The sequence below is a fragment of the Musa acuminata genome, chromosome BXJ3-6, assembly GCF_036884655.1.
Source record: "Musa acuminata AAA Group cultivar baxijiao chromosome BXJ3-6, Cavendish_Baxijiao_AAA, whole genome shotgun sequence".
NCBI classification, from domain to species: Eukaryota; Viridiplantae; Streptophyta; class Magnoliopsida; order Zingiberales; family Musaceae; genus Musa; species Musa acuminata.
Window position 1 is genome coordinate 24,849,892 of NC_088354.1, and position 72,089 is coordinate 24,921,980.

Below are 72,089 nucleotides of genomic sequence, written 5' to 3' on the forward strand. Positions count from 1 at the left end.
TCCGCGCGCGAGATCCAACCAATCGGGTCTCCTTCTTCCCATCTAGGGAAGTCCACTCTCATGCATGGATAGTTGGGTTCAGTCATAGAGCCTCCCCTCCCTTGGAACTCATCTCTTCGAGCCTGGTGCGATTGGGCAAAACTCTCTCCGTGATATGATTTTTTCGGGCTTAGTGGTCGGCCCAGTCTGAGTTCGGTAAAGAGCGTCCGAATCTTATCCTCCATTCGCGCCTCCAAGGCTTCGAATTTAGCATTGATTGCCTCCTTAGATGCCATAGTATATGCCTCTAAATCTATGATGTTAAGATCTCTCTTTTGTTGTCAGGTTAAAGGCATGTATAGTTGAGAGAAGTGATGGTCGAAAGGATTGGTGGATCGATGGATGTAGGCTACGATTTAGGCTTGTTTTGTGGCTGTTTTGGGTGTAGTTTGAGGGTGTGGTTTAGTGGAGTTTTAGGACTATGGATGAATGTTTTGGATCTGTGGTAGATGGTAGCAAAGGTTTGATAGAAATCAGTGGAAGTTGCAGCAAGTATGTGCTGTCTTGTAAGAGTAGAATTGTCGTCGAAGAAACAACGGTTTCTCGACGTAATTTCCACCAAAAACTTGAGATAATTGAGGAGGGAATTGATAGCAAAATCACAGTTTATTTGACAGCAAGGATATCTAATTTAATGAAGAAAATTTCGGCAGTATAACAGCAAGGAAATTGGTGCAAGTTGAGATTGCAGAATTCTCGTCGAAAAATTTCAGCGGGTTACGATGAAAATTTGCAGCAACATAAAATCTTTTTTAGAGATGAATTTCTTAATAGATCAATCATAGATGGAAGCCAAGATTATCAATTAAGTGTATAAGAAACTTCATTCAATAAAGATTGCAAATAGATGGGTTAAGGCAACAATATGCGGCTGAAATTTTCTGCAGCATAGATTTTTAGGTATAGCAGATTGGACGTAAAAGATCAGTGGTTTATATGGATAATTTTTTGGTGAAACCAAAGGGAAATCTACTATTAGGAAGTGTCAAAGCTATCATAAAAATTTCGTAGAGATTTGGATAGAAACAATGTAGTATCAAGATAAAAAAACAGTGCTATGCGGCTGAAATTTTACAATGCAGATTTAAGTATAACAGATTAGACGAAAAAGATCAATGGTTTATATGAGAATTTTTCGAAAAAACCAAAGGGAAATCTGCTGTTAGGAAGTGTCAAAGATGTCATAAAAATTTCATAGAAATTTGGATAGAAAAAACATAGTAGCAAGATCAAACAGATGGTGCTATGTGGCTAGAATTCTGCAATGTATCTTTCGTCGTAGAGATGAAAACTTTGTGACGAAAAGTTTATGCAGCAATATAGGAACTTTTTTTTTTTTTTTGGATTTTCGAATAAGGATAACTAAATTGCAGCAGCAGTAAGGTAGGAAACCGGAACCTGTTGCAATTCACGGGGAGATCAAAGGATGATCTGCGGTGGTGAAGATGACGGTGGAATTTGGCGATGATCTTTTAAGCAATTGTGGGAATTGCTTTGGGCGATTGTGGAGGGTTGATGGATGGCAGTGGAAGGGTAGCGAGATGCCAAGAACGCTGCTCTGATACCAGGTGTTAGAACCCTTACAGATTCTAAATTTGGGGTTGATCTCTTTAGGGGATCGGCCTCCTTGGAACTCTATAGGGGTTCCTCCCTCCAAGTTGCTGCTCAAATGCTGCAGAAAAGATTCATCTATTGCTTATGAAAAGAGGAGGAATACATGGCTATTTATAGGGCTTCTAAACCTTAACTCCTAATAGGACTCCTACTTAAGACTCTTACTTCTAACTAACCCCTAATAGGACTCCTACTCAAGACTCCTATTCCCTTACAACTCCTAATTCTTCTCTAAGAAAAAACCTCCTACATGAATGTCCCTCTCAATTAGGACTCTCCTAGCTAGAGTCCTAACAGAATGTCTCTCTCAATTAGAACTCTCCTAGCTAAAGTCCTAACAGTTTTACATGAATGTCCCTCTCAATTAGGACTCTCCTAGCTAGAGTCCTAACATCTTCCTCCTTCTCAACAACATGACCATCGAATTCCAATCCTTCCAGGCAAGCCACCAGTGAACACTCGACCGTATCGATATCCTCACCTCCAGAAAGATGAAATTGAAAAGATCGTAAAGGAGATGCTTGAAACAAGGGTGATTCGGTGAAGTTGTAGCCCCTATTCCTCACCGGTGCTACTTGTACGCAAGAAGGACGGAACTTGGTGGATGTGCATCGACTACCGAGCTTCGAATGGCATCACCGTCAAGGACAAGTACCCAATACCAGTGGTGGATGAACTTCTTGATGAATTGAAAGGAGCTCGAGTCTTCACGAAGTTGGACCTCCGATCCGGTTGTTGGGAAATCTTGGGGGCGACATCACATGCGTAGTGGAAGAACAAGAAAACAAAATCCCCGATTCCCAAAAAGATGTTTGTCGTCGTGCGAAGATTGGTGCGCAAAATCCGCGAAACTCAAAACTGCGTATAGAGTAGATTGTGTTACCTAGGGAGATCGTATATCCCTGTTTCCTTGCAGATCCTTAGGATAGGGTGAAGGAGGTCAAGCGTCCTCCTCTCTAGCGGTGATCCACACAGTAGGGTTGCGACGACGCTCCTCAAAACTCTAGGCCTGCTCTGAGGTGGAGAAGGAGAGGAGAATAGGAAAGGGAAGCAAAGGCTCTAGCCTATGAGGCTTTGAATCCCTCCTATTTATAGAGGTCCCCTGTCAAACCCTAATGGGTCCTCCCCTAGTGGGTATTAGATCTGCATCCAATAAGACAAGGGCTCCGTCGGATATCTCATATCTGAACCTCTACTCATCGCAATGCCTACCATATGTGTGTGACCCTCTAGGCCCAATATCGAGCTGGCCGTGAGTCATACCTGTCAGAACTCCTTCTAACTCAGTAAATTATTATCTCTGTAATAATTCACTCGACTCATCGACTACGGACGTACTAGGCCACTACGCTGTAGTCCCCAGACGATACAGGGGAATCCAATCCATTGGACCTGTCTGTCCTCAGTTACCGTGTACCTATAGTCCCTCATCCATCAAATATCCCAGAGACCGTATATCGAGCATGGTGTTGTCAGACCTATACGGTTTCTACTCGAGTCTTGCTCTAATCAGATTCTCCTAGAGAACTCTTTCTCTCTCAACCCAAATGACCCTGGCCAGGGATTTGTCTGAGCAAGAACACATGGGATATTCCTCTCATGACGCCGAGAGTGGATGATCCTCTATCGACACTCAATAGCCCTCGTAAGGTCGACTACCACTCCCAATGACCAGCTGTACTAGATCTGGGACAGCCAAACCTATAAGTCTGGTATCAAAGAGTGGAGCACTCATATAGGACATCCTTAGTGTCTCAAGTCTAAGGACCAGATACACCACTAGGACTACGAAATCGCTATCTGACAATAAGGCATCATCAACCATCCAGCATTCCGTTAGCGGATCAATCAGTGAACTCATTCTCTAATGAGCACCTGTACTATATCCCTAGTGTCCCTACACGAGCAGCTATGAGACCAGCTGCATCCATCATATGGACGGGTATACAGCACACCAGTCTGTCCGGTTATCACGATGTCCCTCTCGAGTAATCTATGACCGGGATTATTTAGGATATGTGTTTAAAGGTGAATCGATCTCATTGTCGTGATCTCATCACGATCCGATTCCCATTGCACAAATCCAAGGACATCACAATATATATATGCATTTATGCAATAGTTATAAAGTGATATACACCAAAATATAATAAGCAAAAAGATTCTGTATCAAGTCACAGGTGCCATCACTCACGTGATTGGCTTGCTGGGCACCTATGACTAATAATCTCCCACTTGACCTAAAGCTAATCACCTATGTGTCTGATCCCAATCAGACCCCTGTGACGCTCAAAGACAAAATGAGACAACGGCTTTGTCAATGGATCTGCAATGTTATCTTCGGATAGAACTCTTTCCACTGCTTCATCTCCTCGGGTTACGATCTCTTTGATAAGCTAGAACCTCCTTAGAACACTTCTGATGAGACCCGGGTTCCCTTATTTGAGTAATCGCCCCATAATTCTCGCAATATAAGGAAGTCGGCTCCTCGCTACTCGGCACGACTCCCAAATCTATGATGAAACTTCTTCACCCAGACTCCCTCCTTTGCTGCATCTGATGTAGCACTATACTCTGCCACTGTGGTCAAGTCAACAGTGGTATCTTGCTTGGAACTCTTCCAGCACACTACCTCTTCCATTCAAGGTGTACACATACCCTGAATTCGACTTGCTATCATCGACATTAGACTGAAAACTTAAGTCAGTGTAACTTTCAACCTTAAGGCTATTACCTCCATAGTAAATGATCCTTAGTCCTTCTCAAGTACTTAAGGATACACTTTACTGCTTTCCAGTGCTCCAAGCCTGGATCCGCTTGATACCTGCTCGTGACACTCAGAGCATGCGCTATATCAGGCCTAGTACATAGCATGACATACATGATAGACCCTATTGCTAAGGCATAAGGTATCATATTCATGTTTGTCCTTTCTTCTAGAGTCTTTGGGGACATACTCGTAGAAAGCGATATCTCATGTCTCATCGGTATAAGACCTCTCTTGGAATTTTCCATACCAAACCTTTTGACAATGGTTTCTATGTACCTGGACTGGGACAAGCCAAGCACCCTCTTGGATCTATCTCTATAGATTCTAATCCCCAAGATATAGGATGCTTCCCCTAAGTCCTTCATGGAGAAGTGTCTAGATAACCAAGTCTTTACTATGGATAGCATTCCTACATCGTTCCCAATGATGAGGATGTCATCCACATATAACACCAAAAAGGTGATAGCGCTTCCACTTACCTTTTTGTACACACAAGGCTCATCTTTGTTCTTAACGAAGTCATAAGATCTGATTGCCTCATCAAATCTTATGTTCCAACTTTGGGAAGCTTGCTTTAGTCCATAAATGGATCTAAGCAACCTACACACCTTATCTGGGTAGTTCTTGGACACGAATCCCTCAGGTTGCATCATATACACCTCCTCCTCGAGGTTCCCAATGAGGAATTCGGTTTTCACATCCGATCTTTTTCTTAAAGATCCACTTGCAACCGATGGGTACAATACCTTCGGGCACATCAACTAGGTTCCAAACCTTATTGGAGTACATAGAATCCATCTCAGAATTCATGGCTTCTTGCCACTTCCCGGAGTCTATACTCATAATAGCCTCCTCGTAGGTCTGAGGATCAATATCCTCAACATCCTCTCCTCTAATATGTCCCACATATCTCTCAGGAGGATGCGATATCAGACCTACGTAAAGTTGAAACTTGTGTATTAGGTACCTGAACAAACTTTGGCTGTAGAGTGGTGCTTGAGCTTGGTTCTCTAACCTCGCTCAACTCTATCATTCTCCCACTATCTCCGCCAAGAATGTGTTCCTTCTTAAGGAACACTGCTCTCTTAGCTACAAAGACCTTTTGGTCCTCGAGATGATAGAAATAATACCCATAAGTTTCCTTGGGGTATCTCACAAATTTGCATCACTCTGTCTTTGATTCTAACTTATCGGGGTTGTGTCTTTTAACGTGGGCAGGGCAGCCCCAAATCTTAACAACCTTAAGATCAGGCTTCTTCCCTTTCCATATCTCATATGGTGTAGACACTACCGACTTAGTTGGAACTCTGTTCAGAAAGTAAGCTGCGATCTCTATGGCATATCCCTAGAATGAGATGGGTAGGTCAGCGAAACTCATCATGGACCGTACCATGTCTAAAAGCGTACGATTCCTCCTTCTAGAGACACCATTGAGCTGAGGTGTATAAGGAGGTGTCTATTGGGATAATATCCCATGATCCTTGAGGAACTGAGTAAACTATGTACTTAAGTACTCACCTCCTCGATCTGATCGAAGAGTTTTGATACTTTTTCCAGTCTGGTTCTCTACCTCTTTCTTATACTCTCTGAATTTCTCAAAGGCCTCGGACTTGTACTTCATTAATTACACATATCCATGCCTTGAGAAATCATCAGTAAAGGTAATGAAGTAGGAGTAACCACCAATGGCATGAGTTGACATGGGTCCACATACATCACTATGTATGAGTTCCAACAACTCAGTGGCTCTTTCTCCAGTTCCACTAAATGGAGAGTTGGTCAGTTTTCCACGAATGCAAGGCTCACAAGTTGCATATGACATATAGTCGAATGGATCTAGATATCCATCATTTAGTAACTTTTGAATCCTTCTTTCATGGATGTGACCTAGCCTACAATGCCACAGGTATGCACTGTTCACCTCATCTCGTTTCCTCTTAGACACTTACATTCATGATATGTAGAGTAGTGTCTTGCATAAATAAACCATTATGCAATGTTCCTTTCGTGATGATCTTATCATCTAATAATATCGAACAACCATTGTTCTAAAAAACAAATGTATATCCACTAATTGTAAACATGAAATGGAGATAATGTTTTTGATAATAGAAGGAACAAAATAACATGCATCTAATGCAATAAAAGCTCCACTAGGCAGATGTAGGGCGACCTCGCCAATAGCTACTACAGCAACTTTTGCTCCATTACCCATCTTGAGGTCCATCACGCCTCTCTCTAATCTCCTAGGCCTTGTCAGAACCTGCAACGAATTGCATATATGATAAGCACTATCGGTTTCCAATAGCCATGTGTTATCATAAGAGTCTGACAAATGGAGACTTATCATGAATGTACCTGAAGCTTTATCAAGCTTTTGTTTCGCCCTTTCTGCAAGGTACTCTTTGCAGTTTCTCTTCCAGTGCCCATCTTTACCACAGTGGAAGCACTGGCCTTTGTCCTTTGCTGGGTCTTTCTTAGCAACCTTTGCTTTACCTGGTTTGCCCTTGCCCTTTCCCTTCTTAAGGGACCTTTCTGCTTTCCTTTTCTTTCTGGTCTCACCAGTGTAGAAAACTAGCTTCTCTTTCTTAATAGTACTCTCTGCCTCCCTCAACATATTGAGGAGCTCTGGGAGAGTCACCTCAAGCTTGTTCATATTAAAATTCATTATGAACTGTGAAAAGGAATCTGGTAGGGACTGAAGCACAATGTCCACACACAAGTTATCCTCTAGGACCATTCCTAGAACTGTGAGTTTCTCTATCCACTCAACCATCTTTAGGACATGGTTCTGAACCGGTGTCCCCTTAGTCATCCTAGTGCGGAAGAGTCTCTTGGATATCTCATATCGCTGAGTCCTTCCCTGTTCCTCAAACAATTTGCGGACATGTAGGAGAATGTATCTAGCATCCATCTTTTCATGTTGTCTCTGTAACTCAGGAGACATAGAGCCCAACATATAGCACTGAGCAAGAGTGGAGTCATCAATGTACTTCACGTAGCGAGCGATCTCATCCTCGCTTGCCCCTTCTTTGGGCGTAGGCATCACTGTATCAAGGACGTACACGATTTTCTCCGCTGTGAGAACAATTCTCAAGTTACGAAGCCAATCCGTATAATTTGGACCAGTGAGGCGGTTGACATCAAGTATGCCACGTAAGGGATTTGAAAGTGACATTTTCTAAAATAAAGATGCAGCAGAAATGAATAACATGCAGATTTTACAAGAAATAAACTATCAAGATATGAACTTCTATCTTAATATGCTCCCACTATTTTACTAACGACTCACGCGACACCCTCAGCACGTGAAACGGAAGTCTCCGGCAGACTTCTAGTGGGGATCAGGATCCAATCAGCGTCTTAGTGTAACCTCGAGGGGCTTGACCAATCACACTAAGCCTAAAAGGTAGGCAACTCTTGCCGATCACAACTCCTTGTGATTCCCGTCCTGTTCGGCCTCCGAATCACCCTGGCCTCGAAGGACTCGACCAACCATGATGCTCGGTTAAGTCAACACCTTCTTTACAAGATGAGTCTGATTTGATGATATACCCTCGAGGGACTCGACCAAGCATACCATGCCCTCAGGTCACCAGTGACATCTCTATGTCGTAAGCAAGATAGCGAATCGGGATATAGGTGAGTCTCGAGGGACTCGACCAACTCAACCTACACCGCGAATCGGTTTCTACTTATAACGATGGAAGGCCACGTGAATCAATCTAATTACCTCACGTTTACCGACTTAATATTATCGAGAGATGTTTCTATGATTTGGTCTCCTAATATGACATGTCACACATACACATATTTAATATATATCTACATCGCATGCAAATATATATACATATCTAGTATGTGTATAAGCAATCACACCAGATGATCATGGACCACAACCTAATATGATTAGGCCCGAGCCAGTAGGTCTAATCACTCACATCAAGATCTATGTGTGTAATGGTGCATCGCCATGTCCTATGATCGTCCATCTCGTCCTCGTCGGTTCCGTCGACATCTTGATGCATCTTGATCATCGCGATCGTCCGTCTCGAAGATCCCGCTATCGCATCCACGCTCCCGCTGCGCCTCCTCATGTGATTACAACTTAATCATAGGCACGCAGGCCCGACAATAAACGAGAAATATAATGGAGGCTCGTAGACCTCAATAATAATAATCACAAGTACACATATCACACGGTTCATGATCATCCGTCCACAAATCATACATCACATATATAATTAATCATCATCATGTAGGACTACTAGATAAAAATAAAAATAATAATCAACTAAACCTTTTAATTATTTAATATTTTCTGAAATCAGGGACATGTAGGCAATTTCTCAATTCCTAAGGCTATTTTTGTAATTTGGACAAATGACAGATACTTAAATTTCTCAAATTCAAAGGGGCAAAACTATCTTTTTGCCCAAAACCCTAATTCCCTCTTACTGCTGCCGCCGCCGCCACCCTGCTGGCGGCGACCTGTGCTTGCAGGCGGCACGCTCGCTGGTGGCGCTACCGCAGTAGGTGGGCGCCCCCACGGGCGGTTCTACCGGAGGGGCAACGCCCGCAGGCGGTGCTGTCCCGCCAGGCGGCCGCCCCTATGTGGGGGGGGGGGGGTTTCGCCCGCGGGAGCAGCGGCGACAAGCACCGCTGCCTTGCGACGTCTCACCCCGCGGGAGAAGCGGCCGCAGGCACCTCTGCCCGCGGGCTGCCAGCCCCGCCGGACGCAAGCCTGCTGCAAGCAGGCCATCGGCCGGCTACTGCAGACGCAGCCCCTGTGCTGCTCGCCTTCGGCTGCGCTGCACGCACGCAGATCGAGGGTAGCAACTGTTGCTACCCTTCCTTATTTTTGCGTCAACGATTTTGACGTCAAAATTCTTCTTAACACAACACACGCAGTTCAAAACCAATCATTCGTACGAACAACCTGGCTCTGATACCACTGTTGGGAAATCTTGGGGGCGACATCACATGCGCAGCGGAAGAACAAGAAAACAAAATCCCCGATTCCCAAAAAGATGTTCGTCATCGTGCGAAGATTGGTGCGCAAAATCCGCGAAACTCAAAACTTCGTATAGAGTAGATTGTGTTACCTAGGGAGATCGTATATCCCTGTTTCCTTACAGATCCTTAGGAGAGGGTGAAGGAGGTCAAGCGTCCTCCTCTCTAGCGGTGATCCACACAGCAGGGTTGCGACGACGCTCCTCAAAACTCCAGGCCTGCTCTGAGGTGGAGAGAGAGAGGAGAATAGGAAAGGGAAGCAAAGGCTCTAGCCTATGAGGCTCTAAATCCCTCCTATTTATAGAGGTCCCCTGTCAAACCCTAATGGGTCCTCCCCTAGTGGGTATTGGATCTGCATCCAATAAGACAAGGGCTCCGTCGGATATCTTATATCCGAACCTCTACTCATCGCAATGCCTACCATATGTGTGTGACCCTCTAGGCCCAATATCGAGCTGGCCGTGAGTCATACCTGTCAGAACTCCTTCTAACTCAGTGAATTATTATCTCTGTAATAATTCACGCGACTCATCGACTACGGACGTACTAGGCCACTACGCCGTAGTCCCCAGACGATACAGGGGAATCCAATCCATTGGACCTGTCTGTCCTCAGTTACCATGTACCTATAGTCCCTCATCCATCTAATATCCCAGAGACCGTATATCGAGCATGGTGTTGTCAGACCCATACGATTTCTACTCGAGTCTCGCTCTAATCGGATTCTCCCGGAGAACTCTTTCTCTCTCAACCCGAATGACCCTGGCCAGGGATTTGTTTGAGCAAGAACACATGGGATATTCCTCTCATGGCGTCGAGAGTGGATGATCCTCTATCGACACTCAATAGCCCTCGTAAGGTCGACTACCACTCCCAATGACCAACTGTACTAGATATGGGACAGCCAAACCTATAAGTCTAGTATCAAAGAGTGGAGCACTCATACAGGACATCCTTGGTATCTCAAGTCTAAGGACCAGATACATCACTAGGACTACGAAATCGTTGTCTGACAATAAGGCATCATCAACCATCCAGCATTCCGTTAGCGGATCAATCAGTGAACTCATTCTCCAATGAGTACCTATACTGTATCCCTAGTGTGCCTACACGAGCAGCTATAAGACCAGCTGCATCCAGCATATGGACGGATATACAGCACACCAGTCTGTCCGGTTATCACGATGTCCCTCTCGAGTAACTTATGACCGAGATTATTTAGGATATGTGTTTAAAGGTGAATCGATCTCATTATCGTGATTTCATCACGATCCGATTCCCATTGCACAAATCCAAGGACATCACAATATATATATATGCATTTAGGCAATAGTTATAAAGTGATATATGCCAAAATATAATAAGCAAAAAGATTCTGTATCAAGTCACAGGTGCATCACTCACGTGATTGGCTTGCTGGGCACCTATGACTAGCACCGGTTACTACCAAATTCGGGTATGTGACGATGACATTCCAAAAACTGCATTTCGCACACATGATGGCCATTATGAATTCTTGGTAATGCCTTTTGGACTCACTAATGCTCCTTCAACCTTTCAAAGTCTCATGAACGATATTTTTCGGAGCTTTCTTCGTAAATTTGTGCTGGTATTTTTCGATGATATTCTCGTTTACAGCCCATCTCTTGAGACTCACTTTCAGCATTTACAGATTGTTTTGACGATCCTTCGGGAAAATACTCTTTTTGTTACGCAACCAAAGTGTAGCTTTCTCCAGCAAAAAGTAGAGTACCTTGGGCATATAATATCAGAAGAAGGAGTGGCGGTAGACCCAACAAAAATTGAGGCAATGCAAGGCTGGCCGAAACCTACAAACGTGAAATTACTGCGGGGGTTCCTTGGACTAACGGGCTACTACCGAAAATTTGTTAAGGACTATGGGAAGATCAGTGCACCACTCACTTCTTTACTAAAAAAAGATGCTTTTCAATAGTCGGACAAAGCCTCTGCTGCCTTCGACAAACTTAAAGCAGCCATGACAACGACGCCGGTGTTTGCGCTACCAGATTTCAATAGACCCTTCATCATTGAGGCCGACGCATTTGGAGTTGGAATTGGAGCCGTTCTCATGCAAAATGGTCGACCACTCGCATACACTAGCAAGGCATTATCTCCCTCCCATTAAAACATGTCAGTATATGACAAGGAGATGCTTGCCATTGTACACGCAGTAACGAGGTGGAGACCCTACCTGATTAGCCAGCGATTTCAAATTAAAACTGACCATAAAAGCCTCAATTACTTTTTGGAGCAAAAGATATCATCCCTTGAGTAGCAAAAATGGGTAACCAAACTTCTTGGATTTGATTATGAAATTATTTATTAAAAGGAGAAAGAAAACGTTATTGCAAATGCACTCTCACGGCTACCTAAACAAGCTAAGGTTTCAGCCATCTCCCTTCCTACCACCGGTCTCCTCGAGGACATTAGGGAAGAATGGAAGAAGGATCCAGAGATCAGCAACATCATAAAAAAATTGGAGGAGGATCCAAGTGCAATAGCCCACTACACCTGGGATTCGAGGGATCTACGCTACAAAGGTCGCATTGTGCTTATACCTGACTCCCCTTGCATCGTAATCATCTTGCATGAAATGCACTCCATACCTTCAGTAGGGCACTTTGGATTCCTAAGAACCTACAAAAGAGTGAAGCAAAATTTTTATTGAAGAGGGATGAAAAAAATTATTGCTGAATATGTGGCACAATGTGATGTATGTCAACAGCACAAGGGTGAAACTGTGGCAAATCCAGGGAAGCTACAACCACTACCCATACCAGACTCTGAGTGGACTGACATCTCCATGGACTTCATTAAAGGGCTGCCATCTTCCAAAGGTAAAAGCACGATTCTCATAGTGGTTGATCGATTTACGAAATATGCTCATTTTTGTGCTGTGAGAAATCCCTACACTACTGCTAGTATTGCTCAGATTTTCATAGAAAATATTGTTAAACTGCATGGGATGCCAAGGTCCATCGTAAGTGATCGTGACAGGATCTTCACTAGTAAATTTTGGACCGAGTTATTTCAGTTACAAGGCACCAAACTTAAGATGAGCACAGCGTATCATCCACAAACTGATGGCCAAACAAAGGTGGTAAATAGGTGCTTAGAGATGTACCTCTAGTGTTTCGCTAGCGACCGACCAAAAGAGTTGGCGAAATGGCTTCCCTGGGCCGAATGGTGGTATAATATTACATATCATTCATCTACAAAATGTGCCCCTTATGAAGCATTGTATGGTCGACCAGCCCCTGTGATTCCAAAGTATGTAATTGGCTCGGCTAAGGTAGATCAGGTTGACCAAGAATTGATTGATAGGGACAAACTCTTACAACTGTTAAAAGATAATCTCTCTACCGCTCAAGCCAGAATGAAGCAGCAAGCTGACACACGATGAAGTGAAAGAAAATTTTCAGTGGGAGATTGGGTTTATCTTCGCCTACAACCATATAAGCAACTCTCTATCAACACTCGAGCCTCCATGAAGCTATCCCCACGTTTTTATGGGCCCTATCAGATCACAGAGCGTATTGGAGCCATGGCGTACAGACTTAAATTACCTGAGGATGCCAAAATTCACCCTGTCTTCCACGTATCATGCCTAAAGCCCAAGTTGGGAGAACACGAGTCACCCCAGATCCAACTGCCCAACACAACTGAGGATGGAGTTATTCAAGCCCAACCACAAGCCATCCTCGATCGTAGGATCATGATGCATCATCGACATCCCTCTACTGAAGTACTAGTGCATTGGAATAATCTACCACTTGAAGATGCCACATGGGAACCATATGAGGAGCTGAAGACCCGGTTCCCTGAGTTCATGGAATCTCAGCCTTGAGGACAAGGCTGATTTGAAGAGGATGGGTTTGTTAGGACTCTAGCTAGGAGAGTCCTAATTGAGAGGGACATTCTGTTAGGACTCTAGCTAGGAGAGTCCTAATTGAGAGGGACATTCATGTTGGAGGTTTTTTCTTAGAGAAGAATTAGGAGTTGTAAGGGAATAGGAGTCTTAAGTAGGAGTCCTATTAGGAGTTGGTTAGAAGTAAGAGTCTTAAGTAGGAGTCCTATTAGGAGTTAGGGTTTAGAAGCCCTATAAATAGCCATGCATTCCTTCTCTTTTCATAAACAATAGATGAAACTTTTCTGCAGCCTTTGAGCAGCAACTTGGAGGGAGGAACCCCTATAGAGTTCCAAGGAGGCCGATCCCCTAAAGAGATCAAACCCAACTTTAAAATCTGCAAGGGTTCTAACACCTGGTATCAGAGCAACGTTCTTGGCATCTCGCTGCCCTTCCACTGCCATCCATCAGCCCTCCACAACCGTCCAAAGCAATTCCACCGTCATCTCCACCACCGCAGATCATCCTTTGATCTCCCTGTGAATTGCAACAGGTTTTGGTTTCCTACCTTACTGCTGCTGCAATTTAGATATCCCTATTCGAAAATCCAAAAAATAAAATAAAATTTCGTTCCTATATTGCTGCAAATTTCATCGTAAGTTGCTGAAATTTTTCGACGAGAATTCTGCTATCGCAACTTACACCAATTTTCTTGCTGTTACTGCCGAAATTTTCTTGATTAAATTGGACATCCTTTCTGTCATATAAACTGAGATATTGCTGTCAATTCCCTCCTCAAATCTCTCAAATTTTTTGTGGAGATTTCGTCGAGAAACCGCTGTTTCTTCGACGATAATTCTGCTCTTACAAGACAACACAATTCTGCAGCAAACTTTCACTGATTTCTATCAAACCTATACATGCCTTTAACCCGTCAACAAAAGAGATATCTTAACATCACAGATTTGGAGTCATATACTATGGCATCTGAGGAGGCAATCAATGCTAAATTTGAAGCCTTTGAGGCACGAATGGAGGATAAGATTCGGACTCTCCTTACCGAATTCAGTTTGGGCCGACCACCAAGCCCGAAGAAATCACATCAAGGAGAGAGCTCTAACCAATCAAATCATGCCCAAAGAGATGACTTCCAAGATAGGGGAGGTTCTATGACCGACCCCAACTATTCGCGAATGAGAGTGGACTTCCCTAGATGGGAAGAAGGAGACCCAATTGGTTGGATCTCGCGCGCGGAGCGATATTTTCGGTACCATAAAACTGCGGAGGCATCCATGGTGGAAATTACAGCTATACATCTTGAAGGGGATGCCATACAATGGTTTGACTAGTTTGAACACACTTATGGAGCCCTTTCATGGCGATAAATCAAAGAAGGACTACTGAACCGCTTCGGACCAACTTATTACGAGAACATTGACGGACAACTAGCAAAGATCCGACAAACCTCCACCATTCAAGAGTACCAAACCAGGTTTGAAAGATTATCTAATCAAAGTCATGATTGGTCTGAAAAACAACTTTTGGGGACCTTTTTTGAGGGCTTAAAGCCGGAGATCTGGGGAGAAGTTAAGGCGCGACAACCATACACGCTTATGGCAGCCATCTCTTTCGCACGACTTCAAGAGGAGCGATTGAACTATGAAGCCCGGAGGACTAGGATCACGCCACGACCTACAATACTAAAGCCCTCAGCCCCCCCTACTATCAACCGAGTCCCTGCACCGAAAAGGTTAACAAGAGAAGAACTTTGGGAGTGATCTGTGAAGGGGTTATGTTGGCATTGCGACGAGCCGTGGAGCCGTGAGCATCGCTGTAAAAAAGGTAGACTTCTTATGATTGAACCAATAGAAGAAGAGGTCATTGAACATCTAGAAGAAAGCCTTGAACATGAAGAAGAAGATATGGAAGAAGAGTCACAGCCGACCGACATTACGGTACACGCACTAGCCGGCTACTCAAATCCGCAAACGATGAAAGTTGGAGGCCTTCTCAAACAACAGCCAATCACTGTTCTCATCGACACGGGTATCACTAATAACTTCCTGAATAGTAAGGTTGCTGCTCGGATGGCACTGCATATTGAAGGTTGCAACAGGTTTGACGTTAAGGTCGTCGACAGACGGATTTTGAATTATGATCGTATGCGCTAGCAGGAGAAACTATTGCTGCAGGACCAAGAGATAATTGCAGATTTCTTCCTTCTCCCTCTTGATGATCATGAGGCTATGCTCATAATTAAATGGTTGACGACATTAGGTGATATTTCTTGGAATTTTATGCAACTAATTATGAAATTTTACAGTAAGGAGAAACAAGTGATACTGAACGGGAAACGTGAGGGCGACATAATGACGATTTGCACACTACAAATGAAGAAGATTTTGCATAAAGCATGCAGCGGCCTTTTGGTACAACTTGAGCAGAAAACTAAGGGAGAGCCAATAGAATTTGAAGATCCAAACCTACTTCCTTTGCTTGCTGAATTTTCAGATATATTTGACGAACCGCACAACCTATCTCTTACCAGTCGACATGATCATTATATAACGATTCTTTCAGGCAAACCTCTAGCAAATACTCAGCCATATCAATATCTACATCTCCAGAAGGATAAAATAGAAAGGATTGTAAAAGAGATGCTCGAAACAGGAGTTATTCGGCCAAGTTGCAACCTCTACTCTTCACCGGTGCTACTTGTACGCAAGAAGGACGGAACATGGCGAATATGCATTGATTATCGAGCTTTCAATGGCATAACCATTAAGAACAAATACCTTATTCCAATAGTAGATGAATTGCTAGATGAAAGGGAGCACAAATCTTCGTAAAGTCGGACCTTCGATCCGGGTATTATCAAATACGAGTGTATGAAGAAGTCATACCAAAAACCGCCTTTCGAATACACAATGGCCACTACGAATTTTTACATTCTTCAACAAAAGGTGAAATATCTTGGGCATATCATATCAGAGGAAGGTGTGATGGTGGACCCCTTCAAAATTGAAGCAATGCAAAACTGGCCTACCCCGAGGAACATAAAATTGCTACATGGCTTTTTGGGTTTAACAAGCTACTACCGTAAGTTCGTGAAAAACTATGGAAAGATCAGTGTACCACTTACTTCCTTATTGGAAAAAGATGTCTTCCAATGGTTGGACAGAGCCTCCACCGCCTTCGACAAACTTAAGGCAGCCATAACGACGACGCCGGCGCTAACACTACCAGATTTCAACCAACCCTTCGTTATTGAGGCCGACGCATCTGGAGTCAGAATTGGAGTCATTCTCATGTAAGATGATCGACCACTCATATACACTAGCAAGGCAATATATCCCTCCCATCAAAATAAGTCAACATATGATAAGGAGATGCTCGCCATTGTGCGCGCAGTAACAAGGTGGAGACCCTACTTGATTGGTCGACGATTTCAATTTAAAACCGACCATAAAAGCCTCAAGTACTTTTTAGAGCGAAAGATATTATCCCCTGAGCAGCAAAAATGGGTAACAAAACTTCTTGGATTTGATTATGAAATAACTTACAAAATGCGGAAAGAGAATGTTGTTGCAGATGCTTTTTCGCAACTACTTGAGCAAGCTGAATTTTCGGTCGTTTTACTTCCAACCAACGACTTCCTTGAGGATATTAAGATGGAATGGCAGGAAGATTCGGAGACCAATAAGATAAAAAAATAAAATTAGAGGAAGCACCAAGCTCCGTGGCTCATTACAATCAGGACTCAAAAGAATTATGCTATAAGGGACGCATTGTGCTTGTGACAAATTATACTTGCATCTTCAAAAGCAGATTTTGGACAAAGTTATTTCATATGTAGGGTACTAAATTGAAAAGGAGTATGACATATCACCCACAAACCAACAGCCAGACGGAAGTTTTAAATAGGTGCTTGGAGACAGCCCAAAGCCACCCACCAAATATGAATACCCAAAGAGAACTCCAGACCCAGCCAAGTGCCATTATTGATCGACGGATCATGACTCATCGATGACGACCCACTAATGAAGTGCTAATATAGTGGGCGAACCTACCAATAGAAGATGCCACTTGGGAGAACTATGACGACTTGAAGATCAAATTCCCAGAATTCACAAATCATTAGCCTCGAGGATAAGCCTGATTTGAAGAGGGCGGGTCTGTTAGGACTCTAGCTTGGAGAGTCCTAATTGAGAGGGATATTCATGTAAAACTATTAGGACTCTAGCTAGGGGAGTCCTAATTGAGAGGGACATTCTATTAGGACTCTAGCTAGGAGAGTCCTAATTGAGAGGGGCATTCATGTAGGAGGTTTTTTCTTATAGAAGAATTAGGAGTTGTAAGGGAATAGGAGTCTTGAGTATGAGTCCTATTAGGAGTTGGTTAGAAGTAAGAGTCTTAAGTAGGAGTCCTATTAGGAGTTAGGGTTTAGAAGCCCTATAAATAGCCATGTATTCCTTCTCTTTTCATAAGCAATAGATGAATTTTTTTTGCAGCCTTTGAGCAGCAACTTGGAGGGAGGAACCCTTATATAGTTCCAAGGAGGTCGATCCCCTAAAGAGATCAACCCCAAGTTTAGAATCTGCAAGGGTTCTCTAACAAGATCTTCCTTTTTAAAGAAGGAATCATTTCATCAAATCTATTTCTCAAAAAAATATTTTTCACACGATAAGTCTATGAGAGATGCATTTGTTAATTGATTACATATGTCAATGATATGAAACAAACTCGATATTACATATGCTTATGAAAGCTACATTAAGTTTGGAAGAGAAATACTAAATCATGTTAGGATCAAGAAAATCCGAAAATAAAATTTAACACTTTCATGCATTCGGACATAGTTTTGCTATAGATTTTCAAACACAATCATGAAGATAAAACATTCTCATAATCATGGAAATTTTTATATCCAAAACACATATTTTCCAACATGTTATTAAGGCATGTAATAGTGTAAAATTCTCATTATAGCAATTAAGTGAATGAATTAAGAATGTCCAAAAAATGATTTTAATAAGTTAATGCATTCGGACACGTTTTTGCCATATGTTTTTCAAATACACTCATGAAAATATGATACGGGGGAGGGTAAAAATGCATAATGGATTTTGAAAGAGCACCAATAGAATAGTTGTACAGATAGAAAATATCACAGAAGGCAATGAACGAACTCTTGAAGAGGATACAAAAAGATCACCACCCTAATGATAATAAACAAGGATACAGAACTGAAAGCTAAAGACTCAACACTCAAGGACACATCCAAGCGATATAGAGTTCACAAGAGCACTCTAAGAGAGCTTTTGCCAATATCCTCAGTTTTCTAAAGTCTTTTCTAAGCCCTAAACCCCAAAATAAATACTAGTGCATGAAACAACACTTCATGCATAGGAAATTTCGAAATTAAGTGCTTTACAGCTGCCAACCAACTCCATTAATGTATTCTTTAGCCATGAAGAAAAGCACCATGATACAGCTTTACAACTGCTAACCAACTCCATTAATGTATTCCTTTATGCAGGGAATATGTTGATGAGCTGTCTTATCTAAGTAGGTTGGAAGATTATGTGGCAATATTATTGGCTGAAGAAAAATATCATATTATCAGCATGGTTCATATGAACAGATTGTAGCAAATTAGACACTCCCGTGTCAATCTCCCCTGGTTGAAAAAGACTTGTCCTCAAGTCCGTGTTTGTTTCATCATCATGATTATAAAAAGGACTTAAATCAGCCACATTAAATGTTGGGGATACTCCGTAATCTTTAGGTAGCTCAATCTCATAAGCATTTTTGCCAATTTTCTTAAGCACCTTGAATGGACCATCAGCCTTAGGTTTCAGTTTTCCAAATTTGCCCGGCGGAAACCTCTCCTTCCTTAAATAAATCCAGACCAAATCACCTACATTAAATTCCACATGTTTTCTGTGTTTGTTAGCAGCTTTCATGTACCTCTCATTTTGTTTCTCAATGGTTGCTTTTACACCCTCATGCAGCTTCCTTATCTGCTTAGCTCTTTCATCAGCATCTCCACTAAATTGCTTTGTTGTAGAATGAGAGATTAAGTCCAAAGAACCAGCAGGATTAGCACCATAAACGACCTCAAAAGGACTCTTACCAATACTATGATGCATAGAACGATTGTAGGCAAACTCAATTTATGGAAGAATGACATCACATTGCTTAATATTCCTGCCAACATAGCTTCTAAGCAAATTTCCCAAGCTTCGGTTTGTTACCTCAGTTTGCCCATCGGTTTGTGGATGATGCGAGCTGCTGAAATTCAAAGAAGTACCCAGCTTCCTCCAAAGAGTTCTCCAAAAATGACTAACAAATTTTGAATCTCGATCAGATACCATAGTTCTTGGAATACCATGCAATTTAACAATCTCCTTAAAATATAAATCAGCAATATGAGATGCATCATTTGATTTATTGCATGGAACAAAGTGAGACATTTTTGAAAATCTGTCAACAACCACCATGATAGAATCCTTGTTCCTTTGAGTTCTTGGCAGTCCCAAAACGAAATCAAGACTCACATCCTCCCATGGAGCATTTGGCACTAGCAATGGAGTGTACAAACCAGAATTTTGACTTCTTGTTTTTGCCAAATGACACAATCGGCATTGCTTCACATGTCTATCTACATCTCTGAACATTTTAGGCCAGTAAAAATTTGATTGAACAAGAGCTAGAGTCTTGTCCCTACCGAAATGTCCTCCCAAAACACCACCATGAGCTTCAGCTAGAATTACTTGTCTCAAAGAACAAGATGGAACACACAAAGCATTAGCTCGAAAAAGAAAACCATCAAAGATAAAAAATTGTTGAAAGGAACCTGATTTATAATTCTACCATATCGAGCCAAAATCCACATCATTCTCATATAGATCTTTGAATGTTTCAAAACCAACCACTTTGACTTCCATTGCTGATAATAAAGAATGCTTTCTGCTCAATGCATCAGCAACTACATTTTGAACACCAGATTTGTGCTTGATTGTAAAGTTGTAAGATTGTAAAAACTCCACCCAAGATGCATGCCTCTTGTTTAGCTTGTGCTGGTGATTAATGAACTTTAATGCCTCATTATCAGAATATAGAACAAATGGCTTGGCAAGAAGATATTGGCTCCAATGAGATAAAGCTCGATAAATCGCATAAAACTCCTTATCATAAGTAGAGTATTTCTTTCTCGTATCATTTAGCTTTTCACTAAAAAATGCAATGGGCTTTCCGTCTTGACTCAAAACAACACCAATTTGTTAGGACTCTAGCTAGGAGAGTCCTAATTGAGAGGGACATTCATGTAAAACTGTTAGGACTTTAGCTAGGAGAGTCCTAATTGAGAGGGACATTCTGTTAGGACTCTAGCTAGGAGAGTCCTAATTGAGAGGGACATTATGTTAGGACTCTAGTTAGGAGAGTCCTAATTGAGAGGGACATTCACGTAGGAGGTTTTTTCTTAGAGAAGTATTAGGAGTTGGTTAGAAGTAAGAGTCTTAAGTAGGAGTCCTACTAGGAGTTAGGGTTTAGAAGCCCTATAAATAGCCATGTATTCCTCCTCTTTTCTCAAGCAATAGATGAATCTTTTCTGCAGCCTTTGAGCAGCAACTTAGAGGGAGGAAACCCTATAGAGTTCCAAGGAGGCCGATCCCCTAAAGAGATCAACCCCAAGTTTAGAATCTGCAAGGGTTCTAACACCTGGTATCAGAGCAGCGTTCTTGGCATCTCGCTGCCCTCCCACAGCCATCCATCGACCCTCCACAACCACCCAAAGCAATTCTCACAATTGCTTAAAAGATCATCACCGAATTCCGCCATCATCTCCACCACCGCGGATCATCCTTTGATCTCCCCATGAATTGCAACAGGTTCTGGTTTTCTACCTTACTGCTGCTGCAATTTAGTTATCTTTATTTGAAAATCCCAAAAAAATTATTCCTATATTGCTGCATAAACTTTTCGTCATAAAGTTTTCATCTCTACGACGAAAGATACATTGTAGAATTCCAACCGTATAGCACTGTCTGTTTGATCTTGCTACTATGTTTTTTCAATCCAAATCTCCACGAAATTTTATGACATCTTTGAAACTTCCTAACAGCAGATTTCCCTTTGGTTTTGTCAAAAAATTCTCAATATAAACCATTGATATTTTACATCTAATCTGCTATACTTGAAAATCTGCACCGTAAAATTTCAGCCGCATAGCACTGATTTTTTGATCTCGATACTATGTTGTTTCTATCCAAATCTCTACGAAATTTTTATGATAGCTTTGACACTTCCTAATAGTGGATTTCCCTTTGGTTTCATCAAAAAATTCTCAATATAAACTTCTGATCTTTTACGTCCAATCTGCTATACTTAAAAATCTATGGTGCAGAAAATTTCAGCCGCATATTGTTGCCTTAACCCATCTATTTGTAATCTTTTTTGAATAAAATTTCTGATACACTTTATAGATCATCTTGGCTTCCATCTAAGATTGACCTATTGAGGAATTCATCTCTAAAACCGATTTTTGTGTTGATATAAATTTTCATCGTAAACTGCTGAAATTTTTCGACGAGAATTCTGCTATCGCAACTTGCACCAATTTCCTTGCTGTTATACTGCCAAAATTTTCTTGATTAAATTAGTCATCCTTACTGTCATATAAACTGTGATTTTGCTATCAATTCCCTCCTCAATTCTCTCAAGTTTTTGGTGGAAATTACGTCGAGAAACCGCTGTTTCTTCGACGATAATTCTGCTCTTACAAGACAGCACATACTTGCTGCAACTTCCACTGATTTCTCTCAAACCTTTGCTGCCATCTACCACAGATCCAAAACTTTCATCCACAGCCCTAAAACTCCACCAAACCACACCCTCAAACTGCACCCAAAATAGCCACAATACAAGCCTAAATCGTAGCCTACATCCACCGATCCACCAACCCTTTCGACCATCACTTCTCTCTTTAACCTGACAACAAAAGAGAGATCTTAACATCATAGATTTGGAGCCATATACTATGGCATCTAAGGAGTCAATCGATGCTAAATTCGAAGCCTTGGAGGTGCGAATGGAGGATAAGATTCGGACGCTCTTTACCGAACTCAGATTGGGCCGACTACTAAGCCCGAAAAAATCATATCACGGAGAGAGCTTTGCCCAATCGCACCAGGCCCGAAGAGATGAGTTCCAAGGGAGGGGAGGCTCTATGATCGATCCCAACTATCCATGCATAAGGGTGGACTTCCCTAGATGGGAAGAAGGAGACCCGATTGGTTGGATCTTGTATGCGGAGCGATATTTTCGGTACCATAAAACCGCAGATGCATCTATGGTGAAAATTGCAGCTATACATCTTGAAGGGGATGCTATACAGTGGTTTGACTGGTTTGAACATACTTATGGAGTCCTTTCATGGCAACAATTCAAAGAAGGACTGCTGATCCGCTTCAGACCAACCGATTACGAGAATATTGACGGACAACTAGCAAAGATCCGACAAACCTCCACCATTCAGGAGTACCAAACCAGGTTTGAAAGGTTATCTAATCAAACTCTTGATTGGTCTCAAAAACAGCTATTGAGGACCTTTATTGAGGGCTTGAAGCCGGAGATCCGAGGAGAAGTTAAAGCGCGACAACCGTACACGCTTATGGCAGCCATCTCTTTCGCACGACATCAAGAGGAGCAATTGAACCATGAAGCTCGAAGGACTAGGGTCACTCCTCAACCAGTAATATTGAAGCCCTTAGCCCCCCCTACTATTGACCGAGTCCCTGCACCAAAAAGGTTGACAAGAGAAGAGCTTCAGGAGCGATATGTGAAGGGGTTATGTTGGCATTGCGACGAGCCGTGGAGCCATGAGCATCGCTGTAGTAAAGGGAGACTTTTAATCATTGAACCAGTAGAAGAAGAGGTTATTGAACATCCAGAAGAGAGCATTGAACATAAAGAAGAAGATGCAGAAGAAGAGCCACAACCGACCGAAGTTACGATACATGCACTAGTCGGCTACTCAAACCCGCAAATGATGAAAGTTGGAGGCCTTCTCAAACAACAACTGATCACTGTTTTCATCGACACGGGCAGCACTAATAATATCCTAAACAGTAAGGTTGCTATCCAAATGGCATTACCTATCGAGAATCGTTGCAGGTTTGATGTTAAGGTCACCGACAGACGGATTTTGAAGTGTGATCGTAGGCGCCCGCAGGAGAAACTATTGCTGCAGGACCAAGAGATAATTGCATTTTTCTTCCTTCTCCCTCTTGATGATCATGAGGCCATGCTTAGAATTAAATGGTTGACAACATTAGGTGATTTTTCTTGGAATTTTATGAAACTAATTATGAAATTTTACAGTAAGGAGAAACAGGTGATACTGCACGGGAAACGTGGGGGCGACGTAACGATGATTTGCACACAACAAATGAAGAAGGTTTTGCATAAAGCATGTAGTGGCTTTTTGGTACAACTTGAGCAGCAAACTAAGGGAGAGCCAACAAAATTGGAAGATCCAAATCTACTTCCTTTGCTTGCTGAATTTTCAGATATATTTGACGAACTACGCAACCTACCTCTTACCCGTCGGCATGATCATTGTATAACGATTCTTCCAGGCCAATCTCCAGCAAATGCTTAGCCATATCAGTATCCACATCTCCAGAAGGATGAAATAGACAGGATTGTAAAAGAGATGCTCAAAACAGGAATTATTCGGCCATGTTGTAGCCCCTACTCTTCACCGGTGCTCCTCATACGAAAGAAGGATGGAATATGGCGATTATATGTTGATTACTGAACTCTCAATGGCATAACCATCAAGGATAAATACCCTATTCCAGTAGTAGATGAGTTGCAAGATGAAAGGGAGCACAAATCTTCACAAAGCTGGACCTTCGATCCGGGTATCATCAAATACGAGTATGCGAAGAAGACATACCGAAAACCACCTTTTGAACACATAATAACCACTATGAATTTTTGCTTACTTCAAAAGAAGGTGAAATATCTTGGGCATATCATATCAGAGGAAGGTGTGGCAGTAGACCCCTTCAAAATTGGAGCAATGCAAAATTGGCTGACCCCGAGGAACATAAAATTGCTACATGGCTTTCTGGGTTTAACAGGCTACTACTGCAAGTTCGTGAAAAACTATGGAGAGATCAGTGCACCACTTATTTCCTTTCTGAAAAAAGATGTCTTCCAATGGTCGGACAGAGCCTCCATTGCCTTCGACAAACTTAAGGCAGCCATGACGACGACGCCGATGCTAACACTACCAGATTTCAACTGACCCTTCATTATTGAGGCCGACGCATCTGGAGTCGGAATTGGAGCAATTCTCATGCAAGATGGTCGACCACTCGCATACACTAGCAAGGCATTATCTCCCTCCCATCAAAATAAGTCAACATATGATAAGGAGATGCTCGCCATTGTGCGCGCAGCAACGAGGTGGAGACCCTACTTGATTGGTCGACGATTTCAAATTAAAATCGACCATAAAAGCCTCAAGTACTTTTTGGAGCGAAAGATATCATCCCCTTAGCAACAAAACTGGGTAACAAAACTTCTTGGATTTGATTATGAAATAACTTACAAAAAGGGGAAAGAGAATGTTCTTGCAGATGCGCTTTCGCAACTACCCGAGCAAGCTGAAGTTTTGGCCATTTCACTTCCGACCAGCGACTTCCTTGAGGATATTAAGATGGAATGGCAGGAAGATTCAGAGACTAGTAAGGTTATAAAAAAAAAAATTAGAGGAAGCACCAAGCTCTGTAGCTCATTACAATTGGGACTCAAAAGAATTACACTATCAGAGTACTAAATTGAAAAGGAGTATGGCATATCACTCACAATCCGACGGCCAGACAGAAGTTGTAAATAAGTGCTTGGAGATAGCCTAAAGCCACCCACCAAATATGACTACCCAAGGAGGACTTCAGACTCAGCCAAGTGCCATTATTGATCGACGGATTATGACTCGACGACGACGATCCACTACTGAATTGCTAATACAGTGGGCAAACCTACTAACAGAAGATGCCACTTTGGAGAACTATGATGACTTGAAGATCAAATTCTCAAAATTCATGAATCGTCAGCCTCGAGGACAAGGCTGATTTGAAGAGGGTGGGTTTGTTAGGACTCTAGCTAGGAGAGTCCTAATTGAGAGGGACATTCATGTAAAACTGTTAGGACTTTAGCTAGGAGAGTCCTAATTGAGAGGGACATTCTGTTAGGACTCTAGCTAGGAGAGTCCTAATTAAGAGGGACATTCTGTTAGGACTCTAGTTAGGAGAGTCCTAATTGAGAGGGACATTCATGTAGGAGGTTTTTTCTTAGAGAAGTATTAGGAGTTGGTTAGAAGTAAGAGTCTTAAGTAGGAGTCCTATTAGGAGTTAGGGTTTAGAAGCCCTATAAATAGCCATGTATTCCTCCTCTTTTCTCAAGCAATAGATGAATCTTTTCTGCAGCCTTTGAGCAGCAACTTGGAGGGAGGAACCCCTATAGAGTTCCAAGGAGGCCGATCCCCTAAAGAGATCAACCCCAAGTTTAGAATCTGCAAGGGTTCTAACACAATTCCCACATTAGATGCATCACATTCAACTTCAAACACATTATGAAAATTTGGTAGAACTAAGATAGGAGCTTCAGTAACCTTTCTTTTCAAAAGCTCAAAAGCATCATTAGCCTCACTAGTCCATTTGAATTTATCACATTTCAGACATTCGGTGATTGGAGCGACAATAGAGCTGAAACCCTTGATAAATCTTCTGTAAAACGAAGTTAAGCCATGGAAACTCCTCACATCATGCAACAAAGCAGGTGTTGGCCAATTGAGAATAGCCTCTACCTTACTTTGATCCATCATGATTCCATCTTTTGAAACAACATACCCTAGAACCACCACACTAGAAGTAAAGAAATCACACTTCTTTAGATTAGCATAAAGCTTTTGATTCCTCAAAATAAGAAAGATCTTTTTCAGATGATTCATATGCTCCTCTTCGTTCTTGTTGTACACTAATATATCGTCAAAATAAACTACAACAAATATTCCAATGCATGGCTTAAGTATATGATTCATAAATCTCATGAAGGTGCTAGGAGCATTAGATAGCCCAAATGGCATAACCAACCATTCATATAAACCTTCTCTAGTTTTAAATGCTGTTTTCCACTCATCTCCGGGCCTCATTCTTATTTGGTGATAGCCACTCCTCAAATCAATTTTTGAGAAAATATAAGCACCACATAATTGATCAATTAAATCATCTAACCTTAGAATAGGAAAGCGAAAGTCCATTGTGATTTTGTTGATGGTGCGACTATCCACGCACATTCTCCAAGAACCATCCTTCTTAAGCACTAACAAGGCTGGAACCGCACAAGGACTCATGCTCTCTCGGATTAACCCTTTTTTCACCAATTCATCAACTTGCCTTTGAAGTTCTTCATGCTCCTTGGGACTCATTCTATATGCTGCCTTATTAGGTAGAACAACCCCTGGAATAAGATCAATGTGATGTTGGATATCTCTCAAGGGTGGAAGGCCATGTGGAATCTCTTCTGGTATAACATCTTCAAACTCTTCCAAGATTTATTTCATGATTTCTGGTGTCTCCTTGTTGTTGAATCTCGGATTTTGATGATATAATCAATTGGTGGGTTAATTGATCTAATCCATATTATTGAGTTAAGTGTGCAGGATTAACTACGATAACCAGAAAACATAAAGCAAGGATACCGGAGTCGAGCTCGATGGACGTTTAAGAGACCGAAGAATCATCGGAGATGCTGCCGGAACCATCCGAGAAGAAATCGGGAACGTGTCGGAAGTTCGCCGAAGAAATCGTCGGAGGCTCGCGGAGATCACCGAGAAGGCTCGGCTACTCGTTAAAAGTCATCACAAAGATTGGGAGCTTGCAGGGAGTCCGTCGGAAGAAGTTCGTCGGAAAGCTCGCCGGAACAAGACTCGACGTTCGCGGTTGAAAATTTGCTTAGGATGTGTTTTGGTTATGTAGTCCACTTGTAATTAGGATTAGGATTAAGAGATAATCCTATATCCTGGTTAGGGGCCAATTGGGTCCAGAGTCAGAGTTGGTTTAGGCTAAAAATTAAGCTAAACCAGCGAACTAGAGAGCCAAGATTGAAGCCCAACTAGTGGCTAAAAACACTGTAGTTGGGCTGAAAACACTGTAGGCGGTGGCACCGCCTAGCTGGGCGGTGACACCTCCTTGGCTGGGCGGTGGCACCGCCTGGTTGGGCGGTGGCACCTCCAGCACCGAAAACCCTAAGAAAATTCAAATTTTGGAGCCCAAAATTTGAATCCTCTTGAGGCCTATAAATACCCCTCTAATCTCAGCTGAGAGGACAACTTTTGAGAAGCATTTTGATTGAGAGAAAAGTCTTAGCAAGTCTTGTTTTCAATTTGCTAGAGAGTTCTCCTCCTTCTTTCTTATTGAAAATTTGTAAGAGGTTGAGCTGCTTGTAAAAGGTTGTAAGAGGGGTGTTTACCCTTCCATTTCAAGAGACTTGCTAGTGGAAGGTGGGAGCCTCATCGAAGAGGGGCCTCGCAAGTGGAGTAGGTCATTTGACCGAACCACTCTAAAAATCGGCGTAATCTCTGGTTTGCTCTTTATTATTGTCATTTACATTACTGCAAATCTTCTTACTGCTTTAGTTCCTTATTACTCTTGTTGCGCAACTTCAAGAATACGCCTTCAAGTTAAATTTCTCAAGTTTCGTTCTTAACGTACGAAAGATTTTGATTAAAATCGAAGTTTTAATCCGCTGCACTAATTCACCCCCCCTCTCTTAGTGCCGCTCCGATCCTAACAAGTGGTATCAGAGCGAGGTTATGTCTCATATTTGGTTTAATACCCAAGAGAGATGGCTTACTCCGGCATGCAAGAGGGCCATTCTATTGCACGACCACCTTTGTTTAATGGGTCGGATTACACATATTGGAAGACTCGCATGAGGATCTTCCTCATTTCTATGGACTTTGAGCTTTGGTCTATTGTTGAGAATGGATTTCAAAAATCTTCTCTTCCGATGAGTGAATGGAATGAATCGGAGAAGAAGGTTTTTGCTTTAAATGCAAAGGCTATGAATGCCTTGTTTTGTGCATTAGACAAAAACGAATTTAATCGTGTTTCAATGTGTGATTCGGCTTTTGATATTTGGAGAACTCTTGAGGTCACTCATGAAGGCACTAGCCGAGTGAAAGAGTCCAAAATCAACATCCTTGTGCACTCTTACGAACTTTTCCGAATGAAACCAAGTGAGTCCATCGGAGACATGTACACCCGGTTTACGGATGTCATCAATGGACTCAAAGCTCTTGGTAAAGATTTTACTAACTTTGAACTAGTAACTAAAATCTTAAGATCCCTCCCTAAAAGTTGGGATCCAAAAGTTACGGCCATTCAAGAGGCCAAAGACCTTAAAGCATTCCCTCTTGAAGAACTCATTGGGTCTCTAATGACCTACGAAATGACATGTCAAGCTCATGACGAGCTTGAGAACCCCCTTCCAAAGAACAGGAAGGATATGACACTCAAATCACAAGAAGACCACTTGAAAGGAACATCAAGTGATGAGGACAGTGACAATGATATTGCACTTTTGACTCAAAAATTTAAAAAATATTTAAGAAAGAACAAACTTAAAAATAATGTAAAAAATAAATTTGAACAAAAGAAGGACCAAGTGATTTGCTATGAATGCAAAAAACCGGGACACTACAAGAACGATTGTCCTCAAGCCAAAAAGAGGACATCAAAGAAGAAAGCGCTCAAGGCAACATGGGATGATTCAAGCGCATCCGAAGAAGAGGAGTCCAACACCGAGCAAGTTGCTCATTACGCGCTAATGGCGTTAGGAGAAGAGGTATGTGATTTATTTAATGAAGATTTATCTTTTGAAGAACTATCTATCGCTTTTCATGAATTATTTGATGAATGTAGAACTGTTAGCAAGAAGTTAAGTATCTTAAAGAAAGAGCATGCTTTGCTACAAGATAAGTTTGATAGTCTTCAAACTCCTCCATGCTCTAAGTGTGAGCACTTAGAAGTAATAAAAAATGAAAATTTACTTCTTAAGGAAACCTTAAACAAGTTTAAGTTTGGTAGCAAAGGATTAGATATGATCCTTGCACACAAGGGTCACATCGCAAATAGAAATGGAATTGGATTTGTAAAAGGATTACATCAAAATCCTACCACTTTCATAAAAGGACCTACATTACATGTTTCCTCTTATATGAAATGCAACTTTTGTTGCAAATCCGGACATATTGCCTACAAATGCCCATTTAGGAAAATTAGTTCACAAAAATTAATATGGGTTCCTAAAGGAACTATAAAGAATTCAATCATAAATAACAAAGTTAGTGGGTCAATTTTTGAGGCACCCAAAATCAAATGGGTACCTAAAAATCATCCTCTTTTGTAGACAAACCCACAAGCTAGGAGCAAGAGATGGTATCTCGATAGTGGATGCTCAAGACATATGACTGGAGATCCATCTCATTTCTCTATGCTCACTAGCAAAGAAGAAGGGTACGTTACCTTCGGAGACAACAACAAGGGCAAAATCATTGGCAAGGGAACTATTGGTAACAAATTTAATTTTTCCATTGATGATGTCTTACTAGTTGATGGATTGAAACATAATCTCTTGAGTATTAGTCAACTATGCGATAAAGGTTACATCGTTAGATTTGAATCAAATATGTGCATTATTGAAAAACCAAATCATAACATGACTATGATTGCTTTAAAACAAAATAATGTCTATACCATCAATCTTGATGAACTAAGTAATGAAATGTGCTTCTCCGTCATAAATGATGATGCTTGGCTTTGGCATAGGAGATTAGGCCATGCAAGCATGAAAACAATATCTAAGATCTCATCTCAAGAATTAGTACGAGGAATTCCAAATATAAAGTTTATTAAGGACAAAGTATGCGATGCATGTCAACTAGGCAAACAAATAAAAACAAGCTTCAAACCAAAAAATCAAATTAGCACTACTAGACCATTACAATTGATCCATTTGGACCTATTTGGACCAATTGATACAACAAGTCTAGGTGGAAGCAAATATGCTTTTGTGATTGTGGATGACTACTCTAGATACACTTGGACCTATTTCTTAGCTCACAAAAGTGATTGCTTCAAGTGTTTCTCTAAATTTTTAAACTCACTCAAAACGAAAAAGGCTTCATGATTTCATCAATTCGGAGTGATCACGGTAGTGAATTCCAAAACCGTGACTTTCAAAATTTTTACGAAAGTAATGGGTACAATCACAACTTCTCAACTCCAAGAAATCCTCAACAAAATGGAGTAGTTGAAAGGAAAAATAGAAACCTACAAGAAATGGCAAGAACTATGTTGAATGAACATAGTTTACCTAAGTACTTTTGGGCCGAAGCTGTAAATACGGCTTGCTACATCATGAATAGAGTCCTAATAAGACCATCCTTATCCAAAACTCCCTATGAATTATGGAATAACAAAAAACCAAACATCTCCTATTTTAAAGTTTTTGGTTGTAAATGCTTTATTTTAAATGAAAGGGATGCTTTAGGAAAATTTGATGCTAAATCCGATGAAGGCATCTTTCTTGGTTACTCTTCCGTTTCTAAAGCTTTTCGGGTTTTTAATAAAAAAACTTTAGTAATTGAAGAGTCTATTCATGTAGTTTTTAATGAAATTTATGATTTAAAGAAAAATGATTTTGATGATGATCTTGGTTTTGACAATTTGAATTTAAATGAACCCTCTCCTCAAAATAGCCATTTGAATGCATCTTCTTCCGAAATTTCTTTACCAAAAGAATGGAAGTATGTAGATGCTCATCCAAAAGAGCAAATTATAGGAGATACATCAAAAGGGGTTCAAACTCGTTCTTCTTTCAAAAATTTCTGTGCTAATGCCGCTTTCCTTTCTCAAATTGAACCTAAATGCATTGACAAAGCCTTAAAAGATGATTTTTGGATCATTGCAATGCAAGAAGAATTGAACCAATTTGAGAGGAATGAGGTATGGAAGCTTGTTCCTAGACCAAGTGACCACTTAGTCATAGGTACTAAGTGGGTCTTTAGAAACAAGCAAGACGAAAATGGTATCGTGGTTAGAAACAAGGCTAGATTAGTGGCCAAAGGTTTCAACCAAGAAGAAGGTATCGATTACGAAGAAACCTTCGCTCCCGTGGCTCGATTAGAAGCCATAAGGATGCTCCTTGCCTATGCTAGTAGTAATAATTTTAAACTATTTCAAATGGATGTTAAAAGTGCTTTCTTGAATGGTTTTATTTCCGAAGAAGTATTTGTCGAACAACCTCCCGGATTTGAAAATTCTCTTCTTCCTAATCATGTATTCAAATTGACTAAAGCTCTTTATGGCTTAAAACAAGCTCCTAGAGCTTGGTATGAAAGGCTTAGTTCCTTTCTTATTTTAAATAATTTTACCAAAGGCAAGGTTGATACTACATTGTTTATTAAACATTTTGAAAATAATCTTCTTATTGTGCAAATTTATGTTGACGATATTGTGTTTGGCTCTTCGGATGAATCATTATGTGAATCATTTGCCAAATGTATGAGTCTTGAATTTGAAATGAGTTTAATGGGTGAATTAACTTTCTTTTTGGGATTACAAATCAAACAACTTAGTGATGGTATATTTCTTAACCAATCCAAATATACATTAGAATTGTTAAAACGATTTAACATGGATAATTCAAAAGCAATAAACACCCCTATGAGTACTGCGACTAAGTTAGATATGGATGAAAATGGTAAAAGTTTCGATCAAAAAACATATAGGGGAATGATAGGTAGTCTACTCTACCTCACTGCGACTAGACCGGATATTATGTTTAGTGTAGGACTTTGCGCTAGGTTTCAATCTAATCCTAAATTATCTCATCTTAAGAGTGTTAAAAGAATATTTAGGTATCTTAAAGGAACTCCAAATTTAGGATTGTGGTATCCAAAATCTGAAAAATTTGATCTAATAGCTTATGCAGATGCCGATTTTGGCGGATGCAGGATAGATAGAAAAAGTATATCCGGAACATGCCAATTTTTAGGACATGCACTTGTTTCTTGGACTTCCAAGAAACAAAATTCAGTTGCACTATCTACGGCGGAAGCCGAATACATTGCTGCAAGTGCATGTTGTGCACAAGTCATTTGGATGAAAAATACATTAGAAGACTATGGAATTCACTTTAAAAACATTCCCATAAAATGTGATAATACTAGTGCCATATGTCTTACTAAAAATCCAATTCAGCACTCTAGAACTAAGCACATCGACGTTAGGCATCATTTCATACGCGATCATGTCCTTAACAATGATGTTGTTCTAGAATTCATTGACACAAAGCATCAATTAGCAGATATATTCACAAAAGCCTTGAATGAAGACCAATTTGAATTCATTAGAAGGGAATTAGGTATGTTAAATTGTCCCTAAACAATAAACTTGTTTGATTGGATTTTCCGTAAAGTTTTTCATCTTCTTTCCATCTCTCATTCTCCTTCAAATTCCATATGACATGTTGTGAAATCTCGAAATCGACTTTGATGACTTGATTATGAATTTCAAGTTAGCAATTTGATTTAAATAAGTTTTATCTAAATCATAATCTTGATCTTGCAAAATTGGAATCACAAATAATATCTTTTGGCATTCATGAATTGATACTTACAAATATGAAAGTATTGGCATTCATGACTTGAATTTGATTGAAACATTGTATGCTTAAATTCATCATTCTCCTATGTTTCAAAAATTATTTAAATGCCTTATGTGATGATTAAAAAGTAATGTTGAGATTTTCATGAATTTGACGATTTGAATGAGTTTGTATTCGAATTATGATCTTGACTTCGTGAAATTACTACTTGAATTTTTTATCCCAATCTCTCTCTTATACATCTACAATTTCTATTATTCATAGAAAGAAGAGATTAGATAATATGAATGCATGCTGAATTTTCCTCTAAAATGAACTCTGCGTAAATATTTTTGCATACTTAATTTTCAATGATAAAATCGTTGTATGACAAAATATGTGCTTCAAGTCTCATTTTCCTTTTTGTTGATGACAAAGGGGGAGAAAAGTGATGACTTATATCATTCTTAATAGCATGACAAAATATGAATTGCAAAATCCTTTAGAAAAGTAATCGATCGATGATTATCTTATATGCCTTGCAAAATCCTTGAAAATATCGTAAGATTGATTGATCATATTGAATGCATGTCTAAAATGTATAATCATGCAATTCAAGTTGAAAATCTTTATCTCTTGTCATAGTAAAATTTGTCTCTTATCTTTCGACTTGAAAAAGATTTTCATCAAAGTTTCGCATTTACATTATGCTTAATGAGAATAATGATAAGTTCTACGGTTAGAGCTTATCGGTTTATACTTGAATTCAATGATGAAATTCAAGTGTTTTATCTTCTCATAATATAGCATATAGATAGGGGGAGTTACGTTTAACTCCGTCATCAATTGATTGTCATCATCAAAAAGGGGGAGATTGTTGAATCTCGGATTTTGATGATATAATCAATTGGTGGGTTAATTGATCTAATCCATATTATTGAGTTAAGTGTGCAGGATTAACTACGATAACCAGAAAACATAAAGCAAGGATACCGGAGTCGAGCTCGATGGACGTTTAAGAGACCGAAGAATCATCGGAGATGCTGCCGGAACCATCCGAGAAGAAATCGGGAACGTGTCGGAAGTTCGCCGACGAAATCGTCGGAAGCTCGCGGAGATCACCGAGAAGGCTCGGCTACTCGTTAAAAGTCATCACAAAGATTGGGAGCTTGCAGGGAGTCCGTCGGAAGAAGTTCGTCGGAAAGCTGGCCGGAATAAGACTCGACGTTCGCGGTTGAAAATTTGCTTAGGATGTGTTTTGGTTATGTAGTCCACTTGTAATTAGGATTAGGATTAAGAGATAATCCTATATCCTGGTTAGGGGCCAATTGGGTCCAAAGTCAGAGTTGGTTTAGGCTAAAAATTAAGCTAAACCAGCGAACTAGAGAGCCAAGATTGAAGCCCAACTAGTGGCTGAAAACACTGTAGTTGGGCTGAAAAAACTGTAGGCGGTGGCACCGCCTAGCTGGGCGGTGACACCTCCTTGGCTGGGCGGTTGCACCGTCCAGCACCCGAGTGCTGGGCGGTGGCACCGCCTGGTTGGGCGGTGGCACCTCCAGCACCGGAAACCCTAAGAAAATTCAAATTTTGGAGCCCAAAATTTGAATCCTCTTGAGGCCTATAAATACCCCTCTATTCTCAGCTGAGAGGACAACTTTTGAGAAGCATTTTGATTGAGAGAAAAGTCTTAGATAGTCTTAGCAAGTCTTGTTTTCAATTTGCTAGAGAGTTCTCCTCCTTCTTTCTTATTGAAAATTTGTAAGAGGTTGAGCTGCTTGTAAAAGGTTGTAAGAGGGGTGTTTACCCTTCCATTTCAAGAGACTTGCTAGTGGAAGGTGGGAGCCTCATCGAAGAGGGGCCTCGCAAGTGGAGTAGGTCATTTGACCGAACCACTCTAAAAATCGGCGTAATCTCTGGTTTGCTCTTTATTATTGTCATTTACATTACTGCAAATCTTCTTACTGCTTTAGTTCCTTATTACTCTTGTTGCGCAACTTCAAGAATACGCCTTCAAGTTAAATTTCTCAAGTTTCGTTCTTAACGTACGAAAGATTTTGATTAAAATCGAAGTTTTAATCCGCTGCACTAATTCACCCCCCCCCCTCTTAGTGCCGCTCCGATCCTAACACTTGTGTTGTTCATTTTCTTCTACTACTAGTAGAGCCATAACATGACCACCTTTGTCTAATTCATCTTTGCATTCACCATAGGATATAAAAGCGCTAACTTTCTTTTTTGGTGCACTGATTTCCAATGGTTGTAATGGAGCTAAAATAATCTTCTTTTCATTCACCTTAAAAGAATAAGTATGTTTGTAGCCGTCATACAATACCCTTCTATCTTAATGCTAAGGTCTTCCCAACAGTAAATGACAAGCACCCATAGGAGCAACATCACACCATACTTCATCTTTATAATACTTACTAATAGAAAATGAAACTAAACATCTTTTAGTTACATTGATGTCATTTCCTTTTTGCAGCCAACATAACTGGTATGGATGTGGATGAGGGATGGTGTCCAACTTTAGCTTCTGTATTATCTCCAAAGATAACACATTCTCAAAGCTACCACTGTCGATGATCACCAAGCATACTTTGCCAAGGGAAGTGCATTTAGTGTGAAACACATTTTTTCTCACCCAACTTTCATCGTCGGCCACATATGACACTTGTAAACTATGTTGCAATACAATAGACAAACCATGATCAACATAAGTAATCTCTTCCTCATCATCATCGTATTTTGGTTCGTCATCAGTTTCATCTTCTCCTCCATTACTATGATCTTCAACCAAAGTTACAATCCTCCTATTTGGACAATCTAATGTGATATGCCCAAAACCATGCCATTTGAAGCATTTTCGGTCACTTGGGGTAGAAGAATTAGGTGTTTTTTTGCTGCCAGCAGATTCTTCACTCTTTTCTTGCACCTTCAATATCACCTTGCTTTGAACTGTAGGCTTGGAACTTCCTCCTTTTGTATATCCTTCTTTTGAGCCGTACCAAAAACTGTTTTCAAACTTCTGTTGCTTTTCAACTTTTAATGCCAGCTTGCTCACATCATTTAAAGACCAATATGGCTATAGCTGAATAACTTTAGCAATCTCATACTTCAGACCTCCTAAGTATCTTGCAATTGTTTGCTCTTCCGGTTCCACAAGCTCTCCTTTTAACATCAAATTATCAAATTCTGTAGTGTACTCCTCCCCACTAAGATCTTTTTGCTTGAAATCATGTATTTTGAGAAAGATCTCTTGCCTATAATTATGAGGTAAATATTTTCTCTTTAGTTCCCTTTTCATTTTCTCCCATGTAACGATCTTACTCTTCCCCTCACGTTCTCTATGTTTCTTCAGATTTTCCCACCAAAAAGATGCATTCCGCCTGAGTTTGAGTGCCACAAATTTGACCTTCTTTTGTTCTGGTGGTTCATGAAAATCGAAAATTCTTTCTACTATGTTAAGCCAATCGATAAAGCCATCAACATCTATTTTACCTTCAAATTCTGGAATATCTAATCTGGGATTATATTTATTCTGCCATCATCTTGGGTTCCATTTCTTCTCCGACATCTTCTCGACTCCCTTGGAAGAGGTGTATCATCATCAGAAGTAAACTCTCGAGCTTTATTTTCATATTGGTTATGTCTGCTTTGAAGTTCATTAATTATCTCATTTTTTTCTTGTAGGCTACGTAGCAATTTTCATAGCTGCAGCCTCAACGACTCAGCGTCATCTTCGTGGTCGCTACCTTCACCAACTACATATTTTCCATTCCGCCTTGTCATGATCTCTAGCCTTTAGCTCTGATACCAAATTGATACCGGGAAGGGTAAAAATGCAGAATGGATTTCGAAAGAACACCAATAGAATAGTTGTACATATAGAAAATATCACAGAAGGTAATGAACGAACTCTTAAAGAAACTTCGGTAAAACGAAAAATAGTTCACCACCAAGTTTAAAATCAAAAGGGATACAGAAAGATCACCACCCTAATGACAATAAACAAGGATACATAACTGAAAGCAAAAGACTTTTTTTTTTTATAAGTCTCAAAGCAAAAGACTCACCACTCAAGGACACATCCAAGAGATACAAAGTTCACAAGAGCACTCCAAGTGAGCTTCTGCCAATAAGACATAATCGTGTAAACTTCTGCCAATATTCTCAGTTTTCTAAAGTCTTTTCTAAGTCCTAAACCCCAAAATAAATACTAGTGCATGAAACAACCCTTCATGCATAGGAAATTTCGAAATTAAGTGCTTTTACAGTTGCCAATCAACTCCATTAATGTATTCCTTTGTGTAGGGAATATGCTGATGGGCTGTCTTATCTGAGTAGGCTGGAAGATTATGTGGCAATATTATTGGCTGAAGAAAAATATCATATTATCAGCATGGTCCATATGAACAGATTGTAGTAAATTAGACACTCCCGTGTCAAAATAACACATGCTTATCATCATGAAAATTTTTGTATCCAAAACATATAATTTTCAACATATTATTAAGACATGTAATCGTGTAAACTTCTCATCATAGCATTAAGTGATTGATCATTGAATCAAGAAAGCTCGAAAGACGAATTTAATAAGTTCATGCATTTAGACAAATCAGCATTCATAATTCTCTTATGATGAAATCAAATTGTTCTCTACTTAAAGGCTTTGTAAAAATATCAGCTAGTTGATGTTTAGTATAAATGAACTCTATAATTACATCATGATTAGTGACATGATCTCGTTTAAAGTGATGTCTAATATCAATTTGCTTTGTTCTTAAGTGTTGAATGAGATTCTTTATTAAGCATATTACACATGTGTTATCATATTTAATGGGAATATTTTTAAGATGAACTTTATAATCTTCTAAGGTGTTTTTCATTCACACAACTTGTGCACGGCATGCACTAGGTGCAATATACTTAGCTTCGGCTGTTGATAGTGCAACTGAGTTTTATTTCTTAGATGACTAGCAAACAAGGGCATGTTCTAAAAATTGACATGTTTCTGATGTGCTTTTTCTATTTAGTCTACACCTAGCAAAATCTGCATCAGTATAAGCAATTAACTCAAAATTCTCAGATTTTAGATACTATAATTCTATATTTGTGGTACCTTTAAGATATTTAAGTATTCTTTTAACAACTTTGAGATGAGATATTTTAGGATTCGATTGAAACCTAGCACAAAGTCCTATACTGAACATGATATCCGATCTAGTTGCAGTGAGGTAAAGTAAACTTTCTATCATACCCCTATAAGATTTTTGATCAAAGCTTTCTCCACTCTCATCTATATCTAAATTAGTGGAGGTGCTCATAGGAGTGTTGATAGCTTTTGAGCTATCCATATTAAATCTTTTTAGCAAATCTAAAGCATATTTAGTTTGACTAATAAAGATGTCATTGCTTAGTTGCTTAATTTGTAAGCCTAAGAAGAAGGTTAATTCTCTCATCAAACTCATTTCAAATTCGAGATTCATAGTTTTAGCAAAAGATTCACAAAGAGATTCATTCGTAGAACTGAAGATAATATCATCAACATAAATCTGAACAATCAAAAAATTATTTTTAAAATTCTTGATAAACAATGTAGTATCGACCTTGCCTTTTGTGAAATTATTTTCAATAAGAAAATAACTAAGTCTCTCATACCAAGCCCTTGGGGCTTGTTTTAAACCATAGAGAGCTTTAGTTAATTTAAACATATGATTAGGGAGGCTATTATTTTCAAATCCGGAAGGTTGTTCAACATAAACTTCTTCATAAATAAAGCCATTAAGAAAAGCACTTTTAATATCCATTTTAAACAACTTAAAATTGTTATTACTAGCATAGGTAAGGAGCATCCTTATGGCTTCTAATCGAGCCATAGGAGTGAAGGTTTCTTCATAATCGATACCTTCTTCTTGGTTGAAACTTTTGGCCACTAATCTAGCCTTATTTCTAACCACGATACTATATTCATCTTGCTTATTTCTAAAGACTCATTTAGTACCAATAATGTTATTTGGTCTAGGAACAAGCTTCCACACCTCATTTCTCTCAAATTGATTTAACTCTCTTGCATTGCGATAATCCATGAATCATCTTTCATGGCTTCGTTAATACATTTAGGTTCAATTTGGGAGAGAAAAACGACGTTGATACAATAATTTTTAAGAGAAGAACGTGTTTGAACCCCCTTAGATGTGTCTCCTAGGATTAGCTCCTTAGGATAAGCATCTACATACTTCCAATCCTTAGGGAAGGATGTTTCGGAAGTGGATGTATCCAAGTTGCTAAATGGAGAAGAGGTTTTATTTAAATTCAAAGAATCAAAATTAACATCATCATCAAAATCATTTTTCTTGATTTCAAAAATCTCATTGAAAACAACATGAATGGATTCTTTAATAATTATAGTTCTTTTGTTGAAGATACGAAAAGCTTTAGAAACTGAAGAGTAACCAAGAAAAATTCCTTAATCGGATTTAGCATCAAATTTTTCTAAGGCATCTTTTTCATTCAAGATAAAACACTTACACCCAAAAACTTTAAAATATGAAACATTGAGTTTTTTATTGTTCCACAACTCATAGGGAGTTTTGGTGAGTAAGGGTCTTACTAGAACTCTATTCAAAATATAGTATGCAGTGTTTACGGTTTCAGCTCAAAAATATTTGGGTAGGCTATGTTCATTCAACATGGTTCTCGTCATTTCTTGTAAATTTTTATTGTTTCTTTCTACTACTCCATTTTGTTGAGGATTTCTTGGAGTAGAGAAGTTGTGATTGTATCCATTAAATTCATAAAATTCTTGAAAATTACGGTTTTGAAATTCACCACCATGATCACTTCCAATTGATGAAATCATAGAACCCTTTTCATTTTGAAAAAGTTTACAAAACTTGGTGAAATATCTAAAGCATTCATTTTTGTGTTTCAATAAATAAGTCATTTTTGTGTTTCAGGAATTTTAAAGGTAAGAAATTGGCTAATCAAACACATTTCTTATGCAATCTCTTCTGGAACTAGAACTAATATATGGTACGATCCTTGGATCAATGGGAAGAGTATATTTCAATTATATGGTGACAGAATACGGAAAGACCTTGGGGCTTCCAAAGATTGGAAGGTTTCTAAGTTCATTGCTAACAGTACCTAGTGTCTCCCTAATCCAATTTCTCCTGAAATGTTATCTCTTTGGCCGACTATCAAAGCTATTCCAATCAGGAACAACTCTTCAGATACAATTATTTGACCTCATGACAATGTCAAATTTAGTGCCACATCCGTATGGAATCAAATTAGGCAAAAAAATAACAAGTGGATCCCAAGCAGTTGGACATGGGATCAACTGGGATCACAGAGACATTCCCTATGTACATGGCAGGCCCTTCTTAATAAACTTCCTACAATAGATAATATGAAGAGAAGAGGTATCTATCATGTTAACCGATGCTCCCTTTGTATGCAACAAGAAGAAACTGTTGACCACCTCTATTTGGCTTGTGAATATACTAAATGGATATGGAAAGAGATTCTCCAGCGATTTGAACTCAATAGGCTGCCACAACCAAACTTGCATCAAGAATTAGGTAACCTCATGCAATGTTTCTCAAGAAAAGGGCCTCTTACACAACTGGCAAAGGTTACATTCATATGTGCTATTTGGTGGATGTGGAAGGAGAGATGTAGCAGAATCTTTGAGTGTCAATACACAAACAATGCTTTTTTTTTTTGTAAGTAAAAGTAAATTGATTATGTGTAAAGTTTCTACAAATAGCTTTATCTATACAAGTCATAGACAAAGCCAAGTAACTCATAGAGTGCGAATGCGATAGTTATGACTACACATGCTGTAGACTATAACTACCTGTGGGTACATTATTTGGCATCATTCCCAATATCTTTAGCTAATAGCAAAATTAAATTTGATAAAAATATCTTTTTCTCTTCGGGTGAAGTACTCGGTTTTGAGATCATGCTCCATACAGGATCTTGAGTCTCTAATAATCTCTTTCAAGAGCTGAGCATTGTTTGTGTGTTGACATTCAAAGATTCTATTATATCTCTCCTTCCACATCTACCAAATAGCGCATCTGAAAGTAACCTTTGCCAGTTGTGTAAGTGGCCCTTTTCTTGAGAAACATTGCATAAGGTCACCTAGTTCTTGGTGCAAGTTTGGTTGCGGCAGTCTATTGAGTTCAAATCGCTGGAGAATCTCCTTCCATATCCATTTTGTATAATTACAAGCAAAATAGAGGTGGTCAACAGTTTCTTCTTGTTGCAAACAAACGGAGCATCGGTTAACATGATAGATACCTCTTCTTTTCATATTATCTATTGTAGGTAGTTTATTGAGAAGGGCCTGCCATGTACATAAGGAGTGTCTTTGTGATCCCGGTCGATCCCATGTCCAACTGCTTGGGACCCACTTGTTATTTCTTTGCCTAATTTGATTCCATGCGGATGTGGCACTAAATTTGCCATTGTCATGAGGCCAAATAAGTATATCTGAAGAGTTGTTCCTGATTCGAATAGCTATGATAGTCGGCCAAAGTGATAACATTTCGGGAGAAATAGGATTAGGGAGACACCAGGTACCGTTAGCAATGAACTCGGAAACCTTCCAATCTTTGGGAGCCCCAAGATCTTTTCGTATTCTGTCGCCATATAATTGAAATATACTCTTCCCATTCACCCAAGGATCGTACCACATATTAGGACTAGTTCCAAAAGAGATTGCATAAGAAATATGTTTGATTTGCCAATTCCTTGCCTTTAAAATTCCTTTCCAAGCTGCAGAGTGGTATGTTCTTGTTGAAATTTCCTAGATTGATTCCTTTGAAAGATACCTAGCAGAAACCCATTGTGACCATAAGGAACATTTGTTTTGCAAAAGATCCCACAATTGTTGTACCAGGCATGCTTGATTCCAATCTCTAGTATTTCTCAAGTTTAGCCCCCCTTCATCTTTCGGTTTGCAAATGCTATCCCAATTTACCATATGCATTGCCTTATCATTTGTGCCATTCCAGAAGAAGTTCATTAATAACCGTTCAATATCTTGGAGAAGTCCAGCAGGCAGAAGAAATGCATTACACCAATATATAGAGTAGGAGTGCAATACAGAACGGATGAGTTCGAGTCGTCCTGCTTTTGATAGAAGCTTATTTTTCCAAGAAGAAATTCTATTCTTTATTTTTTGCAGGATAGGCTGACAGTGGGTTTTGTGAATGCCTGTGGATATGAGCGGGAGACCCAAATATGGAACTGGCAGGCTTCCCTCACTAACCCCCAAAGTTTGTGCAATAAAGATCTTATCCTCAACGTAAGGGCTCATATATACTTTACTTTTCGCATGATTTAACTGAAGTCCAGAAACCATACCAAAGTCATTCATAATAGTAACCAGGTTATTTACTGAAGTTGGATCATTTTGGAGAAAGATAAGTAAATCATCTGCAAATGTTATATGTGATATATGAATAGAGACAGCATTGGGTACCTTAATGCTGCCATTTAAGACTGCATGTTCCAACATACAGCTAAGTCCTTCCATCGCAATAGTAAAGAGATACGGAGAGAGTGGATCACCTTGTCGGATACCATTCGTGCTCCCAAAAAAACCAATAGGTGAGCCATTAAAGAGTATCGAAAACTTTGGAGTTTCCAAGTAAGATTGAATCCAATTAACCCATTGCTGTGGGAAGTTCATATCGAGGAGCATCTTATAGATAAATTTCCTATTAACTGAATCAAAGGCTTTCCGTAAATCATCTTTAAAACATATTTTTGTCCCTCTTGCTTTTGAATGCAAATCTTTGACCAAGTCATTAGCAAGCAAAATGTTATGATGTATACTTCTCCCTTTGATGAAAGCAGCTTGATTTGGGCTAATGATCTTGTGTATTACCTTTTGCATTCTATTTGCTAATACTTTGGAGATGATCTTGTAAATAAAGTTACATAATGATATGGGTCGATAGTTCTCTAGTGAATCAGCCAATGCATTCTTCGGAATTAAAGAAATAAAGGTGCAATTCATCTCTTTAAGAATATGACATGAAGAGAAAAAATGTTGGCAAGCCTTGATCACATCATTTCCAATAATAGACCAAGCAATTTGGTAAAATTCAGCTGGAAATCCATCTGGACCTGGGCTTTTATGCTTTGGTGACTTAAAGACAACACATACAATTTCGTCGTCAGTAATTGAGGCATTGAGGATTGAAATAGCTTCCGAATCAAGTTTTCTAGTCGGCTCCGCATGAATGTTATTAGTTTTCCCAGCTTGATTGAGTAAGGAATAAAAAAATTGCTCTGTGTGTGCTTTAACCTCATCTAAATTCTCAATAAGATTATCATCTTTGTCTCTGCATTTGCTGATACGGTTAACAGCCCATCGAGTAGCAATTGAAGCATAGAAAAATTTAGTATTGGAATCTCCTAGTGTAAGCCAATGCTGTCGAGACTTCTGCTTTACAAAACTTTCCTCCTGTTTTAAGGCTTGCATGAAGTTATTTCTGGCTTCTGTCTCTTTGTAGATAATATTCTCATCATTTGGCTAAAGTTGCAGCTCATGTTGCAATGACATTAGTTCCTTCCTGCAAAATTGAACTATGGTGGTAATATTGCCAAAGGTATTTGTATTCCACTCCTTTAGTGCTGCTTTACAGGCTTTGAGCTTTTGACATTAGATGTAAGGGGGGGATCCATGCACATTAACATTCCAAGCAGATCTGATAACATCAAGAAATTGAGGATGAGTACTCCACATGTTAAAGAATCTAAACGGTTTCTTGCCTCTTGGTGTCGCTTTGTCTGCGTGTATATACATTAAAGAATGGTCAGAAAACAAAGGAGCACCATACTCAAGAAGTGAATCTGGGTAAACTGTTAACCATTCATGATTAATCAAACACCTATCAAGTCGAGCCATTATTTTTCTGTTAGCAGCACCTTGATTACTCCAGGAGAGCCAATTACCCACAGATTTCATATCAAACAAAGCTGCAGTGTCAATGTAATCATTAAAACTTTGAAGCTGGCTTTCTGAAAGTTGTCTACCCCCCTCTTTTTCATTTGTGTACCGAACAGTATTAAAGTCTCCAAGAATAATCCAAGGTACATTGAGACAGCCATTTGCAATATTAGTCAGGTCAGACCAAAGAGTATTTCTTTCTAGCATACTATTTGAAGCATATATACCAATGAAATTGAATTGACAGCCATTCTTTTTGTCCTCTACCTTAAGTTGAATGAATTGATCAGTAGCAAAAATAAACCAAGCATTAATAGAGTTAGGATGCCATAAGACCCATATTCTACCAAAAGTTTCATTTGAGTCATTGGTAAACAGTTCTGCGTCTGGCCATATTAAATTCTCTTGAGCTTGAACGCGCAATTGTTTAATTTTCGTTTCTACTAGAATAACAATATCACATGCGGCAGACTTGATTATTCGGTTGAGCTCCCGACATTTCTCCGGCTTATTAAGTCCGCGAACATTCCAACATGTTAACTTCATCAGTAATAAAGAAATGAAAAGGTGTTAAGGTATTCATCCTACGACTTTGGATGGACTGTACCATCCTTTTTCTTATCCTTCGGTTTTGTATTTTCCTCCCGCATAATATCCTTACCTTTTATGGCTTTATTTCTATATTTATCCACTTCATCTACAGCTTGCAGATTTTTTAACTTTAAAATACCTTGAATCATGTGGTCTTGATTGGCAGGGTTTGTTGAAGCACGATAAGATTGTTGTAGCACAATTTCCTGGATAGTACTTGTTGGAGTAGCTTGGCTAGAGAGGTTTGTTGGGGCATGAGTTTGTTGAGACAGAATATCCTTGTTGGCAATGTTTGTTGTGGCCTGAGTTTGTTGAGGAAGAATATCCTTGCTGGCGAGATTTGTTTGGGCTTGAGTTTGTTGAGTTATTGTGGACGGATCCAATGATATTGGAAGAGATGAAGTTCCTGACTTATGTTTCTCCTGTCTACTGCTCAGCTCTTGATAGAGATTATTAGAGACTCAAGATCATGCATGGAGCACGATCTCAAAATGAAGCACTTTACACGAAGAGAAAAATATATTTTTGTCAAATTCAATTTTGCTATTAGCTAAAGATCTTAGGTATGATGTTAAATGCTGTACCCACTGGTAGTCTTGGCATATCTTAATATGCTGGCTACAGTTAGGAGTTAAAGTTTACAGCACGTGTAGTCATAACTACCACATGTGTACTCAATGAGTGACCTGACTTTGTCTATGACTTGTATAGACAAAGCTATTCGTAGAAACTTTACACATAATCAATTTACTTTTACTTATAAAAAAAAACGAAGAAATAAGTCCATGTGTATCTACTATAGTCATCTACAATAACAAAGGCATATTTGCTACCTCTTAAGCTTGATGTAGAGATTGGTCCGAACAAGTCCATATGGATCAATTGTAAGGGCCTAGAGGTGCTTATTTGATTCTTAGATTTGAAACTACCCTTAATTTGTTTTCCTAATTGACAAGCATCACACACATTATCTTTGATGAACTTGATATAAGAAATTCCTCTTACAAGTTCTTTGGATGATATTTGAGTGATTAGTTTCATGCTAGCATAACCTAATCTCCTATGCCAAAGCCAAGCATCCTCATTCAAAACCGAGAAATACATTTCATTCTTCCATATCCATTTAGTATAGTCACAAGCAAAGTAGAGATGGTCAACAGTTTTATAACTTATCAAAAAAAGAAATACATTTCATTACAAAGATCATTGATGTCAATGGTGTATATGTTATTTTGTTTTAATGCAATCATTTTTTTTATAAGTAAAAGTATATTTATTTTGTGTAAAGTTTCTACAAATAGCTTTGTCTATACAAGTTATAGACGAAGCTAGGTAACTCATAGAGTACTCATGCGGTAGTTATGACTACACATGCTGTAGACTATAACTCTTAACTGTGGTCAACAAATAAAATTTAAAGTCCAGATATGCCAAGATTTCCTATGGGTATAGCTTTTGACATCATGCCCAAGATCTTTAGCTAATAGCAAAATTGAATTTGATAAAAATATCTTTTTTTCTCTATGTAAGGTGCTCCATTTTGAGATCGTTCTCCATACATGATCTTGAGTCTCTAATAATCTATGTCAAGAGCGAGCATTGTTTTTGTTTTGACACTTAAAGATTCTGCTACATCTTTCCTTCCACATCCACCAAATAGCGCATCTGAATATAACCTTTGTCAATTGTGTAAGAGGCCCTTTTCTTGAAAAACATTGCATGAGGTCAGCTAATTCTTGATGCAAGTTTGGTTGCGGCATTCTATTGAGTTCGAATCGCTGGAGCATCTCCTTCCATATCCATTTAGTATAGTCACAAGCAAAATAGAGATGGTCAACAGTTTCTTCTTGTTGCATGCAAAGGGAGCATCGGTTAACATGATGGATACCTCTTCTTTTTGTTGAATCTCGGATTTTGATGATGAAGTCAATTGTCCTTTGTTATCTAATCTATATATTGAAATAAGTGTGCATGATTAACTATGATGAAAATAAGATATGCAGCAGGAGTTGCGCCGGAGTCAAGACAATGATCACGTTGGGAGTTCGAGAGTTCGAGAGTTCGACGGAAGTTCGGACAGTCGTCGGAGGTTCTGTGGGAACAAATCTGAGAAGTCCATGAGCTTGCCAAAGAAACTCGCCAAGTGGATCGTTGCAAGTCCAGGAGTTTGCCAGAAGTCCGCAGGAGCATCACCGAGGGTTCATCGGATGATCGACAGAAGTTCTCCGGAAGCTCACCAAAAGAAGCGATTAACGCACCGGAGCAAGTTGCAGTAAATGTCTTAGGAAATATCGTAGTTAGCATAATGATTAAGTTGGAAATGGGAGGTGATCCCATTAACTTAATCTTGGGGCAATTGGGCCCTTGAAAAACCCAAATTGGGCAGAATGGATCAACCCATTCGGAACCTGATTTCTGCCAAGCGGTTGAACCACCCAAGCCAGGCGGTGTCACCACCTGGGCTCAGTCTCTGAGCGAGACTGGGCGGTGCAACCGCCCCAGCCAAGAGGTGGCACCACCTGGGCTCGGTCTCCGAGCTCTGGCTGAGCGGTGCAACCGCTTTGTCAAGCGGTGGCACCGCCTGAGCTCGGTCTTCGAGCTCTAGTAGGAGGTTCAATCACCCCTAACAGAGGTGGCACCGCCCAGAGGCTCAGTCTTCGAGCTCTGCCAGGCGGTGCAACCGCCTCAATCAGGCGGTGCAACCGCCAGATCCCGGAATTCCGGTAATTGACAATTTTGAGCTCCAAATTTAAACTGGGTTGGGGCCTATAAATACCGCACCCATTTAGCACTGAAAGGGCACTCAAACACACCGAAATCCTGATCTTATTTTGTGATTCTTAGAGCGCAAAATTGTTGTAAAGGCCAAAAGTTCTTCTCCCTCTTTTCTTCCAAGTTATGATCCTTAAAGAGAGGAGAGAAAATTCTGTAAGGGTTGTCTCCTAAGCCCGTCAAAAGGAGTGAAACTGTAAAAGGGTGGTTGGCCTTCGCCTATTGAAGGAAGGCCTCTAGTTGACGTCGGTGACCTCATCTATAACATCCCCCATTTAAAAAAAAAAAAAATTAGTAAAAGGTTTGTTTGTAAAAATAAGGATTATTTAATAATTATTTTATATTCAATGATATTATATTAAAAGTTTATGGCTAGGGACCTAAGAGTAAATATTAAAAGTTTGATATAATTTATTAAAGATTCAGATTTAAGTTAAAAAGAAAAAATATATATATATATAGTGGACATGTGTCACTAGCTAACCTAAGGTTGATGCCACTTATCTTTGCTCTAAAGATGACACCAAGCCCCTTTCATGCATGCATGACACCTTGCAACTTTTGCATTAGCCAAAACCTGAATAATTAGATGAAAGGTTAAAGAAAACAAACCTGAAGAGTTGCAGCCAACGTGAGTTTGAGAGAAGAAGAAGAAGAAGAAGAAGAAGAAGAGGAGCTTGAGGTTTTTCATCAATTTTCTCACATTTGGGATTCAAATAATTTTAAGGCAAGTATTCTAACCCCATCCCACAGTAATCTTAATCTCTGTTTCCATTTTTATTCTGCAAAATTTGAAAGATTTCAATTGAGAACCAGACCTTCTTTCGTTTTGATATAAAGCTATGAATCTGTAATTTTTCAGTAATCTGACCTCTATGCAATATTTCGGTCATAACATTTTGTAATAAACTCTGATTTAGACAAGACCTGTTCCATTTGAAAGTAGACAAAAAAATCTTTCTTTGGATACTAAGATCGAATGATTTGGAGTTTAAATGCCTACTAAGACTTCTGTTTAAATTAACCCAACAGATTCTACAAAATAGGGACTGAAATTTCTGACCTCTTGTTGCTTAACTACTTATAACTTTCTGCTGTGAACTCAGATTCATACAAAGTATGATTTATTCCAAGCTAGACTTAAAATTATTTCTGTATATACCTGATTTGAAATTTTTGGAGTACAATTGCTAACTGAAACATCTGCTTTCATCGACCCTATGGATTCAGTAAAACAGAGCTAATATTTTCATACCTTTCGCTACGAAATTATCTGTAACTCCCTGTTGTTAATTCCAAATCTTGTAAAACTTGATTTGCCTAAAACTAGATTGACAAAGCTTTCTAATGACACCTATTTTGTATAAATTGGAGCATAATTGGTTATCCAAATAGTTCATATAATGTTCCTATCAAATTCTGCTAGAATCGAGCTTTGGTCGATTTCGGCTTTCCTTGTTACTTCCCTTTGGAAATCGATTTTGGCAAAAACTCTTACATCAGTTAAGCTTTACATTATTACCTTAAATTCCTGTATACTTTTGTCCTTTATTTATTTGTATATCCGCAGCTATCATCTAAAGATCGTGTTTGCATCGTAATGATTCGGCACATGCATCCCATTGTTCCGCATTTTGCTTTCGATATGTGCCTCTTCCAATTTCATTTCTTTGGACATTGAATTTATCTAACTTTCTTATTTCAATTGAGCTATATGTGATTTCTTGAAAATCCTTGTATGCCCTTGCTTTTGTTTCCTTTCAAATCTAAATACATTTGTGAAAGATTATGTTTGTATCGTATTGACTCGAAAGGCATATGTACATTTCGTTGTTCCGCATGTGCTTCCAATATATGCTAATTTCATTATTCATACTGTCCCTTTGTACTCTGGTGTTTGTGGGATAAATGTGAATCTTTGCCAGAAATGGTAAAGGGAGTTATGATTAGAGCCCGCGATGCTCTGCCGGCCCCCTATGACTTCACTCAGACGTGGGTGGATGGAGCTCCCAAACGTGGGAGACTTATGTTTGTTGGTCATTCAGAAATGGATGGACCATATTATGTTATGATCTCACTTCACCTTCTATGTGTTTGATATGATATCCAAAGCTTTGGCTATGTTTCTATGCATGCTTTGGATAAGAATGAAATGAATGCATCATCATGTGACATTTGAGCTTCTATTCATGTTTTGTTCTTTGATATATTTCTGAAATGTTATAAGACTTTGTTATACCTTGAAAGCTACCATATGTCATCGTATGCTCCTTATGCCAATGATATGCTCCAATTATCTTTCCTCGATTGTATAAACAAAACGTGCTTCGAACGAAATGACATCGTAATACTGCATTCATGATATCCAAAATGCTCCGTACGTCTTTGTTATGCCTTGAAATTACCATATGTCATCGATATGCTCCTTATGCCAATGATATGCTCCAATTACCTTTCCTCGATTATATGAATAAAACGTGCTTCGAACGATATGATATTGTAATTCTGCATTCAAACAAAACATGCTACTATTTCATCTTGTATCTCTGCTTTGTATTTTGATACCTCATTTGTTTGAAAACTGTCCTCTTTGCTATGGATATGTTAGTCATTTGCTGAGCTTTATATGCTCACCTCGTTGCTATATAAAATTTTCAGGATAGCTTATCGCTCACTAAAATGTGTAAATTGGGTTGAGGTAGTGGAAGACTAGAAGATTTTGGGGCAAATATTTTGTACTTGATAGGTTGATGTTGTATAAGTTCTTTTTGGGTGTAATGAAATATCAATGACAAATCTAGATTGATGTATCTTGTAAATATTTGAAAAGCACCTCTTACGTCAGGATTTTGGAAATGTTAAGTCTAAACTGTGTACTGATATAAACATGTAGTACATGTTGGTTTTGTGATTGCGTTAATTATCGCGCTTATGGATTTATGATATAGTTATGGTTTAGTTAAGTTGCTTTTGGATTTTAAGAATCATCTAGTGACATGATGTATGATTATAAACTGCACAGGTTTTGTGAATTGTGGATTGTAGAGGTGAATGACTTGAATGTTTTTCTTAGTGACCTCAAATGTGTGATTGGATCCTGGATTGTTTGTTGAATTAAATATTATCAATCTTGAATTAGGTTCACACCTCCTAAATGAGAATTAAATTCAGGGGGCGTGACATCATCGATGGAGGAAGCCAAAAGTGAAGTAGGTCAAGATTGATCGAACCACTCTAAATCTCGGTTTGCATTTACTTTGAGCATCTTATCCTTACTGCAAATCTCCTCAAAAGCTTACTACTTTCTACGCTTATACGATCAGGTTTCAAGCTTTTCACTTTCCTAATCGGTGTTTAGACGTAAATCAGTTTTGTCGTACGATCATCATATTTCAGTTTGCGTTTGCGTTTTGATTTCTATCATAACTGCAAACTGCCTTTATATCCTTGCTTTAACTGCATCTCGCTTAATCAAGTGATTTACGAATCAGCATTTAGACGTAAATTAGTTTTTTCGTACGAATATCATATTTCAGTTTGCGCCTACTATCTGATTTAAACCATAACTGCAAACTGCACTTATATCTTTGATGTATCTCGCTTAATCAAAAGTTAAAGTGATTTACGAATTGGCTTTCTTACCGAAATCACTTTTATTGAACGAACATTATTTTTATCGTAGAAGGTTTTCCACTGCACTAATTCACCCCCCCCCCTCTTAGTGCTCTTGATCCTAACAATTGGTATCAGAGCGGGGTTAACTCTCAAATGGATTAAAACCCAAGAGAGATGACATACGCCGGAAACCAAGAGGGCCATTCTATTACACGTCCACCCATGTTCAATGGGACAGACTACACCTATTCGAAGACCCGAATGAGGATCTTTCTTATTTCTATAGATTTTGAACTTTGGAATCTCGTCGAAAATGGATTTTCGAAGTCTTCTCTTCCAATGATCAATTGGAATGAATTGGAGAAGAAGGCTTTCGCTCTTAATGCGAAGGCTATGAATGCCTTATTTTTTGCGCTTGATAAAAACGAGTTCAACCGTGTTTCGGTTTGTGAAACCGCATTTGATATTTGGCACACACTCGAAGTGACTCACGAAGGCACAAGTAGAGTGAAAGAGTCAAAAATCAATCTTTTTTTACATTCTTTCGAACTTTATCGGATGAAACCGAGTGAGACTATTGGCGACATGTTTACCCGTTTCACGGATGTCGTCAACGGTCTAAAAGGACTCGAAAAAAGTTTTTCGGATTTTGAGCTCGTAAATAAGATTCTAAGATCCCTTCCTAAGAGTTGGGATCCTAAAGTCACTACTATTCAAGAGGCGAAAGATCTAAATAACTTCCCTCTTGAAGAACTAATCGGGTCATTAATGACCTATGAGATGACTTGCAAAGCTCATGAAGAGCAAGAAGACATCATTCCAAAGAACAGGAAGGATATGGCACTTAGAACTTCAGAAGACCACTTGAGAGAAAACTTAAGTGATGAGGACTGTGACGATGACTTGGCACTTCTAACAAGAAAATTTAAAAAATTCATTAAAAGAAACAAGTTTAAGAATGACACAAAAAATAAACTTGAACCCAAGAAGGACCAAGTTATTTGCTATGAGTGCAAAAAGCCGGGACACTACAAGAGTGATTGTCCCTAAGTCAAAAAGAGAACATCAAAGAATAAGGCGCTCAAAGCAACATGGGATGACTCGAGCGCATCCGAAGAAGAGGAGTCCAACACCGAGCAAGTTGCTCATTACGCCTTAATGGCCATCGGAGAGGAGAAACCTATACCATCGCAAGCTAGGAGCAAGAGATGGTACCTTGATAGTCGATGCTCAAGGCATATGACTGGAGATCCATCTCAATTCTCTAAGCTCACTAGCATAGACGAAGGCTATGTCACCTTTGGAGACAACAACAAGGGTAAAATCATTAGCAAATGAACCATAGGTAAAATTCCAACTTCTTTATTGAAGATGTTTTGTTAGTTGATGGTTTAAAACATAACCTCTTGAGGATTAGTCAATTATGTGATAAAGGATATATTGTCAGATTCGAATCTAATGCTTGCATCATTGAAAAACCACACAAAAATATGTCTATGATTGCATTAAAACAAAATAACGTATATACTATTGACATCAATGATTTGTGTAATGAAATGTGTTTTTCAGTTTTGAATGAGGATGCTTGGCTATGGCATAGAAGATTAGGTCATGCTAGCATGAAACTAATCACTCAAATATCATCTAAAGAACTTGTAAGAGGAATTCCTCATATCAAGTTCATCAAAGATAATGTATGTGATGCTTGCCAATTAGGTAAACAAATTAAGGGTAGTTTCAAATCTAAGAATCAAATAAGCACCTCTAGGCCCTTACAATTGATCCATATGGACTTGTTTGGAGCAATCTCTACATCAAGCCTAGGAGGTAGCAAATACGCCTTCGTCATTGTAGATGACTATAGCAGATACACATGGACTTACTTCTTAAAATAGAAAATGAATGCTTTAGATATTTTACCAAGTTTTGTAAACTTGTTCAAAATGAGAAGGGTTCTATGATTTCGTCAATTAGAAGTGATCACGGTGGTGAATTTCAAAACCATAATTTCCAAGAATTTTGTGAACTCAATGGATACAATCATAATTTCTCTACTCCAAGAAATCCTCAACAAAATGATGTAGTAGAAAGAAAAAATCAAAATTTACAAGAAATGGCAAGAAATATGTTGAATGAACATAGCCTACCCAAATATTTTTGGGCCGAAGCCGTAAACATTGCATGCTATATTTTAAATAAAGTTCTAGTAAGACCCTTACTTACATGAGTTATGGAACAACAAAAAACCCAATGTTTCATATTTTAAAGTCTTTGGGTGTAAGTGTTTTATCTTGAATGAAAAAGATAACTTAGGAAAATTTGATGCTAAATCCGATGAAGGAATCTTTCTTGGTTATTCTTCGGTTTCTAAAGCTTTTCGTATCTTCAATAAAAGAACCTTAATTATTGAAGAATCCATTCATGTTATTTTCAATGAGATTTCGGAAATCAGGAAAAACAATTTTGATGATGATATTAATTTTGATTCCTTGAATTTAAATGAAACCCCGTCTCCAACTAGCAACTTGGATGCATCCACTTCCGAAACATCCTTACCCAAGGATTGGAAGTATGTAGATGCTCATCCTATGGAACTAATCTTAGGAGACATATCAAAGGGGGTTCAAACACGTTCTTCTATTAAAAATTTTGGTGCCAACGCCGCTTTTCTCTCCCAAATTGAACCCAAATGTGTTGACGAAGCCATGAAAGATTATTCATGGATTATCGCAATACAAGATGAATTAAATTAATTTGAGAAAAATGAGGTGTGGAAGCTTGTTCGTAGGCCAAATGACCATTTAGTTATTGGTACTAAATGGGATTTTAGAAACAAGCAAAATGAATATGGTATCGTGGTTAGAAACAAGGCTAGATTAGTGGCCAAAGGTTTCAACCAAGAAGAAGGTATCGATTACGAAGAAACCTTCGCTCTTGTGGCTCGATTAGAAGCCATAAGGATGCTCATTGCCTACGCTAGTAGTAATAATTTTAAGTTGTTTCAAATGGATGTTAAAAGCGCTTTTCTTAATGGCTTTATTTCCGAAGAAGTCTATTTTGAACAACCTCCTGGATTTAAAAATAATAGCCTCCCTAATCATGTGTTTAGATTAACTAAAGCTCTCTATGGTTTAAAATAAGCTCCGAGGGCTTGGTATGAGAGACTTAGTTCTTTTCTTATCGAAAATAATTTCACAAAAGGCAAGGTTGATACTACATTATTCATCAAGAATTTTGAAAATAATTTTCTCATTGTTCAGATTTATAATGATATTATCTTTGGTTCTACGAATGAATCTCTTTGTGAATCTTTTGCTAAAACTATGAGTCTTGAATTCGAAATGAGTTTAATGGGAGAATTAACATTCTTCTTAGGCTTACAAATCAAACAACTAAGCAATGGCATCTTTATTAGTCAAACTAAATATGCTATGAATTTGCTAAAAAAGTTTAATATGAATAACTCAAAAGCTATTAACACTCCTATGAGCACCTCCACTAAGTTAGAAATTGATGAAAGTGGAGAAAGCTTCGATAAAAAATCTTATAGGGGCATGATAGGAAGTTTACTTTACCTCACTGCAACTAGACCAGATATAATGTTCAGTGTAGGACTTTGTGCTAGATTTCAATTAAACCCTAAAATATCTCATCTCAAAGCAGTTAAAAGAATACTTAGATATCTTAATGGTACCACAAATCTAGGATTATGGTACCCAAAATCAGATAATCTTGAGTTAATTGCTTATGCTGATGCGGACTTTGCTGGCTGTAAACTAGATAGAAAAAGCACATCAGGAACATGTCAATTCTTAGGACATGCCCTTGTTTCCTGGTCATCTAAGAAACAAAACTCGGTTGCACTATCAACAACCAAAGCTGAATATATTGCAGCAAGTGCATGCTGTGCACAAGTTGTATGGATGAAAAACACCTTAGAAGATTATAAAATTCATCTTAAAAATATTCTCATTAAATGTGATAACACAAGTGCAATATGCTTAATGAAAAATCCTATACAACACTCAAGAACAAAACATATTGATATTAGACATCACTTTATACGAGATCATGTTACTAATCATGATGTAATCATAGAGTTCATTGATACTAAACATCAACTAGCTGATATTTTTACAAAACCTCTAAGTGAAGAACAATTTGATTTCATAAGAAGAGAATTAGGAATGTTGATGTGTCTGAATACATGAACTAGTTAAAATTATTTTTCGGACTTTATTGAATGATCAAATCACCTGATTGCCATTACATGCCTAAATAACATGCTGGAAATTATGTGTTGAATACAACAATAAGCATGTTTTGTCTTCATGATTGTATTTGAAAATCTATAGCATAGTCTTGTCCGAATGCATGAAAGTGTTAATTTTATTTTCGGATTCGCTTAACAATTGGTATCCTAACAATCGGATTTTCTCATACACTTATGAAAAATATTTTTCTGAAATGGATTTGATGAAATGTTTCCTGCTTATAAATTCCATCTTGAAATATGGATGATAGTGTTTTTACTTGCAAAGATTTGTTTCACATACATTTCTTGATCCTTGTAAAAATGAAGAATGATTTAATCTCTCATCGATTTTAACATCACTCAAAGTAAACTCACAAATTGCTGGTATCACAAATGGCCTTCCTCCTTCATGCAAAAAGATTATAACAAATAAAAAGGAAGAAGCATTCAAAGCGATCTACATATCATGCTTTCCTTTATATGCTTGTATAATTGATTTCCTATCACTCACTATTGGAAAATAACATGAACCTAGTAAAGGCATGAACAATTATCATACTTTGCTCAAAATTTGCTTATATTATTCTCCTGGTATCACAATTACCACACTTTTTGTTGATGACAAAGGGGGAGAAATATATATGAGTATTAATGCCATGCTTGCATCACCAAGAGATATATGAATTGATGCTATGATTGCTATAATTTGCATTATGCTTTGTTTGTATCATGTAATGATATCAAAATCTTACTTCGCAGTTTTACATGTTGATATCTTACAATATGATGAATTGCTACTATTACCATCATTCAAACTTGTTATGTCAAATTTGAAGATGAATGTCAAGCCTTGACATCATCTTCAGAGAGAAACATCATGATGGGAATCATGATGGGAGTATTGATAAGTTTAAATGATTTTAACTTATCAATATGTCTCTTGAATTCAAAGGTTTTGAATTCAAGAATGACTTATCTCAAGTATGGCATATAGACAGGGGGAGTTAAGGTTAACTCCATTATCAATTGATTTCCATCATAAAAAAGGGGGAGATTATTGAATCTCGGATTTTGATGATGAAGTCAATTGTCAACTGTCATTTGTTATCTAATCTATATGTTGAGATAAGTGTGCAGGATTAACTATAATGAAAATAAGATATGTAGCAGGAGTTGCGCCGGAGTCAAGACAATGATCACGTGGGGAGTTCGAGAGTTCGACGGATGTTCGGACAATCGTCGGAGGTTCTACGGGAACAAATCCGAGACGTCCATGAGCTTACCAAAGAAGCTCGTCGGAACTCGCCAAGTGGATCGTCGCAAGTCCAGGAGTTTGTCGGAAGTCCGCAGGAGCATCACCGAGGGTTCATCGGATGATCGACAGAAGTTCACCGGAAGCTCATCGGAAGAAGCGATTGACGCACCGGAGCAAGTTGCAGTAAATGTCTTAGGAAATATCGTAGTTAGCACAATGATTAAGTTAGAAATGGGAGGTGATCCCATTAACTTAATCTTGGGGCAATTGGGCCCCGGAAAAACCCAAATTGGGCCGAATGGATCAACCCATTCGGACCCTGATTTCTGCCAAGCGGTTGAACCGCCCAAGCCAGGCGGTGGCACCGCTTGGGCTCAGTCTCCGAGTGAGACTGGGCGGTGCAACCGCCTGGGCTCAGTCTCCGAGCTCTGGCTGAGCGGTGCAACCGCCTTAGTCAGGCGGTGGCATCGCTTGAGCTCGGTCCTCGAGCTCTGGCAGGAGGTGCAATCGCCTCTGACAGAGGTGGCACTGCCCAGACGCTCAGTCTTCGAGCTCTGCCAGGCGGTGCAACCGCCCCTGACAGAGGTGGCACCGCCCAGAGGCTCAGTCTTCGAGCTTTGCCAGGCGGTGCAACCGCCAGATCCCGGAATTCCAGGAATTGACAGTTTTGAGCTCCAAATTCAAACTAGGTTAGGGCCTATAAATACCCCACCCATTCAGCACTAAAAGGGCACTCAAACACACCGAAATCTTGATCTTATTCTGTGATTCTTAGAGCTCAAAATTGCTGTAGAGGACAAAAGTTCTTCTCCCTCTTTTCTTCCAAGTTCTGATCCTTAAAGAGAGGAGAGAAAATTCTATAAGGGTTGTCTCCTAAGCCCGTCAGAAGGAGTGAAACTGTAAAAGGGTGGTTGGCCTTCACCTATTGAAGGAAGGCCTCAAGTTGACGTCGGTGACCTTGTTGGTGGAGGAAGCCAAAAGTGGAGTAGGTCAAGATTGACCGAACAACTCTAAATCTCGGTTTGAATTTACTTTGAGCATCTTATCCTTACTGCAAATCTCCTCAAAAGCTTACTGCTTTCTGCGCTTATACGATCGGGTTTCAAGCTTTGCACTTTCCTAATCGGTGTTTAGACGTAAATCAGTTTTGTCGTACGATCATCATATTTCAGTTTGCGTTTACGTTTTGATTTCCATCATAACTGCAAACTGCCTTTATATCCTTGCTTTAACTGCATCTTGCTTAATCAAGTGATTTACGAATCAGCATTTAGACGTAAATCAATTTTTTCGTACGAATATCATATCGTAGAAGGTTTTCCGCTGCACTAATTCAGCCCCCCCTCTTAGTGCTCTTGATCCTAACACTTTTCATATTGTCTATTGTAGGTAGTTTATTCAGAAGGGCCTACCATGTACATAAGGAATGTCTCTGTGATCCCGGTCGATCCCATGTCCAATTGCTTGGGAGCCACTTGTTATTTCTTTGCCTAATTTGATTCCATGCGGATGTGACACTAAATTTACCATTGTCATGAAGCCAAATAAGTACATCTGAAGGGTTGTTCCTGATTGGAATAACTATGATAGTCGGCCAAAGTGATAACATTTCAGGAGAAATAGGAGTAGGGAGACACTAGGTACCATTAGCAATAAATTCAGAAACCTTCCAATCTTTGGGAGCCCCAAGGTCTTTTCGTATTCTGTCACCATATAATTAAAATATACTTTTTCCATTCACCCAAGGATCATACCACATATTAGTATTAGTTCCAGTAGAGATTGCATAAAAAATGTGTTTGATTAGTTAATTCCTTGCCTTTAAAATTCCTTTCCAAGTTGTAGAGTGGTATGTTCTTGTTGAAATTTTCCAAATCGATTCCTTTGAAAGATACCTAGCAGAAACCCATTGTGACCATAAGGAACATTTATTTTGCAAAAGGTCCCACAATTGCTTTACCAAACATGCTTTATTCCAATCTCTAGTATTTCTCAGGTTCGACCCCCCTCCATCTTTCGGTTTGCAGATGTTGTCCCAATTTACCATATGCATTGTCTTATCATTTGTGCCATTCTAGAAGAAGTTTATTAATAACCATTCAATATCTTGGAGAAGTCCAATAGGTAGAAGAAATGCATTAGACCAATATATAGAGTAAGAGTACAACACCGAACGGATGAGTTCAAGTCGTCCTGCTTTTAAAAGAAGCCTATTTTTTCAGGAGGAAATTCTATTTTTTATTTTTTGCAGGATAGGCTGATAGTGGGTTTTGTGAATGCTAGTGGATATGATTGGGAGACCAAGATATGTAACTGGCAGATTTCCCTCACTAACCCCTAGGGTATGTGCAATAATATTTTTGTATTCAATGCAAGGGCTCATGTAGACTTTACTTTTCGCATGATTTAACTGAAGTCCAGAAACTATACCAAAATCATTCAGAATAGTAGCCAGATTTCTTACTGAAGTTAAATCATTCTGAAGAAAGATAAGAAAATCATCTGCAAAGATTATATGTGATATATGAATAGGGCCAGCATGGGGTACCTTAATACTGCCATCAGAGACCGCATATTCCAACATATAGCTAAGTCCTTCCATTGCAATTGTAAAGAGATATGGAGAGAGTGGATAGCCTTGTCGGATGCCATTCTTGCTCCCAAAAAACCAATAGGTGAGCCGTTGAAGAGTATTGAAAACTTTGGAGTTTCTAAGCAACATTGAATCCAATTAACCCATTGCTGAGGGAAGTTTATACCGTGGAGCATCTTATAGATAAAGTTCCTATTAACTGAGTCAAAGGCTTTTCGTAGATCAGCTTTAAAATAGATTTTTGTCCCTTTTGCTTTTGAGTGCAGATCCTTGACCAAGTCATTAGCAAGCAGAATATTATGATGTATACTTCTCCCTTTAATGAAAGTAGCCTGATTTGGACTAATTATCTTGTGTATTACCTTTTGCAATCTATTTGCTAACAGTTTGGAGATGATCTTGTAAATAAAGTTGCATAAAGATATGGGTCGATAGTTCTCTAGTGAATCAACCTCTGCATTCTTGGGAATTAAAGAAATAAAAGTGCAATTCATCTCTCTAAGAATATGACCTGAAGAGAAAAAATGTTGGCAAGCTTTAATCACATCATTACCAATAATAGACCATGTAATTTGGTAAAATTCAGTTGGAAATCCGTCTGGACCAGGGCTTTTGTGCTTTGGTGACTTAAAGATAATTCTTACTATTTCGTCATCTGTAATTGGGGCATTGAGGATAGAAATGGCACTCGAATCAAGCTTTCTAGTTGGCTCCACATGAATATTATTAGGTTGCCCCGCTTGGTTGAGTAAGGAATAAAAAAATTGCTCAGTGTATGCTTTAACCTCATCTAAATTCTCAATAAAATTGTTATCTTTGTCTCTGCATTTCCTGATGCAGTTAACGGCTCTTCGAGTATCAATGGAAGCATAAAAAAACTTAGTATTGGAATCCCCTAAAGTAAGCCAATGCTGTCGAGACTTTTGTTTTGCAAAACTTTTCTCCTGCTTTAAGGCTTGCATGAAGTTATTTCTAGCTTCTGTCTCTTTTTCGATAAGATTCTCATCATGGGGCTGAAGTTGTAGCTCATGTTATATTGCTATTAGTTCCTTTCTTCAAAATTAAACTCGGGTGGTAATATTGCCAAAGGTATTTATATTCCACTCCTTAAGTGCTGCTTTGCAGGCTTTGAGTTTTTGACATAAGATGTAAGGGGGGGATCCATGTACATTAACATTCCAAGCTGATCTGATAACATAAAGGAACTGAGGATGAGTACTCCACATGTTGAAGAATCTAAACGGTTTCTTGCCTTTTGGTGTTGCTTTATCTGCGTGTATGTACATTAAAGAATGATCAGAAAACAATGGAGCATCATACTCAAAAAGTGAATCAGGGTAAACTATTAACCATTCTAGATTAATCAGACATCTATCGAATTTAGCTATTATTTTTCTGTTAGCAGCACCTTGATTACTCCAGGAGAGCCAATTACCCACTGATTTCATATCAGTCAATGCAGCAGTATCTATGTAATCATGAAAACTCTGAAGCTGACTTTCTGAAAGTTGTCTACCCCCCACTTTTTCATTTGTGTACTGAACAGTATTAAAGTCAATTAGAACAATCCAAGGTACATTAAGACAGTCATATGCAATGTTAGTTAGATCAGACCAAAGTGTATTTCTTTCTTGCATACTGTTTGAAGTATATATACCAGTGAAATTGAATTGACAGCCATTCTTTTTGTCCACTACCTTAAGATGGATGAATTGATCAGTAGCAGAAATAAACCAAGCATTAATAGAGTTAGGATGCCATAAGACCCATATTCTACCAAAAGTTTCATTTGAGTCATTAGTAAACAGTTCTATGTCTGGCCATATTAAATTCTTTTGACTTTGAACGCATGATTGTTTAATTTTCGTTTCCACTAGAATAACAAAATCACATACGACAGACTTGATTATTCTATTGAGCTCCCGACATTTCTCAGTCTTATTAAGTCCACGGACATTCCAGCATGTTATCTTCATCAGTAATAAACAAATGAAAAAGGTGGTAATGTATTCATCCTACGACTTTAGATGGACTGTACCATCCTTTTTCTTATCCTTTGGTTTTGTATTTTCCTCCTGCATAATATCCTTACCTTTTATAGCTTTATTCCTATATTTATCCACTTCATCTACAGCTTGCAGATGTTTAAACTTTAAAATACCTTGAATCATGTGGTCTTGATTGGTAGGGTTTGTTGAAGCATGATAAGATTGTTGTGGCACAATATCCTGGTTAGTACTTGTTGGAGCAGCCTGGCTAGAGAGGTTTGTTGAGGCATAAGTTTGTTGAGACAGAATATCCTTGTTGGCGATGTTTGTTGCAGCTTGAGTTTGTTGAGGAAGAATATCCTTGCTGGCGAGATTTGTTTGGGCCTGAGTTCGTTGAGCTATTGTGGACGGATCCGAAGATATTGGAAGAGATGAAGTTCCTGACTTATGCTTCTCCTGTCCACTAGTACCATGGGAAACTTCTATGGTGGAAGGCTCAGACATTATAGGAAGAGGTAAAGTTTTGGATCGTCTTTCTGTCCGCGGTGCTGACCTTACGAGTCGGAATGCTCAATAGTCTTCGCCACCATCGGTGCTACTGCCATTAGAGAAGACTCGCTTTGTTGTTGAGGCGCTTGACGTGGTCGATAGACCTTTGTGATCGGTTTTAGAGTTTGCTGACAAGCTCCATTTGCATGACCAAAAGATAAGCAATGCTGACATCATTGGGGCTTCCAGGAATATGAGACATGTACCTTCCGAGTGATCCCATTAAGATCACGATAGAAAACCTCATTTGGAAGATCTTCGTCGAAAGAAACTAGTACACATGCTCGTGCAAATGCTAATCTCGTCTGAGCTGCTGTTGCTTTGTCGATGTTGAGTGGCTGTCCCAGAGTGCTGCATAACTTTGCAATAAAGTGTCGACTCCAAAGATGTAGAGGAAGACCTTGAAAGGTGTTAGAACCCTTGCCGATTCTAAACTTGGGGTTGATCTCTTTAGGGGATCGGCCTCCTTGGAACTCTATAGGGGTTCCTCCCTCCAAGTTGCTGCTCAAAGGCTGCAGAAAAGATTTATCTATTGCTTATGAAAAGAGGTGGAATACATGACTATTTATAGGGCTTCTAAACCCTAACTCCTAATATGACTCTCACTTAAGACTCCTACTTCTAACCAACTCCTAATAGGACTCCTACTCAAGACTCCTACTTCTAACCAACTCCTAATAGGACTCCTACTCAAGACTCCTAATCCTTTACAACTCCTTATTCTTCTCTAAGAAATAACCTCCTAACCCTAGCCATCCACTTCACCTCTTTAATAGGGGCCGACTTAGGTAGGTTTTACATGAATGTCCCTCTCCATTAGGACTCTCCTAGCTAGAGTCCTAACAAATCCGCCCTCTTCAAATCAGCCTTGTCCTCGAGGCTGACGATTCATGAATTTTGGGAATTTGATCTTTAAGTCATCATAGTTCTCCCAAGTGGCATCTTCTGTTAGTAGATTTACCCACTATATTAGCTATTCAGTAGTGGATCGTCGTCGTCGAGTCACGATCTGTCGATCAATAATGGCACTTGGCTGAGTCTGAAGTTCTCCTTGGGTAGTCATATTTGGTGGGTGGCTTTAGGCTGTCTCCAAGCACCTATTTACAACTTCCATCTGGCCGTCGGTTTGTGGATGTGTCATACTCCTTTTCAATTTAGAACCCTTATAGTGTAATTCTTTTGAGTCCCAATTGTAATGAGCCATGGGGCTTGGTGCTTCCTCCAATTTTTTTATAATCTTACTAGTCTCTGAATCTTCCTGCCATTCCATCTTAATATCCGTAAGAAAGTCGCTGGTCGGAAGTGAAACGACCGAAACTTCAACTTGCTCGGGTAGCTGCGAAAGCGCATCTGCAAGAACATTCTCTTTCCCCTTTTTGTAAGTTATTTCATAATCAAATCCAAGAAGTTTTGTTACCCATTTTTGCTGCTCAGGGGATGATATCTTTTGCTCCAAAAAGTACTTGAGACTTTTATGGTCGGTTTTAATTTGAAATCGTCGGCCAATCAAGTAGGGTCTCCACCTCATTGCTGCGCGCACAATGGCGAGCATCTCCTTATCATATGTTGACTTATTTTGATGGGAGGGAGATAATGCCTTGCTAATGTATGTGAGTGGTCGACCATCTTGCATGAGAATGGCTCCAATTCTGACTCCAGATGTGTCGGCCTCAATAATGAAGGGTCGGTTGAAATCTGGTAGTGTTAGCACCGGCGTCGTCGTCATGGTTGCCTTAAGTTTGTCGAAGGCAGCGGAGGCTCTATCCGACCATTGGAAGACATCTTTTTTCAGTAAAGAAGTAAGTGGTGCACTGATCTCGCCATAGTTTTTCACGAACTTACAGTAGTAGCCTGTTAAACTCAGAAAGCCATGTAGCAATTTTACGTTCCTCGGGGTAGGCCAGTTTTGCATTGCTTCAATTTTTAAGGGGTCCACCGTCACACCTTCCTTTGATATGATATGCCCAAGATATTCCATCTTCTATTGAAGAAAGCAAAAATTCGTAGTGGTTGTTGTGTGTTCAAAAGGTGGTTTTCGGTATGTCTTCTTCGCACACTCATATTTGATGATACCCGGATCAAAGGTCCAGCTTTGTAAAGATTTGTGCTCCCTTTCATCTAGTAATTCATCTGCTATTGGAATAAGATATTTGTCCTTGATGGTTATGCCATTGAGAGCTCGGTAATCAACACATATTCGCCATGTTCCGTCCTTCTTGCGTACAAGTAGCACCGGTAAAGAATAGAGGTTGCAACTTGGCCGAATAACTCCTATTTCGAGCATTTTTTTTACAATCCTTTCTATTTCATCCTTCTGGAGATGTAGATATTGATATGGCCAAGTATTTGCTGGAGGTTTGCCTGAAAGAATCATTATATAATGATCATGCCGACGAGTAAGAGGTAGGTTGTACGGTTCGTCAAATATATCTGAAAATTCAGCAAGCAAAGGAAGTAGGTTTGGATCTTCAAATTCTATTGGCTTTCCCTTAGTTTGCTGCTCAAGTTGTATCAAAAATCTGCTACATGCTTTATGCAAAACCTTCTCCATTTGTTGTGTCCAAATCGTCGTTACGTCGCCCCCACGTTTCCCGTTCAGTATCACCTGTTTCTTCTTACTGTAAAATTTCATAATTAGTTGCATAAAATTCTAAGAAATATCACCTAATGTCATCAACCATTTAATAATGAGCATGGCCTCATGATCATCAAGAGGGAGAAGGAAGAAATATGCAATTATCTGTTGGTAAGGCCTCATGATCATCAACAGTTTCACTTGCGGGCGCCTACGATCATACTTCAAAATCCATCAATCGACGACCTTAACGTCAAACCTGTTACAATTCTCAATAGGTAAGGCCATCTGGATAGTAACCTTACTATTTAGAAAGTTATTAGAACTGCCCGTGTCGATGAGAATAGTGATCGGTTGTTGTTTGAGAAGGCTTCAAACTTTCATCGTTTGCGGGTTTGAGTAGCCGGCTAGTGCATGTATCGTAACTTCAGTCGGTTGTGGCTCTTCTTCTGCATCTTCTTCTTCATGATCAAGGCTCTCTTTTGGATGTTCAATGACCTCTTCTTCTATTGGTTCAATCATAAGAAGTCTCCCTTTACTACAGCGATGCTAACGGCTCCACGGCTCGTCACAATGCCAACATAACCCCTTCGCATATCGCTCCCGAAGCTCTTCTCTTGTTAACATCTTTGGTGTAGGAACTTGGCCGATAGTAGGGGGGGCTGAGGGCTTCAATATTACTAGTTGAGGAGCGACCCTAGTCCTCCGAGCTTCATGATTCAATTGCTCCTCTTGATGTCGTACGAAAGAGATGGCTGCCATAAGCGTATACGGTTGTTGTGCTTTAACTTCTCCTCGGATCTCCGGCTTCAAGCCCTCAATGAAGGTCCTCAATAGCTATTTTTGAGACCAATCACGAGTTTGATTAGATAACCTTTCAAACCTGGTTTGGTACTCCTGAATGGTGGAGGTTTGTCGGATCTTTGCTAGTTGTCCGTCAATATTCTCGTAATCGGTTGGTCTGAAGCGTATCAGCAGTCCTTCTTTGAATTGTCGCCATGAAAGGACTCCATAAGTATGTTCAAACCAGTCAAACCACTGTATAGTATCCCCTTCAAGATGTATAGCTGCAATTTTCACCATTGATGCATCTGCGGTTTTGTGGTATCGAAAATATCGCTCCGCGCGTGTGATCCAACCAATCGGGTCTCCTTCTTCCCATCTAGGGAAGTTCACTCTCATACATGGATAGTTGGGATCGGTCATAGAGCTTCCCCTCTCTTGGAAGTCATATCTTCGGGCTTGGTGCGATTGGGCAAAGCTCTCTCCTTGATGTGATTTCTTCGGGCTTAGTGGTCGGCCCAATTTGAGTTTGGTAAAGAGCGTCCAAATCTTATCCTCCATTCGCACCTCGAAGACTTCAAATTGAGCATTGATTACCTCCTCAGATGCCATAGTATATGCCACCAAATCTGTGATGTTAAGATCTCTCTTTTGTTGTCGGGTTAAAGGCATGTATTAGTTGAGAGAGGTGATGGTCGAAAGGGTTGGTGGATTGGTGGATGTAGGCTACGGTTTAGGATGGTTTTGTGGCTATTTTGGGTGCAGTTTGAGGGTGTGGTTTGGTGGAGTTTTAGGGCTGTGGATGAATGTTTTGGATCTATGGTAGATGGTAGCAAAGGTTTGATAGAAATCAGTGGAAGTTGCAACAAGTATGTGCTGTCTTGTAAGAGTAGAATTGTCGTCGAAGAAACGACAGTTTCTCGACATAATTTCCACCAAAAACTTGAGAGAATTGAGGAGGGAATTAATAGCAAAATCACAGTTTATATGACAGCAAGGATGTCTAATTTAATTAAGAAAATTTTGGCAGTATAACAGTAAGGAAATTGGTGCAAGTTTTTTTTTTTTTTTGTAAGTAAAAGTAAATTGATTATGTGTAAAGTTTCTACAAATAGCTTTATCTATACAAGTCATAGACAAAGCCAAGTAACTCATAGAGTGCGAATGCGATAGTTATGACTACACATGTTGTAGACTATAACTACCTGTGGGTACATTATTTGGCATCATTCCCAAGATCTTTAGCTAATAGCAAAATTAAATTTGATAAAAATATCTTTTTCTCTTCGGGTGAAGTGCACGGTTTTGAGATCATGCTCCATACAGGATCTTGAGTCACTAATAATCTCTTTCAAGAGCTGAGCATTGTTTGTGTGTTGACATTCAAAGATTCTATTACATCTCTCCTTCCACATCCACCAAATAGCGCATCTGAAAGTAACCTTTGCAAGTTGTGTAAGTGGCCCTTTTCTTGAGAAACAGTGCATAAGGTCGCCTAGTTCTTGGTGCAAGTTTGGTTGCGGCAGTCTATTGAGTTCAAATCGCTGGAGAATCTCCTTCCATATCCATTTTGTATAATTACAAGCAAAATAGAGGTGGTCAACAGTTTCTTCTTGTTGCAAACAAAGGGAGCATCGGTTAACATGATAGATACCTCTTCTTTTCATATTATCTATTGTAGGTAGTTTATTGAGAAGGGCCTGCCATGTACATAAGGAGTGTCTTTGTGATCCCGGTCGATCCCATGTCCAATTGCTTGGGACCCACTTATTATTTCTTTGCCTAATTTGATTCCATGCGGATGTGGCACTAAATTTGCCATTGTCATGAGGCCAAATAAGTATATCTGAAGAGTTGTTCCTGATTGGAATAGCTATGATAGTCGGCCAAAGTGATAACATTTCGGGAGAAATAGGATTAGGGAGACACCAGGTACCGTTAGCAATGAACTCGGAAAACTTCCAATCTTTGCGAGCCTCAAGATCTTTTCGTATTCTGTCGCCATATAATTTAAATATACTCTTCCCATTCACCCAAGGATCGTACCACATATTAGTACTAGTTCCAGAAGAGATTGCATAAGAAATGTGTTTGATTAGCCAATTCCTTGCCTTTAAAATTCCTTTCCAAACTGCAGAGTGGTATGTTCTTGTTGAAATTTCCCAGATTGATTCCTTTGAAAGATACCTAGCAGAAACCCATTGTGACCATAAGGAACATTTGTTTTGCAAAAGATCCCACAATTGTTATACCAGGCATGCTTGATTCCAATCTCTAGTATTTCTCAAGTTTAGCTCCCCTTCATCTTTCGGTTTGCAAATGCTATCCCAATTTACCATATGCATTGCCAATAAATAAATAAATAATCTATTTAATACTTCATCAAAGGGAGAAGTATACATCACAACATTTTGCTTGCTAATGACTTGGTCAAAGATTTGCATTCAAAAGCAAGAGGGACAAAAATATGTTTTAAAGCTGAATTACGGAAAGCCTTTGATTCAGTTAATAGGAAATTTATCTATAAGATGCTCCTCGATATGAACTTCCCACAGCAATGGGTTAATTGGATTCAATCTTGCCTGAAAACTCCAAAGTTTTCGATACTCTTTAATGGCTCACCTATTGGTTTTTTTGGGAGCACGAATGGCATCCGACAAGGTGATCCACTCTCTCCGTATCTCTTTACTATTGCGATGGAAGGACTTAGCTGTATGTTGGAACATGCAGTCTTAAATGGCAGCATTAAGGTACCCAATGCTGGCTCTATTCATATATCACATATAACATTTGCAGATGATTTACTTATCTTTCTCCAAAATGATCCAACATCAGTAAATAACCTGGCTACTATTATGAATGGCTTTGGTATGGTTTCTGGACTTCAGTTAAATCATGCGCAAAGTAAAGTATATATGAGCCCTTACGTTGAGGATAAGGTCTTTATTGCACAAACTTTGGGGGTTAATGAGGGAAGCCTGCCAGTTCCTTATTTGGGTCTCCCGCTCATATCCACAAGCATTCACAAAACCCACTGTCAGCCTATCCTGCAAAAAATAAAGAATAGAATTTCTTCTTGGCTTCTAACAAAAGCAAGACAACTCGAACTCATCCGTTCTGTATTGCACTCCTACTCTATATATTGGTGTAATGCATTTCTTCTGCCTGTTGGACTTCTCCAAGATATTGAACGGTTATTAATGAACTTCTTCTGGAATGACACAAATGATTAGGCAATGCATATAGTAAATTGGGATAGCATTTGCAAACCGAAAGATGAAGGGGGGCTAAACTTGAGAAATACTAGAGATTGGAATCAAGCATGCCTGGTACAACAATTGTGGGATCTTTTGCAAAACAAATGTTCCTTCTGGTCACAATGGGTTTCTGCTAGGTATCTTTCAAAGGAATCAATCTAGGAAATTTCAACAAGTACATACCACTCTTCAGCTTGGAAAGGAATTTTAAAGGCAAGGAATTGGCTAATCAAACACATTTCTTATGCAATCTCTTTTGGAACTAGTACTAATATGTGGTACGATCCTTGGGTGAATGGGAAGAGTATATTTCAATTATATGGCGACAGAATACGAAAAGATCTTGGGGCTCCCAAAGATTGGAAGGTTTCTGAGTTCATTACTCACGGTACCTGGTGTCTCCCTAATCCTATTTCTCCCGAAATGTTATCACTTTGGCCGACTATCATAGCTATTCCAATCAGGAATAACTCTTCAGATATACTTATTTTGCCTCATTACAATGGCAAATTTAGTACCACATCCGCATGGAATCAAATTAGGCAAAGAAATAACAAGTAGGTCCCAAGCAGTTGGACATGGGATCGACCGGGATCACAAAGACACTCCTTATGTACATGGCAGGCCCTTCTCAATAAACTACCTACAATAGACAATATGAAAAGAAGAGGTATCTATCATGTTAACCGATACTCCCTTTGTTTGCAACAAGAAGAAACTGTTGACCACCTCTATTTTGCTTGTGCTTATACAAAATGGATATGGAAGGAGATTCTCCAGCGATTTGAACTCAATAGATTGCCGCAACCAAACTTGCACCAAGAACTAGGCGACCTTATGCAATGTTTCTCAAGAAAAGGGCCACTTACACAACTTGCAAAGGTTACTTTCAGATGCGCTATTTGGTGGATGTGGAAGGAGAGATGTAATAGAATCTTTGAATGTCAACACACAAACAATGCTCAGCTCTTGAAAGAGATTATTAGAGACTCAAGATCCTGTATGGAGCATGATCTCAAAACCGAGCACTTCACCCGAAGAGAAAAAGATATTTTTATCAAATTTAATTTTGCTATTAGCTAAAGATCTTGGGAATGATGCCAAATAATGTACCCACAGGTAGTTATAGTCTACAGCATGTGTAGTCATAACTATCGCATTCGCACTCTATGAGTTACTTGGCTTTGTCTATGACTTGTATAGATAAAGCTATTTGTAGAAACTTTACACATAATCAATTTACTTTTACTTACAAAAAAAAATGAAGGGTCGGTTGAAATCAAGTAGCGCTAGCACCGGCGTCGTCGTTATGGCTGCCTTAAGTTTGTCGAAGGCAGTGGAGGCTCTGTCCGACCATTGGAAGATATCTTTTTCCAGTAATGAAGTAAGTGGTGCAGTGATCATTCCATAGTTTTTCACGAACTTACGGTAGTAGCCTGTTAAACCCAAAAAGTCATATAGCAATTTTATGTTCCTCGGGGTAGGCCAGTTTTGCATTGCTTCAATTTTGAAGGAGTCCACCGTCACACCTTCCTCTGATATGATATGCCCAAGATATTTCACCTTTTGTTGAAGAAAGTAAAAATTCGTAGTGGCCATTGTGTGTTCGAAAGGTGATTTTCGGTATGACTTCTTCATACACTCGTATTTGATAATACCCGGATCGAAAGTCCAGCTTTGTGAAGATTTATGCTCCCTTTCATCTAGCAATTCATCTGCTATTGGAATAAGGTATTTGTTCTTGATTGTTATGCCATTGAGAGCTCGGTAATCAACGCATAGTCGCCATGTTCCGTCCTTCTTGTGTACAAGTAGCACCAGTGAAAAGTAGAGGTTACAACTTGGCCGAATAACTCCTGTTTCAAGCAAATCTTTTAAAATCCTTTCTATTTCATCATTCTGGAGATGTGGATACTGATATGGCTGAGTATTTACTGGAGATTTGACTGAAAAAATCATTATACAAAGATCATGCCGATGAGTAAGAGGTAGGTTGTGCGGCTCGTCAAATATATCTGAAAATTCAGCAAGCAAAGGAAATAGGTTTGGATCTTCAAATTCTAATGGCTCTCCTTTAATTTGCTGCTCAAGTTATACCAAAAAGCCCCAACATGCTTTATGCAAAACCTTCTCCATTTGTTGTGTGCAAATCATCGTTACGTCGCCCTCACGTTTCCCATGCAGTATCACCTGTTTCTCCTTACTATAAAATTTTATAAATAGTTGCATAAAATTCCAAAAAATATCACCTAATGTCATCAACCATTTAATTCTGAGTATGGCCTCATGATCATCAAGGGGAAGGAGGAAGAAATCTGCAATTATCTCTTGGTCCTACAGCAACAGTTTCACCTGCGGACACCTATGATCACACTTCAAAATCCGTCCGTTGGTGACCTTAACGACAAACCTGCTGCAATTCTCAATAGTTAAGTTTATATGGATAGTAACCTTACTGTTTACGAAGTTATTAGTGCTGCCCGTATCGATGAGAACAGTGATCGGTTGTTGTTTGAGAAGGCCTCCAACTTTCATCATTTGTGGGTTTAAGTAGCCAGCTAGTGTATGTACCGTAACTTCGGTCGGTTGTGGCTCTTCTTCTGCATCTTTTTCTTCATGTTCAAGGCTCTCTTCTGAATGTTCAATGACCTCTTCTTCTATTGGTTCAATCATAAGAAGTCCTCCTTTACTACAGCGATGCTCACGGCTCCACGGCTCATCACAATGCCAACATAACCCCTTCGCATATCGCTCCCGAAGCTCTTCTCTTGTTAACCTCTTTGGTGTAGGGACTTGTTCAATAGTAGGGGGGTTGAGGGCTTCAATATTACTAGTTGAGGAGCGACCCTAGTCCTCCGAGCTTTATGGTTCAATTGCTCCTCTTGATGTCGTGCGAAAGAGATGGCTGCCATAAGCGTATACGGTTGTCGCGCTTTAACTTCTCCTCGGATCTCCGACTTCAAGCCCTCAATGAAGGTCCTCAATAGCTGTTTTTAGACCAATCATGAGTTTGATTAGATAACCTTTCAAACCTGGTTTGGTACACCTGAATTGTGGAAGTTTGTCGGATCTTTACTAGTTGTCCATCAATATTCTCGTAATCGGTTGGTCTGAAGCGGATCAGCAGTCCTTCTTTGAATTGTTGCCATGAAAGAACTTCATAGGTATGTTCAAACCAGTCAAACCACTGTATAGCATCCTGTTAGAACCCTTGCAGATTCCAAACTTGGGGTTGATCTCTTTACGGGATCGACCTCCTTGGAACTCTATAGGGGTTCCTCCCTCCAAGTTGCTGCTCAAAGGCTGCAGAAAAGATTCATCTATTGCTTATGAAAAGAGGAGGAATACATGACTATTTATAGGGCTTCTAAACCCTAACTCCTTATAGGACTCCTACTCAAGACTCCTACTTCTAACCAACTCCTAATATGACTCCTACTTAAGACTCATATTTCTTTACAACTCCTAATTCTTAAGACTCCTATTCCTTTACAACTCCTAATTCTTCTCTAAGAAACAACATCCTACATGAATGCCCCTTTTAATTAGGACTCTCCTAGCTAAAGTCCTAATAGAATGTCCCTCTCAATTAGGACTCTCCTAGCTAGTCCTAACAGTTTTACATGAATGTCCCTCTCAATTAGGACTCTCCAAGCTAGAGTCCTAACAGACCCGCCCTCTTCAAATCAGCCTTGTTCTCGAGGCTGATGATTCGTGAATTCTGGGAATTTGATCTTCAAGTCGTCATAGTTCTCCCAAGTGGCATCTTTTATTGGTAGGTTCGCCCACTGTATTAGCACTTCATTAGTGGGTCGTCGTCGTCGAGTCATGATCCGTCGATCAATAATGGCA